Raw genomic sequence first — 58,233 nt, 5'->3', positions numbered from 1 at the left:
GGGACCTAGGTCTGAGGGGTCCCTGCAGAGAATGCGGGAGCAATGAGAATGGAAACAGTTTCCTGTTCCCTGGACAGCCAGGACTTGGGAACGCTGCTCAGCCCTGGCTTCTGTGATTCTTCCAACCACCCTATGAGCTTGAGAAAAGCTGTCAATTCCCCTTTCCTGGAGGAGGAAACTGAGGCACAGAGGAGACTGGACCCGGACAGACCCCTCAAGAGCGGGGAAAACGCATCCCCCAAGGTTTACTGGGATAGGCTGGGCCTGGGAGTCTCCACCAGAAAGGACCCCTGCGTGTCTGTAGCCTCGGGTTTTCCCGACCAGGCAGACCAGAGTCCCAAGGCCTGCTGGGTGGGTCCAGGCCCGGAAGGCCAGGCGGGGCCCTGTCGGGGCCTGGGCGGGGCTGGCGGAGAGGCCGGGCCGCCCCTTCCAGCGAGGGCGGGCTGGGCGGTCGCCTTTAAAGGCGCGGGCCCGCTGCCCGCGGACCGTCAGGCTGGAGGGAGCCGAAGTCCCTGCTCTCCCCGCGCCCCGGGGATGCCCCTGCTGTCCCGACTGCCCCCTAGCCTGAGCCACAGGCGCATGTGACCGCGCGCCCACCCCAGTCCCATCCGTAGGCGCCCGGCCCCGCAGCGGCCTCGTTGTCCCCGCCGGCCCCCGCCCGGTCTCCCGCGCTGCCACCCGCCGCCGGCCTGGCCGCCATGCAGGCGCGAGCGCTGCTCCTGGCCGCGTTGGCCGCTTTGGCGCTGGCCCGGGAGCCCCCCGCGGCGCCGTGTCCCGCGCGCTGCGACGTGTCGCGGTGTCCCAGCCCCCGCTGCCCCGGCGGCTACGTGCCCGACCTCTGCAACTGCTGCCTGGTGTGCGCCGCCAGCGAGGGCGAGCCCTGCGGCAGCCCCCTGGACTCGCCTTGTGGGGAGAGCCTGGAGTGCGTGCGCGGCCTGTGCCGCTGCCGCTGGACGCACGCCGTGTGTGGCACCGACGGGCACACCTATGCCAACGTGTGCGCGCTGCAGGCGGCCAGCCGCCGCGCGCTGCAGCTCTCCGGGACGCCAGTGCGCCAGCTGCAGAAGGGCGCCTGCCCGTTGGGTAAGCGCTCTGGGGCCAGGGAGGAAGTGAAGCTTCTTTCTCTTGGGGAAACTAAGGTTGGGAGTTAGGGCCGAGCTCGAGGTCGTCTTTCCCTGGGCACCACCGGGTGGCCCTTCAGCAATCATCCCACCAGCCCTCTGGTCTTTCAGATGAAGAAACTGAGGCCCAGAAAGGTAAACCGCTGTCCCCAAGGTCACAGAATTAGTCAAAAGGGAACCCGGTGGTCTCCCGGCCACCTGAGGGGCCTCATCTAGGACTGTTTCCAGCTCTGGTCTCTTCAGAACTGATGTCTCGTGCCCGTTCGCCTGGTCCTCGGACCCCTGCTCTGTCTGGATGTTGGATGAAGGACACTCTTTTCTGCCCTAAATCTCCAGCCCTGGTGCCCACTTGGGTGATGCCTCCTTTCCTTGCGACTGTGGTTGAGGGCGCGTCTCCACAGGACTGTGTGGGAAGGGTCAGGCTGCAGGTCCCTGAACTGCTTAGGGCACCCCAGGGAGAGGCTGCCTGGGGGAGAGAAGGTCGGGGTCAGACCCTAGAACAGCCTCCCCTGAGGCAGTCGGCTCTGAGTTGCATCTCACTGTGCAGGTTGACTCTGTGTGTGGAGGAAAATGCTGGAAAACCTGCTGTACCTTTTTCCCTGTTTGGGGTGCCTCTTAGGAAGGCAGGCTCTGCTGCGGCCGGACAGGGGCTCACTGAAGACCAGCACTGGGCCCCAGGTTCATGGTTAGGAGTCAGGGCCCTGCGTACCATCAGCTTGCAGGTGGCAGGGAGAGATGCAGTAGCCGCCAGAACAGGCTTGGTGGAGCCTCAGGAGCACCATGGGGAGCACCAACTGCCAGCGCACCTGGGAAGCCTGCAGAGGGCTTCCTAATTTTTCTGTGGTCCTCTGAACACAATTCCAAGTGTTTTCATGGTCTAAAAAGGTTGGGAAACTGAGCGCTCTATTCCTGTAGTGGGGACTCACAGGCCCAATCTATCAGAGGTTCTGAGAAAACCTGCCGTGTTCTCAACTGATAAAACCCAGGAGTTCCCCGGAGAATTTCAACAGAGAGCTCTTCTTTTCTGGCAGAACACACATGTCCTCCTCCCAGCACACTGGGGTTCCTGGGAGCCCCGTGTGGGAAGCATCACTCGGGATTAGCTAGGATTACGTGGAAGAGTCACCGCAGGGTTTGGCAGGGAGTCCTGGTCCGTCTTGTGCTGGTACAACACACCTGAGACTGGACAGTTTATATAGGACAGAGATGTATTTCTCACAGCTCTGGAGGCTGGGAAGTTCAGGACCAAGGTGCCAGCAGGCTCGGTTGTCTGGTGAGGGCTGCACTCTGCAGAAGGGAGGAAGCTGTGTCTTCACACAGCAGAAGTGCAGGCAGGGACAAAGCGGAACGCTGCCTGTAGCCTCTCTCATATGGAGCTTCAGCCCATGCTGGAAAGGAGGAACCCTCGTGACCTCATCACCTCCTAACTCCCCACCTTTTCATACCATCACATTGGCAACACCTCTATTTTGGAGGGAACACGTTCAAACCATCATGGGGGTGAGGGTGATGAGGTCTGGCTTGTGTTGAGACTGCCCAGGAAGCTGAGGGGTGCGATTGTGGGGCTGCGGGATCTCAGAGACGTTGTCATTGACTCAACACCTGCTGCACCGTCACGGTGGCTCATCAGATTGGGGCTTGGTGCTGGGGTGCCTTTCCTGGGCCTGCCCATTGCAGCCCAGCTGTGTGAATGGGGGCCACCTCCCCATCCTGCTCCCCACCGTGGAAGGCACTATGAGAATAGGGCTGCAGGGCTCAGGGCTGGCAGGGAGCTGGAGGCAGCCTGGGTGCTCCAAGACATTCACTGACTCCTGGAGTCCATGTCGTGAGGCGCCTTCTCTGTGTGCCTGGCTGGACCCAGGCTGGTGACAGGGCACAGCCATGTAGCAGACCCTGTTGGTGCCCTCAAGCCTCACAGACCATCAAGGGGACAGAGGGAGGGTGCGAGGAGGAAAATAGTCTGATCCTCACAGACAGGTGCATGGGGAGCTCAGAAGGCCAGGAGACGTCCACAAGCGTGGGGTCACGGGCTGAGGCCTCAGTGCTCTGGGATCTGCGGTCCCAGCGCACCTCTTACCGATGAGGTGACCTAGGACCACTTACTCACCCTGAGTTTCCCCAGATGAGAAGCGGGGGTGACAGCAGCACCTGCAGGAGAGCTGCTGCCATGCCAGGCACGAAGGCACACGCCCCTTGCCTGATGGGAGACCCCAGACCGCGCTATTTCGCATGTTGTTATCACTGTGGTGACCAACCCGAATCTGTCTCACCCGGCAAGGTGAGGAGAGGCTCTCCAGAGGAGGCGCTTCTGTGCCAAGCTGGGGAAGAGGAGTGGGAGCTGCCCGGGGAAGAATGGGGAGGACGGAGAGGGCATGGGCAAGGCAGAGACCTGCACAGAACCTGACAGCCCTGTCACCACCAGAGCCCATGGAGCCAGGGAGGGGGTGGGGAACTGGGGCCCAATGGGGAGGGGAGGCAGAGAGTGCAGGCGGGAGGCTGCTGGCCATCTCCAGGGCGCCGTTCACACTGTGGACGTTGTGCAGCCCTGCCTTTGTAGCCCGGTGCACGGGGACCTTGGATGCCCAGCTTTCGGCAGGGTGACACGCAAAGTCCACTCCCTGTGGAGGCCTGAGGTGCCCGGCCTCTCCCCAGTCCTGTCTCATTTCCCACGGCAAGCCTGGTCCTTTCCCAGGCAGTGCAGATGTGTTGCCGGAGGCCAAGGAGGGTGAGGGACTGCTCTGAGGTCACATGGTCAGGAAGTGACCCGGCTGGGCCTGCTCTGGGTCTAGCTGGCTTTGAAGGCTATGCTCTGTGGGGCTTTTCGTCTGCAGGGGGTGGCAGGACCCTGAGCCTGGGAGTCGGGGCAGGCCTGGGCCCCCGGCTCCATCAGGCTCAGCCTCCATGGAGTATTCCAGCAGCGTAGCCAGGCTTCCGCCCTCCTGGGCAGAAGTTGCTGGGTGCCGGCCACACTTAGTGGTGTGCCAGGCGCTGCCGGGCATTTCTGGGAGGAAGTCCTGCCTGGTGAGGGTAGCCTCCTGTGGGCTGAGGTTCCTTGTGCTCTCCTCTCCCCTCCCCGTGTCAGCTCCTCCACCTTCTCTCAGCCTCTGTAGGCAGGAGGGTCTCCTTGGTCCCTTCTCACCGCCCCCCTCCCTGTGAGCTCAGCTGCCATTAAGTCCTCCCCAGGGCTGGGCCTTCGGGTCCTATCTCCAGCCCTCAGGTCTCTCCTGAGCTAGAGCTGTGTGGAGATGACTATGGAGCAGCCTTGGGCTCCACTCTTCCCAGCTGCACTGAGAGGAGCACCAGGATGTTCAGTGGGGAGCCTTGATCCCCTCCGTCCCTCCACCCCTCATTCCCCTCTGCTCCTCATTGCCCTCCGCCCCTCCCTCCCCTCCGCCCCTCCCTCCCCTCCACCCCTCCCTCCCCTCCGCCCCTCACTCCCCTCTGCCCCTCATTGTCCTGTGCCCCAGGAGTCCTCTCAGCTCACCCACAAAATGTCTCCTGGGGTGCTCTGACTTCCCCCCACCATCCTCCTTTCCATCACTTCTCACACAGCAGCCAGGATCACCTTGGTCAATCTGTCCTGCCCGTCATCTGCAGGCTTCCCCGCAAGGCACTCCAACACTTACCTTGACTCACAGGGCCTTGCGCCTGCCACCTGGCCCACACCACCCTCGGTGCCGTCTCCCACTGTCTCCTGATCCCCTGTGCTCCAGCCTCACTGGTCTCTTTCCTACCTTGGGGCCTTTGCACGCACAGTGCCCACTACCTGGAGTTTCCTTCCCTCGCCTTTGTGTGGTGGGCTCTCCTGGATGTCTCACCACCCCTGAGCCACCTGCCCTGGCCACTGTGCCCAGGTCATCCTTCATTGCCTGGTGAACACACCCAGGGTCTCCGGTGGGCCCTGCACACAGCTGTGACCGTCGGTCAGCTTCTCTGCATGATCTCCATCTCCTCCAGGCTCGGAGCCTCGCAGGGCAGGGGCCTGGGCCAGTGTGTGGCCTCTACAGATGACATGAAATGAGACAAGGGCCCATGTGATGTGTGAATCTCCTATAACCTTCCGGGTCCTTCTTGTGTACCTTCAGTGACGAAGGATCACCACTTCTCAAGAGAACCCTTGCATCTTCTCAGGTCCACATTAAGGCAGCTCAGTTGCACAGAGCGGATAAATGTCCATCCACGGGGTGGTAAAAGCGGGGATAAATGCATTTCTGAGGGCCTGTGTGGAGAAGGGTTTCCCTTTGCGCAAAACCAGAGCTCTGAGGCCATGCAGCCTCTCCTCTGGCTGCAGACAAACAGGCCTTGCAGCCCGCCTTGCGCTCAGAATGTACAGCCCCGGGGCAGTTTACAAGGTGGCATTTAATCATTGGTTTTTATTGTGCAACCCCAAGCAGGTTCTGACGGCATCTCCCGGTTATATTTATTGAAGAACTTGGGTTGACTTTTGACTTGTAATCCTCTTAGCAGCTTCCTGGGGCTGCACATGTGTTGGAGTTCAGCATCTGGGACCACTCAGGCAAGATGACACCTCCCCTCCTGCCCCGCCCACTCCCGCTGGGGCGGCAGGGCCGAGCCACAGCATCTGGCCGCACTGGAGGACTTGGAACTGCTGGCAGAGCTGCTTGGCCAAGAGCCTTCGCCAAGGCCGCCAGGAGCCAGGAGTCCAGCCGGACTGGAGCTGAGACCAGGGCGCTGTGCAGCTGCCCTTCCTGCCAGGGCTTGGCCTAGCAAATGCACCCTCACCCCATCTGCCAGCCTGCAGTCTTCCCCCAGCAGGCCACTGCCCTCCCATGAAGCCCCACACAGCGGCCTGAGGGGACTTGGCGAGACCTGGACCTTCCCTGCTGAAAGCTGGGCCGTGACTCCCACGGCCTCAGGACTAAGCATAGTCTCCTGGCGGGTTCGCAGGCTTGGTGCCCCCAACCACTGCCTCCTGCCCACATCACCACAGCCACAGATCCCTGTGAAACCCCCATCCTGCATTGTGAGGGACCAATGGCAATGCATGGAGCCCAGAAGAGGACGAAACCACCTTCAGAATGAACAGAGGGCTAGATCAGGAGGGCTTTCTGGAGGCGGTGGCATCTAGTTGTAGAGAGGCAGGTACAAGGGGGCCTGTGCCTCCCACAGGCTCACCAGGGCCTGCCAGGTGGTCTGAATGCCTTCCACCCAGGCTTGCTTTGAGGGAGGGAGGTCACCAGGTTTTACAAGGATCAAGCGTGTGACCCTGGGCTGTGTTCCAGGCCCACAAAGCCTTCAACACATCACTGGGGTATTGATATCCTGGTTCTGTATGAGAAAGCGTTCAGGGAGCTATAGGAAGCTGCCCTCGGTCACTCAGGTAGGGATGGATGGATCTGCCCTGAGCCCAGGTCCCCTGGTTCCCCAACCAATGCTCTGAATACCAGGCAGGCCCCTAGTACCTTGGGGAAGTGAGGCCTTACTTAGTTTTGACGAGGGTGTTTGTGGACTAGTGGATGAGACAGGGTTTAAAATCACAGACCCCTGTCCTTTATGCAGCCAAGACATGGCGAGGACACGTCCATATGTTCCCCAAGCTGAAAGCCATGTCTAGTGCAGGGGCAGCAGGTGACTCCTGGAATTGTGCAGTGTATAGCCTGCCCACCTGTGTGCATTACCCTGCTCCAGCACACAACGGGCAGAGCGCCAGGTCTGGGACCCAGTTCTGTCCCTCATGTCTGGCTGCTCAGGGCGGAGTCCCAGCTCTACCCCAGAAGTCTCTGAAGCTCTTTGTACCTCAGTTTCTTCATCTGTGAAATGGATAACAGTGGCGCCCTCCTCACTGGTCACTGGACAAACAAGATGATGGACTGAGTGTGCTTTGCACAGTGCCAGGCTCATAGAAGGTGATGTGAAGGAAGGATGGCAGGTGGACGCGTCTTACAGAAGTGGAGTTTGTGAGAGTGAAGGAGAGAGGTCGAGGAAGGGAAGGAGCTGGAAGGCGGTGTTTGTGGAGGTGCTGTCATGTGCTGGCCCTGCCGGAGGGAGTTTCATTGGCCCCGGTCAAGGCAGGGAGGGCTTCCTGTAAGAGGAGGGCCAGGGGCTGTCTTCCTTGCCTTCAGTGGCATGGATGCTCAGAGGCCTGCCTGACCCATGGCACTGTGCACAAGGACCAGCCTTCTTGGTAAATCACAGGCAGGCTGGCAGCAACGCCTCCTCCTCCTCCGAGGGGCTGGCCGCGGCCCAGCTGGGTGTGGAGTGTCACAGCCAGAGGAGCCAGGCTGGCCCCACATTGAGGACGGGTCTAGGTTGAGCTCCCCTGGGGCTGGACAGGCTGTCACATTTGCCAAGGGCCAGCATGGAGCAGGGGAAGCGCCAAGGGCAGGGCCTGGCTGTGCACCTTGGGCAGGTCCCATGACCTCTCTAAGCCTTGTTTCCTTGCCTGTAAAATGGACTCAGTTCCTGTCTTGCAGAATTGCTGCAAGAATTCAATGAGATCACAAACTTCGGAGCCCAGCCTGATGTCCCGTGCCCAAATCGCGTCCCGCCTGCGAGGTGTGGCCCGTGGAGGGGGAGGCAGTGGGTTGCTCTGGGCCTGGACTGCAGCCCTCGTCCCTCCTGCGTTCCACATGGACACGTCCCTGGGCTTGAGGGTGGCAGACAGCAGCATCCACGCCACAGGGAGCCACAGCTGGACCTGAGGCTTGTGGGGGGCACAGTTCACTTGGGGACATGGCTGGGCGGGGGGGCGCACAGTTCAGTAGGGGACAGGCAAATTTTCCAGAGGAGAAAAAACACAGGAAGCTGTCCTGGGAACTAATTAGACCCAGGAGGCAGCCCCTTGTGGTGGGCGGGGCTGGGGGCTGTCGAGCGGGCCCCTGGAATGGCTCCTCTGTCTCTGAAGAGCATTCATTCGCTCCCTCATTCGCTTCCTGCCCACTGCTGCGGGCCAGGTCCAGCCCAGGTGCAGGGGTGCAGGCCACAGGCACACTCCCAAGGGACCAGCTTTGGGAAGGGTACGAGGTGCTGTTGGGCCCAGAAGGAGAGGTAGATCACCGCACCTGCAGAGTCAGGGCAGGCTCCCCAGAGGAGGTGCTGCTGGCCTGGGCCCTGAGGAATGACAGGAAGGGCATATTCCTGGCAGAGAGAACCACATGTGCAAAGGCACAGTGACAGGAGGCTGTGTGTGCAGGAACTAGAGCCGAGGTCCATAGGGGAGAGTGGCAGCACGTGAGGCTACAGATGTCAAGGGGACCAGGACACCCCAGGCCTTGAATGGCCTGCTAAGATGTTGCTTTCTGGTCTGTAGACCATGGCCACTGTTATGGACAGATGGTCACAGCCTGGGACCCATGGCTATCCACTTATGGCTTGTCTATCCCCAGCTCACAGCTGACCACTGGGTGACAGAGGGGTCTGCTAATTGCACAGGGCAATAAAAGAAGAGGCAGGGACCTTAGAGATGGAGGAACAGAACTGAGTGTCGGTCCCAGCTCTGCACATTATGTGCAAGAGGGACTGATGCATACAGTTGGGCAGGTTGTGCACTGCACAACTGCAGGGAAGCTGGCCACTCTGATATTTGTCAATAAGGGCCTGGAGTTACGCAGTGCACATACCATGCAGCAGCACAAGGTAACCTGGCGGGGTATCTGGGCCTCAGTGTCGCCATCTGCTCCATGGCAGTTATGACTGTCCAGAGCCAGCACGTGGACCTCCCTCAGGGTCGGCCATAGTCCACCAGGACTCCTCGGAGCTCCGTCAGGCAGGGCTGTTGTTGGAGCTGGAGCCCCGGCACCCTGCTTGTCTCCCCCGCGCCCTGCTGTGCCCCTTCCTCTCCTGGGAGGTGACACCGGACACCTAGTCTTGAGCCTTGATTGCTTCGCTTTGTGTCAGGGTTTTCCCGACTGAAACTTCTGGGGCCTTTAGATTCCAGTTTATTGAGGGGAAAAAAAAGGCTGACAGCTGAATCTGGTTGAGACTGACTGTTGAATCTGGTTGAGACTGACTGTTGACTTCAGAACTTTGGCTCGAGGATGGGGTGGGGGTGGAGGTTGTCAAAAAACCCCAAATAAACAGAGTCTGCTTCCCAGCCATGGGGCCCACGGTTTTCCTGTGGAAAGAGGCAGTGGGAACCGCGTGCTCCTTTCCCCTGATTCATGGCTGATTCATCTGCGTGTTGGGAGGAGGAGCTGGAGCACGGAGGCCCCTGCCCCCACCCCACCACCCACCGAGGTCCGCTTAAAGAGACAGGACCTGGTGGGGCCCTGCAGGGGTGCCCCAGGCTCTGGGGTTGCCCAGACCCTGAAATCCACCAGACCTGGGCCAGCGCCAGGCCTGCCCTCCCTCAGTGAATGATCTTCGCCTCTCAACCTCAGTCTCCTGGGCCATAAAATGGGCCAGTGCTGCTACTTTTGTGAGGCTGCTGGGAGACTTGGTTAATCAGCCGACTCACATTCTTTCTTCAGGGTGGTGTTTGCAGACCTACTGTGTGCTGGCTCAGAGAGCATCAAGAAAGGCACCCTTGAACTTCTCTCCCTTCTCTCTGTCTTCCTCCCTCCTCTCTCCATCCCTCCTCCCCTCCTCTCTCCGTCCCTCCTCCCCGCTCCATCCCTTCCTTCTGAAATGTCTCACCTTGTGTTGGTTACCACTGGGGTGTGGAAGCGAACCAGACAGTCTCTGTCCCACAGGAGCCTGGGGTGTGGGGTGGGCACATGCAGGCTTCTCTTTGGAGACTCTGTGGGAAGTGGGCCACCTCCCAGCCCAGCCCCGCCCCACGGCCCTTCTGTCTCAGGCCTTGCTCTCCCGCCCTGTTTTATTTTCTCTTTGAAAAATGAAAAAAAGTCACTCTAACTTTACCCCAACCCCAAATAACCACCATGTAGTAGAATTTTGATGTTTCCTGCAAGGCTTTTACTTAACGAATATTTTACAGAGGGTTTAACAATGAATCGTCCCCTCTAAAATCGAGTGGCATCTATTTTAAGTAACCTCTGGGAGACCACACTGGGGAGAAAGTCCTTCCAGTGGAGGCCTCAGTGCCGTGTAGATCTTCAGGCTGGGTCAGAGTTCAGGAGCCCAGCAGCCCAGGGGCTTGAGGGGGTCCAGGGGCTCAGCTTTGGCCCCAGCTCTGCTGCCCCCTGTGGTGAGACCTGGGCCAGGTCAAGCAGGGGGTGGACGGGGGGGCCCAGAGAACTTTCTGGCCCTGGGTGTTGGAGTGTCTGAGTCCAGGATGGAGACACACAGGAAGGCAGCCTTTTCTAATCACCCGTGGGAGGAGAGGCGCTGGCATTCCTCCTTCTGCTGTGTTCACACTGGGCCCAGGTCCCCGTCTGCCGTGGCTGCCTGCACAGGCAATGTGGGCTCAGCCTATGGCTTTCCATGTGCTGTGCCCCTGCCCGTGGGCTCTTCCAGGCCTGGATCAGGGCACCTCTGTACTCACCCAGCCCACGCCGGGCTCCCCTCTGCCTCATCCCTGGTGATGCTGTGCCGTCACTGGGCAGTTGCTGACTTGACCCTCGCCCCCAGCTGAACCACTGTGTCTCCAGCAGCCATCACGGGTGAGCACACGGAAGGCACCCTGCACGCATGGATTGAATAAGGCTGTGAGCAGGGGCTGAGCAGCAGCTGGGGCTGCTGGGGGGCTGCCTAGAGGAGGCAGGATTAGGGCCGGGCCCAGGACCGGCCAGAGCATCTTGGTAGGGAGAGTAGAGAGAGGTCGTGCAGGTGGAGGTGTAGAGAAGTGGGTGATGAGCAGAAACTTGAGTCGGCAGCCCGACAAAGGCCACGCGGTGAGAGAGGTGATACGGTCCCGACTGGGAGCTGTGCCCATGCCCTGGTGCTTGTCCTCAGGTGAGGCACATGGGGTGCCAGCCTCAGGCCCCAGGGCACGCAGGGGAGCAGCAGACCCGCTGAGTCTTCCCTGGTGGAGGGAGGAGGGCCTGGGCCTGGGGGTTGCCTTGGGGTCCCCCGGGTCATGGGAATTGTTGGTCTGAGGGCATCTTGTGAGAGCTCTGAACCAGCTCCGAACCTCACCAAGGCAGCAGGCTTTGTGGCTGGTATCCTTCCTCTCTACTTGGGGGCTAGAAAATGAACTCAAGTTCCCAGGGGCAGGCAGGAGGAGCGGACAGGCCTGGGCTGCTTTCTCGGGCCACGCGGCAGCTTCACCTCACCAAGGCAGCCGCCCGCTTTGTAGGTGTGGAGCAGGGCAGCACATCCCTCATGGAAGCAAACGTGGGCACAGAGAGCCCTGGGCCCACAGAAGGCCCTGCCCCTGGGGTGCTTGTTAACGTGACCTCTGAACCTGAGACCCCACTCTGCCACAGTAGTTTGATCTATGAGGAGCCTCGCGGTGGCCGGCGTCTCCCAGCCAGGCTCTAGCCACCCCAGACAGGCGGCCTTTGATTCAGGCTGACTGAAGTGGACGAGGGCTGGTGTGGCTGGTGCCTGTGGGCCGGTTGAGAGGCAGACATCGGAAGTCTGGGAGACCCAACACCAGAGCTCGAGCCAACCCCCCAGGTCCCAGCTCAGGCTAAAGGGCTCTTCAGGGCCTTGGGGAGCCGCAAGGCAGAGGTGGGGGCACCCAGGGCAAGGAGCTCTGGGGCTTGCATTCAGATCCTGGTTCTCCCCTCCCAGTCATGTGTCCTTGGGCAGAGGGGTTCTTCTTATGGAGCCTCAGTGTCCCCACCTTTAAAATAGAGGCAAAGTTTTCTCCCCCCAGCTGCCCCTGGAGAGTTGGGGAAATGAATTGGGATGTGCCTGGGGATTGCGTTTGCCCCGTGATGATTCCTGGAGCATGGACCATGGCCTGGGTCCTGCCCCGACAGTGGCATCCAGCAGCGCGGACCGCGGCCTGGGCCCTGGCCCCACAGTGGCATCTAGCAGCATGGACTGCAGCCTGGGCCCTGCCCCCACAGTGGCATCCACCACGGTACCTTCGTGCCTTTGGACGATCCAGAAAACCAGATTTTCCCTCAGTCCCCATGCTTGGCCACTTCCCAGAGATCAAGAGGAATGTGGGCTGCAAAGTTGGACATTATGGACTGAGCCCTCTTTGCTCCCCATCGCCAAGATGGCTGGGTGCCCGGTGGGTGGGTAGCCTCCCGGGCAGGGACTCGAAGTTTGCAGTCCTCCATACTCAGTTCCCACAGATGTGGTAGGAGGGCATCTTCAGTCCCATTTTCCAGATGAGGAGTTGAGGCCCAGAAAATATAAGTGATTTGTCTGAGGCCACACAGCTAGAAAGCAGACAGGCCCAGCCGAACTCCTAGTGTGTGCAGCCTCCAGCCCTGTGCTCATTCCGGGGCCCGGGAACCACAAGCGAGGCTGAGCAGTGTGCGTTCCAGATGGTGGGAACCAGAGCGATCCTGGCGCAGGCCCATGCAGGGAACCCTGAGGTCTGTGGGCCCCGTGCCACCGCATGCCTCAGGCCTGTGGTCCTGGCAGCCACAGCCCCCACTACTGACGACAGCAGGAATCTGAGCCCGGGAAGGGCCCAGAGAAGTTCGTGAACCATCTGGCCAGTCGGGCTGGGGTGTGGCCAAGTTAGACACAGATGTATGGCCCTGTGGACTCAGAAATTGGCAGCCCTTTTGGCCCAGAGGGGCCACACTGTGTCCGGGCCCGGGTAGCTCATAAAGGTCACCCAGGGGTCTTCCACTACACCCCCGCCTGGACACTGCTGTAGCTCCGGGGCTCGGAGGGACCAGCGGGAGCCCATGAGGAGAGGGCCAGTTCTCTCCTGTAAGGGTATTGCCGCAGCATGAGGGAACAGACAAGGCCCAGGGGGACTGACCCGAGATCCGGCCCCAGCCTCACTCCCATGTGGCCCAGGGCAATGTCCTAACCTCTCTATGAACCTCCTGGCCAGCCTGGCAGGGTCCAGTGAGAGGGATGAGGAAGCCCAGAACATGGAAGCCTTTTTAACCATTCTCGGGGTGGGCGAGTCCCCTTCCCAAATGCCTGGTGTCACTGCACTGCTGTGGGGTAGGGGTCCCCAATGGGCTCAGTGTGGGCTGAGGCTGGCTGGGAACCGGGACAGGGGTCTCAGGAAGAGCCTCCTCCTCCTGCCCCCTGGGCATAGGCCTCTGGGAGCTGGTAGTATCAGGGTCTCACTGACACACCTGGCCCTTCCCGCCAGCGCAGGTCTCCGCCAGCTGAGCAGCCCGCGCTACAAATTCAACTTCATCGCCGACGTGGTGGAGAAGATCGCACCGGCCGTGGTCCACATAGAGCTCTTCCTGAGGTTGGTGGAGACCCCTCGCCCCTCTCCGCCTCCCGGTGTCCCCCGGCACACCGGCCGGCTACTGGGGCCCAAACCAGGCTTGATTCTGCAGCCTGGGCCACAGAAACTGGAGTGTCCTGGGGTCAGGCTGACCTCAGTCACATCTCCCAGCTGCCTGTGTGCCCTGGGGAGAGTGACTCCACATCTGCTGGAGCTGTAGGCACCAAGAAGGTGCACAGCTGTGGGTCTTTGTCCCTTGATGCTGCCACCCATGCTACTGGGTTCCTGCAATGTGTTGGTCTTCCTGAGGGGCTGCGCAGTAAAGCAGACACAGAACCCAGTGGAGGAGATGCTGGGAGGCAGCAGGTGTGTGTGCAAGGAGCAGACGCACGGCAGGCAGAGAGCAGGGCTCGGGGCAGTGGGAACCAGGGGCTCAGGAGGCCTCACAAGCTGAGCCTGAAGTAGACACCCTGGGAGCTGGGCCAGTGGCACAGGGCAGTGGGGGCAGCTCAGTAAGCACGGAGGCCTGTGTGGCCAGAGCAGGGAGGAACGAGGGCTGGATGAGTGAATGCACAAATCAGTGCACGGATGAGTGAGGGGAGGAATGAGTGAGTGAGGAAGTGGCAGAATGAATGAGTGAGGGAGGGAATGAGTGAAATGTACAAGGGATGAGTAAAAGAATGAATGAATGAGTGAAGTTGGTCAATAGGGAAGCAGGATGTCCCAGCCCTGTAGAGGAAGCGGTGTGTACTGTGTGGCCTCACGCCCTCTCCTTGCAGATGCACAGGCAAAGCCTCCTCCCCTTCTTCCCACAGTGCCTGCCCTGGTCCCTGCCACCATCCCCCACCTCCCCCATCACAGAGACCCTCTGAGCTGCTTTGGGGGAGCCTTGCCCTCAGAACCTGCCACTGTGCAAACTGCCTAATGTCTGATCGCTCACACCGAATCCTGAGGGCTCGTCCCAGATTGACTTATATCCCGCGGAAGCAGACTGAATGACTCTTCTGAGGTTTAGAGTGTCTCTCCCATCCACCTTTCCTAGCCCTTTGGCCCGTGGGTGTGGACAGAGCTGGCAAACAGCCTGATGAGGAGGCCCCGGAACCGAGCCTCATTCCACCCTGATAGGGATCAGACGGCAGGTCCAGGCGGACAAGGAGCCGGCAATGAGCAGTCACCAGAGGCTGCCGGCCAGGGCTCCAGGGACTTGCTTGTTTTCACCGCACTTTCACTGAGGCCTCCAGCCTCCTCGTGAGGAGGCTCCACTGCCCTAGGCCCGCCACTGGGTACTGAGAATCTGGTGGCTCATCAGGAGAGCCCAGGAGTGATTCCTGCTCCAGAACAGCCTCCCTGCTGGCTGGCTCGGCCTTGTCCTGTCCAAGCCCCTGTCACTTGGTGTCACTGCCCCTCTGCCCTCCCCATCTCGGGCTCTTCAGCATAGGCTGTGCTCCTTGAATGGGGGTGCGAGAGCACATGACGGGCACACAGCACCTCAGCGTCACATCCTCCACACCTGCTGGGAGCGCCCTGGGCTGTGGGCTGTGTGCGTGTAGCCTATGTTTCTCAAAACAACCCTGGGGGCACCACCCATGCAGAACCCATAGCCTTGGTTGCCACCCTGTCCAGTGCCCCATGCTGATGGGCCTCTCACTGCCCCCTTGGCAGCACACTGACCCCTCACTGCCCTTCCCTCGGGCCCCGGGCCCTGAGACGTGTCATTGAGGAAATTATAACTGGATGCGCTAAGTGGCACATTGCTGGCCTTCCAGGAGGTAGGAATGGGGGCAGCATCTTTCTGGAAGGCCCCGGCCACCAGGCTCTGAACCAGCTAATTACTGACTCACCCCTGCTGGGAGGCTATTTCCGCCCTCAGAGCCTCCAGTGGCTGATGCCCTGAGTGGGTGGGTGAGACCCAGCAGACAAGATGAGACAGATGCTCATCAGGCACAGGCCTCCCAGCTGTCACCCCTGACCTGAGGTCTGGATGTGGGCATTTTCTGCAGACCCTGCAGGTGCCAGGCCCTGGGAGGCACCCTGGGGCTTACACAGGCAAAACAGGTGCAGTTCCTACTCTGGGGCACACACGGAGTGGGTGTGGCAGAAGATGTGAGTGGACAGATGCTGGGGTCACCATGCAGGTGGCTGAGCAGCCAGATGCCCAGGCTGCCTGGGGCAGACCCCTGCTATGCCCTTTGCCCACCTGCCTGACCCAGGCAAGTAGTTCAGCATCTTGGGACTCAGTTTTCTCACTGTGAAGACCTGAGAGTTAGGGATGACGGTAGTTTCTTGTGGCTGCCATAACAAAGTGCCACAGACTGCATGGCTTAAAATGACAGAGATGTTTGCTCCCATGGTTCTGGAGGCCAGAGGTCCTAATCAAGGTGTCAAGGTCCTAATCAAGCCAGACTGCTTTCTTCTGGGGGATGTGGGGAGAGTGTCCCAGGCTTCTCTACTGACTCTAGTGTTTTCCACAGTCCTCAGTACCCCTCGGCCCTTAGACTCCTCTCTCTGCTCTCTGTCTCCATCATCTCATGGCCTACCCCTCTGTGAGTCTGGACTCCCCTCCTCTAAAGACACTGAGGACCCACCGTGATGTGACCATAACTTCATGACACCTGCAAAGATCCTGTTTCCAAATAAAGTCACATTCACGGGTCTATGGGGTTAGGACTTGGCTGTATCTCTTGACAGGGATACAGGTCACCACAGCACCACCCTTGCAGGGTGCCTGTGAGCATTCAATGGCCTGCCTGTCTCAGAGGGAGTGCAGGGTGGCATTTGCTGCCATCCCTGGTCCTGTGGGTCACAGCGAAGCTCCTGTCCTTTGCAGAGACGTCACCTCCCTGCGTGTGCTGAACGCTCCCATCCCTCCATGCTTTGTGTGTCACACATGGTTTCGGGCCCTGAGGGGGCCAATTTTCCTGGCTTATCTCTGCTAAGCAGCCTCAGGGAGTGAGTACCTGCTCTGGGCTGAGCCCCACGCTGGGGTCCCGAAGGCTTCCACCCTGGAGAAGGTCTCAGGCTGTGTCTGGTATTCAGCCTCCTCCCCTGCTGGACGTGGGGCTGTGGCTTCTACTCAGACAGCTCTGGTGAGAACTGGGGATCGTTGCCCATCAGCAAACATCAGTGCAGACCCAGGCCAGCTCCACCCCATTCACAGAGAGCAGGGCCCAGGCTGGCCTAATCTGTTCCTGTGCACCCCTGCCCTCGGGGTGTCTAGGGCTCGGGTCCTGCATCTGCCGGCTGCCAGCACTGCCACATTTGGGGCTTTGGGCAGCTAGCCTGGTGGTGGGGGTGGAAGGAGGTGAGAATAAGCATTTCCCAGCCCTCCCAGCGCCCACCCCCTCTGGATGATCAGGAATCTGCCCCAGCCTCTGGGAAGCCTCCGTTCCTGGGTACCTGCTAGAGACCCGGAGGATGCTGTGTGCGCAGTGGAGCTTTTCCCCTAGAGCCAATTATTGTCCTGTTTGTTGAGAGGCATTTAGGAGCCCAGGCATCACCACTTGGCGGAGGAGGTGTTGTTGTCCTATTTCCCATGTGGAGAGACGAGGCTCAGAGAGCCTCACCAACCTGCCCACGGCCAGGCAGATAATAAGTGGGGCCTGGACTTGGGATTAGCATCCTGATCTGTCTGGCTCCGTGCTCCGTAGTCAGCATGGCGAATGCAAGCTGGGAGTCATCTGACACATCTCAGGCAGCCCGTCTCATCTCAGCAAATTGCAGCCAGAGGTGATCATCATCACCTCTTTATGGCTGTGAATGTGTGCAGGCGCCAGTGACTTGGCCAGGTCCCACGGCCAGGATTCAAATGGAGGCTTGAAGGACTCCAGACCTGTGTTCTGTCAGCCACATACTGGCTCTGCTCCTCGCTGACCAGCCCCGCCACTGCACCCAACTCTCCTGCGTCCTAGCCCCACCCTAAACGCCTGCCTGTGTCTCCCTGGCTGCAGACACCCGCTGTTTGGCCGCAACGTGCCCCTGTCCAGCGGCTCTGGCTTCATCATGTCAGAGGCCGGCCTGATCATCACCAATGCCCATGTGGTGTCCAGCAACAACGCTGCCTCGGGCAGGCAGCAGCTCAAGGTGCAGCTACAGAATGGGGACTCCTATGAGGCCACCATCAAAGACATCGACAAGAAGTCAGACATTGCCACCATCAAGATCCATCCCAAGGTGGGTGGGCGTGGACGGAGGGGCGGAAGCACCTGGGGCTGGGCATGGCGGCCTCTTCCCAGATGCCGGACCCCAGAGGCGAGCTAGCCTCACCTTCCATCGGTCAGTGGGAGGAACCCGGGCCCAGGGAGGACTGGCACCTGGCCCAGGGTCACGGCTCAGAAAAGACCTGGAGCCCAGGTCTTTGGACTCCTTGCCCTGTGCTCCCTGAGCCACTAGATGCAGGACAGAGCCAGGAAGCGTGCGGCCCACAGTGGGTGGGCTGTGGTCCCGTATCACACCCCATGGAGGTGCTTCACTTTCCTACCTGGGCCCACTACTGGGGATGCACCTGCCCCGTGGGATGGCGTCTGGGTGTGGGCGTGGAGGCCAGTGGGCTGCGTAGGGAACACTTGGGACAGGGGCCCCATCCCTCCACCTTCACATCTGTACCTCCCACCAGCTGACCCACCAGAGGCCTGCACTGAGGCCCCCAGAATCCTCTTGTTCCTCCACCAGCTGTTTCCGGAAGGTCTGCTCTCAGCCGGGCACTGACTGCACTCCTCTAGTTCTCACCACAGGCCTGGGAGGAAAGGGCCAGTATGAGTCCATTTTCACACTGCTATAAAGAACTACCTGAGACTGGGTCATTTATGAAGAGAAGAGGCTTCGTTGACTCACAGTTCTGTAGGTTGTACAGGAAGCATGACCGGGAGGCCTCAGGAGACTTACAGTCATTACGGAAGGCAAAGGGGAAGCAGGCATGTCTTCTCATGGCAGAGCTGGAGAGAGAGAGAGAGTGAAGGGAGATGTGTCACACACTTTTAAACCATCAGATCTCGTGAGAACTCACTACCACGAAAACAGCATGGGAGAAGTCTGCCCCCATGATCCCATCACCTCCCACCATGCTCCTCCCCCAACACATGGAGATTACAATTTGACATATTTGGGTGGAGACACAGAGCCAAGCCATATCACGGCCCTCATTATCTTGGGATTTCAGATGGGGAAACTGAGGCTTGGAAGTTAGGTAACTTGCCCAAGATCACAGTGCACTGGAGCAGGGCTGGCCCGCTCAGCTAGGACCCTGGCCTCCCTCCAGCTTGTTCTTGTCTTGCCCAATGCCATGGTTTTGTGACCCTGGGGACCCAAGTCGAGTTACCTGTGGCCTCCCCATGCCATGAGGTCACTGAGTCCCATGTCTCACACCAGCGTTGGACCCGGAGCTTCCCTCGGGCTGGGAAGTTCACCTTGGCTGGTTTGAATTTGGCTTCCTCTCTTTCTGAATGAAAGTTTACAGCATTTGTGATGAAGTCTTTTGCAAAGGGGGTTTCCTCTTGCCCCATCAAGGGAGAGGAGATTTAATGGTTCCAAGGAGTTCCCCTAATGGGGACCCTTCCCTGCTTTTCAGCCCTTTCACGGTTGCTATTGAGTCTGGGGGCACCTCCATTTTAAAGACAAGGAAACCCACTGAGGGGTGTGCTCAAGGACAGGAGTTGGCAAATTTTCTTTTCTTTCTTTCTTTTTTTTTTTTTGAAAAGGAGTTTCGCCCTTGTTGCCCAGGCTGGAGTGCAATGGCTGGAGATCTCGGCTCACCACAACCTCCACCTCCCGGGTTCAAGCGATTCTCCTGCCTCAGCCTCCCAAGTAGCTGGGATTACAGGCATGTGCCACCATACCCGGCCAGTTTTTTTGTATTTTTAGTAGAGACGGGGTTTCTTCATGTTGGTCAGGCTGGTCCCGAACTCCTGACCACAGGTGATCCTCCCGCCTTGACCTCCCAAAGTGCTGGGATTATAGGCATGAGCCACCGTGCCCAGCCTTTTTTTTTTTTTTTTTTTGAGCTGGGTTCTTGCTCTGTCACCCAAGCTAGAGTGCAGTAGCAGGATCTCGGCTCACTGCAACCTCCACCTCCCAGGTTCAAGTGATTCTCCTGTCTCAGTCTCCTGAGTAGCTGTAACTACAGGTGCCTGCCACCACCCCCGGCTAATTTTTGTGTTTTTAGTAGAGATGGGTTTCACCATGTTGGCCAGGCTAGTCTTGAACTCCTGACCTCAGGTCATCCCCTTGCCTTGGCCTCCCAAAGTGCTAGGATTACAGGAATGAGCCACTGTGCCCAGCCCCCAAATTTTCCTTTCCTTTCCTTTCCTTTCCTTTCCTTTCCTTTCCTTTCCTTTCCTTTCCTTTCCTTCCTTTCCTTCCTTCCTTCCTTCTTCCCTCCCTCCCTCCTCCCTCTCTCTCTCTTTCTTTTTTGTTTTTTTTTTCAGGGTCTCACTCTGTTGCCCAGGCTGGAGTGCAGTGACACAATCACAGCTCACTGCAGCCTCAAACTCCTGGGCTCAAGGAATCCTCCCGCCTTGGCCTTCCAAATAGCAGGGACTACAGGCACGCACCACCACACCTAGCTCATTTTTAAATTTTTGGTAGAGACAAGATCTCGCTGTATTGCCCAGGCTGGTCTACAGCTCCTGGGCTCAAGCAATCCTCCTGCCTCGGCCTCTCAAAGTGTTGGGATTACAGGCATGACCTGGGTGCCCAGCCAACAAACTTTCCATGAAGCCAAATGGTAAATATTTTATCTTTGCAAGCCCTGTGGTCTCTGTCACAACCATGCATCTCTGCAGTGGCAAGAACGCAGCCATAGGCTGCACAGGTGGGTGTGGCTGCGTTCCAGTAAAGCTTGATTCACAAAACAGGCAACGAGTGGCGTTTGGGCCTTGGGCCAGTTTGCAAACCCCTCTCAAGGACCCCCATGGGAAGAGGAGAGCAAGACTAGGGGCAGGTTTGTCTGTCCCCTTCCGGCGGCTGTGGCAGAATGCTGGCAGGACTGGGGGAGTGGTGTCCAGGTGGGGCTGAGCAGGATGCCCCACCAGCCACCTGTGGCAAATGGGTGCCAGCAGAGCTAGTGTGATTCATGTCCTGCAGGCCCTTCTCAGCACCTATGGCTATGACCTGAGGTGGGAAATGCCCTCCTAGCCCCTAAGCATTAAATCGAGCCATGCAAAGGCTCCTGACCCTCACCTGTGCACCCTCCTTGGGTGCAGGAGGATGGGCTGCCCCTCCCCAGCTCATGGCCCTCACCTGTGCACCCTCCTTGGGTGCAGGAGGATGGGCTGACCCTCCCAGCTCACGGCCCTCACCTGTGCGCCCTCCTTGGGTGCAGGAGGATGGGCTGACCCTCCCCAGCTCATGACCCTCACCTGTGCACTCTCCTTGGGTGCAGGAGGATGGGCTGACCCTCCCCAGCTCATGGCCCTCACCTGTGCGCCCTCCTTGGGTGCAGGAGGATGGGCTGACCCTCCCCAGCTGACAGCCCTCACCTGTGCGCCCTCCTTGGGTGCAGGGAGAATGGGCTGACCCTCCCCAGCTGACAGCCCTCACCTGTGCGCCCTCCTTGGGTGCAGGAGGATGGGCTGACCCTCCCCAGCTCACAGCCCTCACCTGTGCACCCTCCTTGGGTGCAGGAGGATGGGTTGACCCTCCCCAGCTCACAGCCCTCACCTGTGCACCCTCCTTGGGTGCAGGAGGATGGGCTGACCCTCCCCAGCTCATGGCCCTCACCTATGCACCCTCCTTGGGTGCAGGAGAATGGGCTGACCCTCCCCAGCTCACAGCCCTCACCTGTGCGCCCTCCTTGGGTGCAGGGAGGATGGGCTGACCCTCCCCAGCTCACAGCCTCCCGGGGCTTCAGACGTTGTTATTTCTGCCTCTTCAGCCGGTCAGCAATGGAAAATATCTCTCCGGGTCCTCGCCTTCCAATGTGCAGGCCTGGTTCTGCCCCCTGGGGTTCTCTCTGCCATTGTCTGAAGCTTCTTGAGCCCCAGCGGCACACAGAATAAAGGAGCGACCTGAGCCTTTCCCTCACCAGCACCCACCCACCAAGTGCTCCTTTAATCCTGTGCGGGGCTCCACATCGCCCCCGTTATTGATAGCTTTCTCCTCGTATGGAAAGCTAGAAACTTTCTCATTTGACATGATGGTGTATAGTAAAAGGGAAGAGGACTGAAACAGTGAGAAGGACCAGTGGCCTGGTGGAGGGGAGCCGTCCAGAGGGTCAGAGGCATGGGGTCCTGCCCCACTGATCTCCTGAGCCGGGGTGAGGCTCATGCGACCTGGCGGATCGCAGACCCACAAGAAGCTACAGGGTAGTGCCACAAGGTCCCAGGAGCCTTTCCCCAGCTTCCCTCAATGGTGACATCTTAGGTAACAGGTGTAAAACCAGAACCAGGAAGTTGATGTGGGTATGAGCACAGAACCGCCTTCCCCGAGTTATGTGTGCATCTGAGCTTCGGCACCTTCTAACAGGCACCCGGGACCACCTTCTCGGAGTGTGCACCACGCGGCTTCTGGAACGCAGAGCCCGGCTGCCCTCCGAGCTCCCAGCCTAGTTGCAGAGTCAGATAATCAGACAGGCTCCGCTGGCCCCACGCAAAAGCAGAACAGGAGTGTGCAGGTGTCTCAGTGTGCACGGCGGGAGTGGAGCTTGGCTAGTGGCTTCACCTCTCCAGGCCTGAGTCCCCCGTGTGTCTGTATTGGAAGATGAGACTGAACTGGATCAAGGATTTCAGAGCTGGGGCTCCTGGAGTCCTTAGCTGGGCTGCGGGGGCCCGCAGATCTCTCTTCATCAAATGCGTCAGTTTGTGTGTGGTGCATATGCAGTAGTAGTTTTTACCAGGTGTCTGCAGCTTTTACCAGATTTTTAGAGGACATGTGACCATCAGATCATTGGGCTCAATAACCTTGGAGGCTGTGGTCAGCTGCACCCTCTGTGCACCGCCCATGATGAGCACCCATGCCTGCCCTGGGGCAACCTTTGCTCCCTGGCACAGCTGAGCCTCTGTTCCATGGACTCCAGCCCTGGGTCTCAGCATGGGGCTGCCCTGGTCTTGGTCTGCACTGGTGACCTGCCTGAGCCTTCGCAGTCCTGACAGCTTTGCACAGATGTGCCTGCCTTCTCTGGGACACCCCGTGCCAGGATCTGACTCTGGTCCCCACTGAACGTAGACGGCTAAGCCTCCCTCTCTGTATCTTCTTCCCTCTCCTAGAAAAAGCTCCCTGTGTTGTTGCTGGGCCACTCGGCCGACCTGCGGCCTGGGGAGTTTGTGGTGGCCATCGGCAGTCCCTTCGCCCTGCAGAACACGGTGACAACCGGCATCGTCAGCACTGCCCAGCGGGAGGGCAGGGAGCTGGGCCTCCGGGACTCCGACATGGACTACATCCAGACGGACGCCATCATCAACGTGAGTCCCAGGGACAGGAGGCCGGGGCACCTGCCATCTGTGCCCAAGACCTCAACCTCAAGGTAGTCTTTGACTCAGCTTGCCCCCATCCCCAGAGCCATTCTGTCACTCGACACATCCACTTGCTAGAAAGTTCTCTCTTTACATTCAGTGGAGCTCTACTCCTGTGACTTCCACCCCAGGGTGCCAGTCATCCTGGGAGTCAGAGGCTGCGGTCTTCCTTCGGGCAGCTTTTCAGAGAAACAGAGGCATGGCCATGGCCTGGAAACACCTTTGCCCAGCTTACACACCCTGGCCAACACCACTTGTCATTATTATTGTGATTATGTTGCTGGCACCTGTAGCATCCACAAAGCACTTCACGCAGATGCCGCAGATCACGTCCGTCCAGCTTTGCCGTGACTCGGGCACTTGGCTGGAATCTGAGTCTTTGTGGAGGGTCCCCCAGGCCAGCAGGATAGGAAGTAGCACCTCCATTCTCCATGCGCCAGGTGGTGCTGCCTGGTCTCAAGGGTGTAGATGCCAAAGCAAATGGTTTGCGCAGAGAACAGTAACAGTCAGACCTCGGTCATCAGGCAGCCGTCCACATGGCCTCTGTGGGCTTGGCCTTCTTATCTGTGAAATGGGCACAGCACTGAGGCCTTTCCATGCTGCTGAGGATGAGATCTGCTTATGCGTCTCTGCACTGGTTAGAGGTAGAGCTGGAAGAAGGAGCTCCGGGAACCCTCGGGCGGGGTCAGGCACCGCTAATGCTGTTTCCTCCCCCTGCAGTACGGGAACTCCGGGGGACCGCTGGTGAACCTGGTAAGTGTCCCCTAGAGCCCAAATCTCTAGGTTTCTGGGGCTCTTCTCACATGGGGGACGCTCAGCCTTGAGGCGGGACAGGCCCCACAATATGGTCCTAGAACCTTAACACCAACTATCAGGAGTGCGGCTGGGCTGGAGGCCTGGAAGGAGGAAAGACCAAGACTGCCCCAAGTGCCTCAGGGATGCTGGTGGCCACCAGGAATGAGGACTCACCCACGAGCAGCAGCTCAGTCCAGGGCCATGTGCCTGTCAGGGGAGCTGGGGCAAGGGAGACGCAGGTGTGGGGCTGCTCACCCCAGCCCTCCCTGCCCTGGGTGTACACACAGGATGACAGGGGCATCCTCGTTCTCCCCTTCCCAGTTGTGTCTTGAGCCTCAAAGTCAAGCTCAGCCTCATCCCAGGAGAGATTTTTCCAGAATAAACCAGGAAGCTCAGTTCAGAGCTCCTAGGCCCTGAAGAATCGGATAGTCTCACCCCTGGAGCTCCTGTCCATGGCGGGGGAGGTGCCCAGATGTGAACAAGGCCCAGCACCATGTGAGCCACATGAGATGGCTCTGGAGGGATGCTGGGCAGGAAGACCTGGCAGCTGATGTGGGATCAGGGAGGGCTTCGTGGAGGTGAGCATTATACAACAGCCATTGAGATTGAGGAAGACAGGGTACAGGAGGAAGAAATCCCAGGGAGAAGGCACAGCATGAGCATTGAGGGAAGTTTAGGGAGGGGAGATCAGACAAGGGGACAATGAAAGGGTTGGTCACCCATGTCCTGCTGCCTCAGGCCTCGTGTGCAGATGGGGCTTCACCCTGTGTGCCCGAGATGTCTCCCAGGCTTTTGGCAGGGCTGAGGGCATGCCCTGGCTTCAAGGAAGTTCTTGTGTGTGGTTTAGGCTGGAGGCCAGGAAGCCAGGCCCAGGAGGCTGCTCCACGTGGTCCAGGCAGTAGAGATGGGCACAGAGGGCCAAGGGTGGACACAGAACTCGATCTACTGGATCTCACACTTGGCTGCTCTTCCTGCCTCCTGAGCTTCCAGGGACCAGGAGGACAAAGGGTGCCTCGACCCAAAGCTCTGCCCCAGGCCCCAGAGGGTCCCCTGGTGAGCTGGCCAGGCCCTGGCTGGGAGGGCAGGGCTAGGGGTATATGCCAGGCTGTAGGGTGGGGCTCCTTTCCAGGAGCGTGCCTGAATGTGAGGTTCCCAGGGGCTAGGTCAGATCCTGCCCAGGTGGCACCAGCCTCATGGGGGGCAGGGCAGGTTGGGAGGGGCCAAACCAAAGAGAGGGATGGGGCTCAAGGAGCTCCCCTGGCCCTACTTGTCAGCCCCCCACTTCTGGAAGAAAGGGACAGACATGGTCTCAGTACCCAACACGCCTCACCATGTTCCTGCCTCTCTCAGTCCCTCCAAACGTGGCTTGGCAGTGTCCCTGGCCCCATGGCCCTGCTTCTTAGAGGCAGAGTGTTCAGAGCCTGGGGGCAGGCCCAAGCTCCAAGCTTCCCTGGAAATACTCTCCAGGGATGGGTAAGGGGGATCTCCAGGATTTGGAGAGGTGGGGTCACTGACCCAGGTGTGATCCTGAGAGTGACCTTTTCAGGGGAGTCAGGGGCTGTAGGGGGATTGACAGCCGGGGTCAGCCTCTAGCAACAGAGCTGTGGACACAGTGCTTTGTGGGCAGGGGTTTGCCTGGGTTCCTCCAACCAATGCCTGCTCTTACCTCCCTGCCCAGGATGGCGAGGTCATTGGCATCAACACGCTCAAGGTCACGGCTGGCATCTCCTTTGCCATCCCCTCGGACCGCATCACACGGTTCCTCACAGAGTTCCAGGACAAGCAGATCAAAGGTAAAGAGCTCACCTGGAGGGGGCCGGAGGCAGGGGCCACTCTCCCAGGGCTACAGCCCCTTAGCACCCCAGTCCTGGGACCAAGGCCCATCAGAGGTGCTGGGTGAACCTTGCTCACTACTGGACAGGTCCTCTCTGCCCACCCCAAAGCTGTGAGACCCCCAGGACAGCTTAGCCTCTTTCAGGATCTTCCCCCCTGCCTATCATCAATTCATGGTCAGGTTCACCCCCTCCCCCTCCAAGGCTGTCTCCTTTTGGCTGGTGATCTCCGATCTCAGCTTCTACCATCAGCTTCTTGGAGTCCCTAAGCTGCTGTCATCTGGGCTGCTCCTTAGTTGTCAGGTGTTTCTTTCCTTCTATCCATCCATCCATCCACTCACCCACCCACCCACCTATCCACCCATCCATTCACCCATCCACCTATCCATTCACCCATCCATCCATCCATCTGTCCATCCATCCATCCATCCTTTCACCCACCCATCCATCTATCTATTCACCCAACCACTCACTCATCCATCTGTCCATCCATCCACCCACCCACCCATCCACCCACACACCCATCCACCCACACACCCATCCACCCATTCATCCATCCGTCTCTCTACTCACCCATCTATTCACCCACCCGCTCATCCATCCATTTGCCCATCCATCCAATCATCCATTCACCCATCCATCCATTCATCTACCCACTCATCCACCTATCCACCCACCCACCCACCCGTCCATCCATTTGCCCTCCATCCACCCACACATTTCTACCCATCTACCCATCCATCCACCCACCCATTCATCCACCCATCTTTCCATCCACCCATTTACCATCCATCCACCCATCCATCCACCCATCTCTCCATCCACCCATCCACCCAGCCTTCACCTATTCATCTATCCACCTGTCCATCATCCATCCACCCACCCACCCAGCCATTCATTCATCCATCCTCCCACCCACCCACCCACCCATCCTTCTGTCTGTCCATTCACCCATCCATTCACTCATTCATCCATCCATCCATCCATCCATCCATCCACCCACACACCCATCCACCCACCCATCCATCCATCTATCCATTCACCCATCCATTCACTCACTCACCGATCCATCCATCTACCCATCCATCCAATCATCCATTCATCCACCCACTCATCCACCCATCCACCCACCCATCCAGCCATCCATCCATCCATCCATCCATCCATCCATCCATCCATCCACCATCCATCTACCCACAACTTTCTACCCATCTACCCATCCATCCACCCACCCATCCATCTACCCACCCATCTTTCCATTCACTCATTTACCTCTATCCATCCATCCATTCATCCACCCATCTATCCATCCACCTATCTATCCATCCACCTATCCATCCATCCACCCATCTGTCCATCCACCCATCTATCCATCCACCCATCCGCCCAACCATTCACCATTCATCTATTCACCTATCCATCATCCATCCACCCATCTATCCACTCACCCCCCCACCCACCCAGCCATTCACCCATTCACCCATCCATCCACCTGTCCATCATCCATCCATTCTATATCCATCCATCCACCCATCCATTCAACCAACCACTCATTTATCCTTCCACCCACCAATTCTTCCATCCATCCATCCATCCACCATCCATCCATTTACCCATTCATCCATCCATCCATCCATCTACTCATCCATTCATCCACTCATCCACCCACCTGTCCACCCATTCACCCACCTGTCCACCATTTCTTCCTTCCTTTTTTGCCTTTCTTGTTTCCTTCTCTCCTTCCTTCCACCCATCCACCCATCCACTCATTCACCTGTCTACCTATCCATCCATCCATCTGTCCACCCACCTGTCCCTCTATCCCTGTTCATCTATTCTTCCATCCGTCTACCCATTCCTGAGTACTCCCTCTTCCAGCGGGTGGCCCATGCAGATCACATGGCAGAATATCCTCTATGCCAGGGGAGCAGAGTCCAATACCCCGTCTTTGGAAGTCACCCTCCTCCAAGCCCCCATTTCCTCACCCCCATCCAAAAGGGATGCCCAGCCCACCCTGCTCACTCCTAGACTGCCATGAGCACCCATCTGGGAGAGGTCTCGCCAGGGCACTAGGCAACTCTCCCAGGTAAGAGCACACCCACTGCCTCCTTAAGTGAGCAGTTGCAGCCACCTTCCAGAGCAGGGCCATGCTTCCAATCACAGGGCCTTTCCTGGGGGCCTCCACCTCCCCGCCTTCTCTTCAGCCCTAGTGAGCTACTCCCTCCTGCCATTGTGCCTCCCATGCCCACCTCCTGCCCAACACCCAGGCCTGACTCAGCAACTCACACTTCCACATTGCTTTGCTGTCTCCTCCCAGCCCCCTCACTGGCAGTTCATTGAGAGCAGGGGGCCTCCTCATGTTTGCCCCCTCCTCCATGACCCTGTCAGCCAAGCACATGGACCCCAGTGCAGCCAAGGCCGGTGCCATGAGGGCTGGTCACATGAAGAGCTGCTGTTGAGGATGCCGCCGTTGTCCTTCCGTGTCCATTATGGGAAGACAATCTGGAGCCAGGCAGAGCCTGTCTTGCCCAAAGAAGCTGAAGTCTTCTACTCTTGAACAGTGAGGACCATCTAATCTCTTGAGCCCTTTTCCTGTTGGCTTCTAGGAAGCTCAGAACTAGATTCAGGGATGCACCCACACCTGTCCTAGCGTGCTCCTTTCCCTAATGACCGAGCCTTTCCTGTTGAATTATCCCATTCTCCATGGGTGCCTTTGACTTCAGCCTCCTTACTGGAAATTAACGGAGCTGCAGTTTGCACACACTGAGCTATGAGGTGACTTTACTTGGAAGTGGATGATAGTGTCCTCTTCCCTTCTTGCCTCTGTCTTTCTCCTCCGAGACAGGATCCCGCCGGGGCCTGGGTTTGCTCCTTTGTTTAACAGGGACTGTCCCAGTTAGTGCTGACCTCATCCCAGACCCCCTGGGAAACATCCCCTGTCCTCAGAGCTGTATCCCCTCCCCAAGGACAGCACAGACTAACTGAGGAGCCTGATAAACCTTAGCGGCATGGCACATTAGCAATCTTAAAATCCTTCTCAAGTTGACTGGTGTTTGTACTTGCTTTTCTTTTTTATTTAATAAAATGCAATGATCCAAACCCAGTTAATCTAAAGTTCTTTGAAATGAACCATCTTTTTATTAAATCAAGGAGGTGTTAAGTACATTTCTTATTCTTGTCTGGGGGTGGGGTGCAGAGGCCTCTGGGGGACTTTCAGGGTAAAGAGTGGCCACCATGCATGTTGGGGGAGCCCCAGGAGAGCTTGGGGTCCAGCCAGCCTTAGGACCAGAGTGTAGCCCTACATGGGGTGGTGTGGGGTGTTTGATTCATGGAGTGGGGCCGTTTGTGGGCATCTGCCCCTCTGTGGATTATGGGGGACAGTGCGGTTCATAGGTGGGAGACCTCTGGCCTGGGGAGTAAACCCCTCATTTATCCTGTGGCCACAAGCCAAGGGACAGCTGTAGGGAGGGGAGGGGACAGGGACAGGGGCATGAGCGTTCCCTGGTCTCAGACATCACAGAGTTCCCAGATCTCTGACATTACAGGATTCCCCAATCTCAGAGACCACAGGGTTCCTCGGTCTCAGAAGTCACAGGGACCCCTGGTCTCAAAAACCATGTTTCCCTGGTCTCAGAAGTCACAGGGACCCCTGGTCTCAAAAACCATAAGGTTCCCTGGTCTCAGAATTCACAGTGTTCCCCAGTCTCAGAGGTCACAGGGTCACTTGGTCTCAAAAGCCATAAGGTCCCCTGGTCTCAGGCCCCTGTGCTGGGTGGAGTCCTGAGTCCTTCCCAATAGTGGAAAAGGCTGGCAGAGGCAGCCCAGCCACCAGGCAGGAGCAGGGCCGGGAGCAGGATGGGCAGGGAGCCTGGTGGCCTGGTGCTTGGTGTGTGTTCTGCTCACCTCTTAAGTTCAAGGAGAAGAGGCTTTAGAGTCTCCTATCCTGAGCACAGCCAGTCGCGCTTTCCTCAGCTCCGGCCCAGAGGCATTACCGGGCCCCTGCTTTCCCAACCGCACGGTAGGTCTTAGTCGGAGGGGACCACAGGCATTGTTCAAGTGCCGGCTCTGTGCCTTGGACTCCCGTGGGCTGTGAGCCAGAGGTTTTCCCGTTTTCCTTCCCGTTTTCCTTCTAGTAGGGAGACGGACCACAAAAATGCCCCCAGATGCCACAGATCAGAGTGAGGGGTGCTGGGAGGAGGCCGGGACAGGGCTGGGACCTCGAGGGTGACGGCTGCACGATGGGGCAGGAGACCTCTCTGAGGAGGTGACCCACCTCTGGCAGAGACTGTGGGAAGGGAGCAGGGCAGGCTCTGGAGATTGCAAGGGACTCCCAGGCAGTGGGAACGGGAACAGCCAATGTCCCAGGTGGGCTGTGCAGGGCCTGTTGAGGATCCCATGCCCTGGATTTAGAAGCCAGCTAGAGAGTGATCCCCCGGATTTACGCCTCCAGCCTGGCCCCTCCCACTCCAGACTCGGACGGGCAGCTGCTTGTGGGAGGGCCCCACCGATGTCCACGGGCAATTCTCACTCAGAGCACCTGACAAGACCCCTACTTCTGCAGCCCCACCTGCCGTCCCCACTCAGTTACGTCAGCCTTGTCCCTCTGTCCCTCTGGACTTCCCACATGCCTCATCCGCTGTCAGCGAGTCCATTGGTCCAGGCTTCAGGACACGTCCACCCCGGGCCTTGCCACCGCTCCGCCTCCACCTCCACCTCCGGGTCCAGTGCTGGGGCACTCACTGCCCTGGACCATCACCTCTCTGGGTTCCTCCGGATGCTGCCCCATCCCCACAGACCCTCCCACAGCCAGAGAGGCCCTTTCAAAACTAAAGGCAGATCACGTCTGGTGATTCAAGATCAAATCCAAAGCCTTCCAGGACCCAGTGGACCCAGGGGTCAGGCGTACCGGCCGGCTCTGACCCCATCTCCCACATGGCTTATTCATCAACTGTTCATCTTTGGTATGTTTAAACATTTGGCCCATTAAAAGCATTTAGGTTATGTGTGTTCTTATTAGTAGGTTGTGAGAGCTCTTTCTACATTCTGGATAGGAATCCTTTATCAGATAAGCAAATTGCAAGTATTTTCTCCCAGTCTGTGGCTTGTCTTTTCATTCTCCAAACAGTGTCTTTAAAGAGCAGAAGTTGTGTAAATTTTGATGAAGTCTGTTTTCCCAATTTGTCATGCATTTGGTGTTGTATCTACGAAGTCTTTGCTAACCCAAGGTCAGAAAGATTTTTCTCCTACAATTTCTTCTAGAAGTTTTACTTTTTGAGGTTTCAGATTTAGGACTACGATGCATTTTGAATTAGTATATTTTTAAATCGTGCAAAGTATAGATCGAAGTTTGGGGGGTTTTTGTTGTTTTTGCCTTGGAAATTCAATTGTTCTAGCACCATTTGTTGCAAGACTGTTCTCTACTGAAGTGCCTTCACACCGTTGTCAAAAAGAGAATGACCATATGCCATTCCAGCTATCTGTCTTTAGGCCAATATTCAGTATTGCACTGGCTCGATTACTGTGGCCTCACAGTAGGTCAAAAAGGCAGGTGATGTCAGTCCCCCGATTTTATTCTTCCTTTTCCAAGTTGCATGGGCTCCTCAGACCCTCTGCATTTCTATTTGAATTTCAGAATACGTTTGTCAATTTCTATAAAAAGAAAAATAAAGCCTGCTGATGATCTGATGGGGATTGCATTGAATTTACAGATCAATTTGGGGAAATTTGGCATTTTAACAATGGTAACTCTTCTGACCCATGAATACAGAATACTTCTCCGTTTATTTATATCTTCTTTAACTTCTCTCTGCAATGTTTTATAGTTTTCAGTGTACTGGTTTTGGGGCATTTTTCATCAGATTTATTCTTAAGTATTTCTTAATTTTGATGCTATTATAAATGATGTATTCTTTGAAATTTCAGTTTCTGGTAGTTGGTTAAGAGAATATTAAAATTAAAATGATTTTTGGATGTTCACCATAAAAGATAAAATAAAAGCTCGATAACTCACTTACTGCTTCTAGAAACTTTTTTTGTAGATTCCATCAGATTTACTACATAGATGGCTATACAGTCTGTGAATAAAGATAGTTTTACTTCTTCCTTTCCAATCTGAATGCCTTTTTTTTCTCTTGCCTGGCTAGAACTTCCAGGAAAATACTGAATGAAAGAGGTAAGAGTGAACATCCTTGTCTCATTCCTGATCTTGGAGAGAAAAACACTCAATCTTTCACCATTGAGTATGATGCTAGCTAAAAACTTGCATAGGTATCCTTTATCAGGTTGAAAAGTTCCCTTCTGTTTCTGGTTTTTATTGGGAATGGATGTTACATTTTGTCAGAGGCTTTTTATGCATCTCTGGAGATAATCATATGGTTTTTCTTTCTAGTCTGTTAATGTGGTAAATTGCATTGGTTGATTTTTAAATGTTAAATCAAGCGTGCATTCCTGGGATGTACCTCATTTATCACTTATTTATGATGTATTATCTTTTCTTTTTTTTTGAGATGGAGTCTCAGTCTGTCCCCCAGGCTGGAGTGGAGTGGTATAATCTTGGTTCACTGCAACCTCTGCCTCGCAGGCTCAAGTGATTCTCCTGCCTCAGCCTCCCATGTAGCTGGGATTACAGGTGCCCACCATCATGCCCAGATAATTTTTGTATTTTTGGTAAAGATGGGGTTTCACCACGTTGGCCAGGCTGGTCTTGAACTCCTGACCTTAGGTGATCTGCCCACCTTGGTCTCCCAAAGTGCTGGGATTACAGGTATAAGCCACCATGCCTGGCTGTACTATCCTTTTTTTAATGTATTATTGGATTTTATTTGTTTAAAGAATTTTTGTATCTGTTTTCATGAGGGATATTGGTCTAGTTTTCTCTTCTGGTTGTTGTGTCCAGATAATGAGGTTAGAAGTAGTCACTTATTTTCAGTTTTCGGGTGGAGTTTGTATAGAATTAGTACTACTTGTTCCTTAAACATCTGGCGGAATTTGCCAGTGAGCTCTTTTGGGCTTGAAGGTTTTTTGTAGGAAGATTTTTTAACTCCAAATTCAATTTCTTTAATAGATATAGTGCTATTTGGGTGATCTGTTTCTTCTTGAATGAGCTTTGGTGGTTTGGAAATTTCAAGAAATTTGCTTCGTTTATCTAAGTGATTAAATTCATTGACGTCAAGTTGTTTATAATATTCTCTTATTATTCTTTTAATATCTGTAGAATCTGTAGTGATATCACCTCTGTAATTCGTGCTATTGAAAACTGTGTCTTTTTGTCATGATCAATCTTGCTAAAGATGTATCAATTTTATTGATCTCAAAGAATCAGCTTTTAGTTTTTATTTTCACTATTGTGCTTCTTTGACTTACATTCTTATCTTTATTTCATTGATTTATACTCTTGATTTCATTGATTCACACTCATCTTTATTGATTCACACTCATCTTTATTATTGAGTCACACTCTCAGCTTTGTTATTGATTCACATGCATCTTTATTATTGAGTTACACTCATCTTTATTGATTCACACTCATCTTTATTATTGAGTCACATTCTCAGCTTTGTTATTAATTCACATGCATCTTTATTATTGAGTTACACTCATCTTTATTGATTCACACTCATCTTTATTATTGAGTCACATTCTCAGCTTTGTTATTGATTCACATGCATCTTTATTATTGAGTTACACTCATCTTTATTGATTCACACTCATCTTTATTATTGAGTCACACTCTCAGCTTTGTTATTGATTCACATGCATCTTTATTATTGAGTTACACTCATCTTTATTGATTCACACTCATCTTTATTATTGAGTCACATTCTCAGCTTTGTTATTGATTCACATGCATCTTTATTATTGAGTTACACTCATCTTTATTGATTCACACTCATCTTTATTATTGAGTCACACTCTGAGCTTTGTTATTGATTCACATGCATCTTTATTATTGAGTTACACTCATCTTTATTGATTCACACTCATCTTTATTATTGAGTCACACTCTGAGCTTTGTTATTGAGTCACACTCTGAGCTTTATTATTGATTGACACTCTCAGGTTTATTATTGATTCACACTCTCAGCTTTATTGACTCACACTCTTACCTTTATTACTGAGTCACACTCTCAGCTTTCTTATTAATTCACACTCTCAACTTTATTATCGATTCATACTTTTATTTTTTTTTTTTCTGGTTATTCTGGGTTTTATTTGGTCTTTCTCTAGTTTTTAAGATGGAAACTGAGGTTATTGATGTGAACCTTATTTTCTAATATAGACACTTTAGTACTATTAATTTCCCTCTACCTCTACAACCTATGAATTTTAATATATTATACATTCATTTTTATTCAGTTGAACAGAGTTTCTAATTTCTCTTTTTACTTATTTGAAGATGAGTAATTTAGAAAGTTTTATTTAGTTTCCAAGTACTTGGGAATTTTCTAGATACCTATGGTTGATTTCTAATTGTGGTCAGAACTCTTATAAAATGAAAATTCTAATTTTATTGACTCTTGTTTATTTCTGGGTCTGAGACATCTGTTAAGTCACAGATTGGAGCAGCTCGGGGGACAGAGACAGTATCTCAGTGAGTTGTGTGTGCAGTGCCCCAGCCACAGGGCCTGGCAAATGGTTGGTACTCACTGGACATTAGCAGCGAGTATTGTTTTGGGGAAGGCCAGTGGGACGTGATGAGTTCAGTTCCAAGCAGGGAACATTTAGGGAACCAGCAGTATGGAAGCCAGAAAGGAGAGCCCCACTGGCCACTGGGGTTGGGTTGGAGCTCAGCTGGGAGAGCAGATGTTGGAGCTCACGTGGTTGGATGCAGGATGGGGTGGACATGAAGCCACCTGTGGGGCGAGCACACTAGAGCTAGAATACCCCTCAGCTCCATGATGACAGTCAGGAGAGGGCAGCTTTGCTGGACCACAGGGGGACTGGGCCAGCTTAAGCAGAATGACACCTGCTGCTTCCTGGTCCTGCAGGGGAACTTCTGTCCTCTGCCTGTCCCCTGAGGGAGGATGATGGCTTTTTGCAGCAGCCCTAACAGAGTCTCGCCGTGTTTCATTTCCAGACTGGAAGAAGCGCTTCATCGGCATACGGATGCGGACGATCACACCAAGGCGAGTATCTGAAGAGTGCTGTCGCCTGCTGCCCCTTCCTCTCATCTCTCACCCTGGCCTTCCCTCCAGACCGTGGCTGGCTGTGCTCAGCTCCTTGCAGGTGCCCAGATGGGCCGATGCACTCAGGCCTCTGATCATTGCTCAGGCCGGTCCTTCTGCTTGGACCTTTCCCTCTTTGCCTCATAGATTCCTTCTGTTCTTTCAGGACGCTATCTCTTTCCTGCGGCTGCTATAACAAATTACTATAAGCCTGGTGGCTTAAAACAGCAGAAATGTGTTCCCTCTCAGTTCTGGAAGTTGGAGGTCTGAAGTCAAGGGGTCAGCAGGCCTGCACTGCCTCTGACACTCCAGGGAAAGCTACTTCCTTGCCCCTTCCAGCTTCTGCTGGCTCCAGGTGTCCTTGGCTTGTGGCTCTCTCCCTGCAGTCTCTGCCTCTGTCTTCACTTGACCTTCTTTCTCTCTGAATATCTGTGTGCACATCTCTCTCTTGTTTCTCTTATGAAGACATCCATCGTTGGAGTTAGGGCTCGCTCTAAACCAAGAAGGTCTCATCTCAAGATCTGCAACCAATGACATCTATAAAGGTCCTATTTCTGAGGTTCTGGGTGTACATGAATTTGGGGGCACACCATTCTGCATTCTCAGGACACTCAAGTGGGATAAGGTGCCTCCTCATAGCGCACAGAGCCCTGGCCTCCCTCCCCAGCCTTGAACTCATCCTGCTGTGTCGGAATCACCTGTGGTGGGACTGCCTCACCCCATCCTGCCTCCTTGGCTGTCAGCTCCTTGGGAGCAAGGACTGTGACCTGCTCATTCCTCCACTCTGCCCCAATACTAGGTCCACCGCAGAGCAGGTGCCTAGAAATGCTGAATGAGTGCAAGAAAGAAGGGGCTGGGGGAGAGGAAGCGGGGGCAGGATAGAAGGGAGGCTGGAAATGCAAAGTTGAGCTTCGAGGTTTGAAGAAGGGAGAGGTCACTGCATTGGGAGCTTAGGAAGAACTCGAGAATACTCAAGCGACCATTCAAACTACACAGTCCCTAAAGCTGTCATTCCTCCTGTTTCACCAACTCTGCTAATCTAGGGGTGACATTTGAAAAAAATTATAATCAACGTTTAGTACACCAATTTATCTTTTGTTTCTTTCTGTCTGTCTCTTTTATCTGTCCGTCCCAACTCTGTCCAGTCTTCTGTCTGTCCATTCCATGACTCAGCATCGTCTGTCCATTCCATGACTCAGCATCGTCTGTCCGTACCATGACTCAGCATCGTCTGTCCGTTCCATTACTCAGCATTGGCTGTCCATTCCATGACTCAGCATTGCCTGTCTGTCCATTTCTCCTTCTATCCACCCATCCATCATCATTCCTTCTTCCATCCATCCATCTGTCCTTCCGCCCCTCCTCACACCTGTCCACCCACTCTTTCCTCTCTTCACGCTTCTAACCAGCCATCCCTACCATGTTTCTCTTGAGAAGCACATCTGGTAGGGGACACAGAGTGGCCAGTGGTGGGACAGGGCAGTGTGGGGGCCCAGAGGAGGCTCCTCTTCTGGCCTGGTGCCGGAGGGAGGGAGGGGCAGCTTCACACTAGGGAGCTGGGTAAAGGCTCAGAGGAGGGGGCCTTGACAGCAGACTCTTTCCAGCCTGGTGGATGAGCTGAAGGCCAGCAACCCAGATTTCCCAGAGGTCAGCAGTGGAATTTACGTGCAAGAGGTTGCGCCGAATTCGCCTTCTCAGAGGTAGGCTCTGCCAGAGGAGACAGGGAGATTGCTGGAGGCATGGGGCAGGTGTGAGGTCTGGGCTGGGACTGCCCCACTGACTTCATGTGACCTTGAGCTTCCCAGCAAAGTGACGGGGAAGGGGCAGGTGAATTCTAGTGTGTCTGCTAAGCCAGGGGAGGCTGGAGAGCTGAATGGTCCCTAGAGCCCTGACCATATCCATCCTAAGTCCACAATGTCATTTCCTTCAAGAAGCAGAGACTGAGGAGTACCTGTTGGGCTAAGAGCCCACTCTAAGCCAGACTCTTTCACCAGCTGGGGACCAGCCTGAGTCCTGGGTCTTTCTGGAACTCACCTTTCTCATTGTAAAATGGAGATAATTCAGCCTATTTTTTTTTTTTTTTTTTTGGAGACAGAGTCTCACTCTTGTTGCCCAGGCTGGAGTGCAGTGCCGCAATCTCAGCTCACTGCAACCTCTGCCTCCCAGGCTCGAGCGATTCTCCTGCCTCAGTCTTCTGAGTATCTCGGATTACAGGTGCCCGCCACCACACCCTGCTAAGTTTTTTTGTATTTTTAGTAGAGACACGGTTTCACCATGTTGGCCAGGCTGGTCTTGAACTCCTGACCTCAGGCGATCCCCTTGCCTCAGCCTCCCAAAGTGCTGGGATTTCTACATCCAGGAGACTTTGTAGATGAAATGGATAAAGCACTGCTTTCTTTGAAGTCTTCCAGTACTAAAGAAATGTTAAGCGTTGCAACACCATAGGCTGAGGCAGGCGTGCAGCGACACTACCACACGCTGGCATGGCTGACCCACCCCCAGGAAGGGCTCTGAACCAGTTGCCTCCCCTCCTTAGCCTCAGTCTTCATCTGCACTGGGAAAAATCCACATATAAGTGGATCCACACAGTTCAAACCCATGTTGTTCATTGTTCAAGGGCCAACTGTACTGTGCGTCCTCAGAGGCTAGGCTTGAGGGTGGGAGGCCCTCCGTGACCCTCTGTGATGAGCACAGATGGCACACGTGCCCTGCCCGCAGCAGGCCTGCAGTAAAAATTGTTGAGATGGTGTAAGATTTTCCACACGCATCATCTCAGTTAATCCTCACTGCAGCCAGGGATTCGTAGGCTCTTGCCCTTACCCATTTTACACATGGAGGGACTGAGGTTTAGAGAAGTTACTCTTCCAGGTCACACAGCCAGCATGTGTGGGTCCTGATGCTGGTGCCCACGCAGCTGAGCACGGTACCATCACCTTCCTTCCTGGCAGTGGGGAGGTCTCAGTGAGCCTCATGCAGAAGGAAGTCCGGCCCCGAGAGCTCTGCCTCTCACATAGAAGTCTTCGTAACTGCAGTAACAGCAGAACCTACTCCTGGGCCTTTGTAATTTGCAAAGCACGTTTCACATAGGACTGTAGACCTGAAAACTGAGGCTCAAGGGGACAGAGTGCCTAGCCCAGCTAGAAGGGCTGCAGCAGGAGCTTGAACCCTCCCTTCTGAGGCATGGGAGAAGCAGTTTGAAAGGTCGTTTGCCTGTCATGTGACATTGGATTTCTTCTGATGTGAGAGCTTTGGGGCCAGGGCACTATCCTTTCCCATCGAAACGACTTTTGTTGAAATGTTGTCATTGACCCTGACTGTGCCTCGTCCTGGGTTGTGCCTGTGGAGGCTGTGGGTGGTGACCCCGTCTCTCCTGTTGGCAGAGGCGGCATCCAAGATGGTGACATCATCGTCAAGGTCAACGGGCGTCCTCTGGTGGACTCGAGTGAGCTGCAGGAGGCCGTGCTGACCGAGTCTCCTCTCTTGCTGGAGGTGCGGCGGGGGAACGATGACCTCCTCTTCAGCATCGCACCGGAGGTGGTCATGTGAGGGGGCGCATTCCTCCAGTGCCACACGCCAGAGCCTGCAGATAACGGAGGGCACCGCGCCCCGAGATCAGGACGAAGGACCACCATCGGTCCTCAGCAGGGCGGCAGCCTTCTCCTGGCTGTCCGGGGCAGAGCGGAGGCTGGGCTTGGCCAGGGGCCCGAATTTCCGCTTGGGGAGTATTGGATCCACCTCCCAATGCAGGGAGGGAAGCCCAACGTCCCCTTGTACAGATGCTCCTGAAAGTCACTTCCAAGTTCTTGGGATATTCACAAAACTGCCTTCCCTGGAGGTCCCGTCCTCTCCTAGCTTCCCGCCTCTGCCCCTGTGAACACCCGTCTGCAGTACCCCCTGCTCCTGCCCCTCCTACTGCAGGTCTGGGCTGCCAAATGTCTTCCCCACTGACAAATGCCCACCTGACCTGAGGCCCAGCTTCCCCCTGCCCCAGGACTTACCAAGCTGTAGGGCCAGGGCTGCTGCCTGCCAGCCTGGGGTCCCTGGAGGACAGGTCACATCTGATCCCTTCAGGGTGGGGGGTCCAGCCCGGAGCAGGCACTGAGTGAATGCCCCCTGGCTGCGGAGCTGAGCCCCGCCCTGCTGTGAGGTTTTCCTCCCCAGGCAGGCAGGAGGCCATGGGGAGCACGTGGGAAGTTGGCTGCTGCCTGGGGAACCCAAGGCGGTCATGGGGCGGCCTGCAGAGGACAGTGGACATGGAACTGTGGGGTGTGAGGACTGAGCCGGCTTCCCCTTCCCACGCAGCTCTGGGATGCAGCAGCTGCTCGTATGGAAGTGCCGCCCAGAGGCAAGTGGGCTCCTGGGCATCACCCCCTCATCCAGGGAACAAGTGTGTCTTAAGGGGCATTTGTGAGCTTTGCTGTAAAACAGATTCCCAGTGTTGCTTGTACTGTATGTTTCTCTACTGTATGGAAAATAAAGTTTACAAGCACGTGGTTCTCAGCCAGCAGGGCACTGGGGCAGCCTGCCCACCACTGGCCAGGGTTCTTCCTGGGGATCCATCTAACACAGGACTGGGTATACCTGCAAAGACATGGGCCTTTAAAGGGTTTCTGACAGCCGAGCACTGGGGCACACCAGGCCTCAGGGTCATGTGGCTCTGCAGAGGGCCGGCTCCAAGTCAGGCAGCCCGGCTCAAGTCCTGGCTCCTCCACTTACTTCCAGCTTCATGGTCTTGGGCAAGAGATGTCCCTCTCCCTGCCGTGGCCTCTGCCTCTGTCCAACAGGAAGGCTGGCTCTGCTGCGCTGACCTCTTGGTTGCCCCGGGATGCAAGGTGACAGGTGTAGCACTTGGGAAGCCACCCAGCTTACGGGGAGCTCCCACTAAGCCCCACTGTGCATGTCTGGTCACATGAAGAACCCTTTCCCACATCTGTGCTATTTCACCCTCCCTGCCACCCACCTGGCAATGGGTAAACTGAGGCAGAGAGCAATTTCAATGAGCAGGAGGTCCAGGGACACTGCCTAGAGTAGCTGGAAGTGGAGCACTGAGAGCTGTGAACTTGCCCCCAACCCTCTGCTCCACCCAGAGTGGGCCACCCCCACCAGGCCCCGAGCCACTCTGGCCGCATCTAGGCTTCCATCCACCTGCCAGGCTCAGGCAGCCATGTCCACCCTCCAGGCCCTGCTCTCACTCCCACCTGTGGCCTGGGCTCTCCACACACACAGTGGCCCCAGAGAGTAGGCCCTTGTCCCTGAGTCTTTGGGCCCTGGCTAAGAGGAGCCTATTGGGTGTTGGGGGGCTGAGGTCGGGAAGAGAGCATAGAGAGCTGTGACCTTACCAATTATTGGAGAGGCGAGCACTTGGGAGAGTGTCAAGGGCCACCAGGGAAACCATGACCCCCATTCCCACAGCTCTTCCAAATCTGAAGGGTCAGGGGTCACTCTAGTGATTTCTGGGGTCCTGTGGGTTCTGGGGGAACTGGGTCTGGGGATTCTGCCCATTCACACTGTCCCTGCATCAGTGCCCATCACATGAAGCCACTTCTCCCTTGACAACTGTTCCCACCTTGTGGGAGACAAGCCCTGACACTCCAGCTCAGACCACCTTCTCAACCCCGTGTCTGCCCCGCAAATGCCTCAGGGGAGAGTAGACCACAAACCCACCTGCTCACTCACAGACGGGCTGTGCTCTCCTGGCTCTGTCTGGGTCGCGTTCACCTTGCAGCCTGGCTTCGGAGTCCAGAGATCCGTTGCGGGGGCCTGAGGAGCACAGCGGGGCTGTGAGGTCAGGAGGCTGAGCTCAGATGACCCTCTGAGCCTTGGTTCCTCCACCTGTCAAATGGAGATAATGTCGTTTTCCTTCTTTTTTTTTTTTTTGAGATGGAGTTTCACTCTGTCACCCAGTGGTGTGTTCTTGATTCATTGCAACCTCCGCCTTCCGGGTTCAAGCAATTCTCCTGCCTCAGCCTCCCAAGTAGCTGGGACTGCAGGTGCCCACCACCATACCCGGCTAATTTTTGTATTTTTAGTAGAGATGGGGTTTCACCATGTTGCCAGGTGACCTTGTGATCCACCTGCCTCGGCCTCCCAAAGTGCTGGGATTCCACGTGGCTCACGGCCACCGTGCCCGACCCGTGATGTTGTTTTCTTAACAGTTTGGGTTCCATTGAAGGAGATAAACTGGCTGTGTGAGCACTGAATTAAACAGCATGAGGAGGATCCTATTCACACTCTTCACACTCCAGGCCAGAATGTGCCCCCGAGATGTTGCCTCCTACCACCCTCCTGCTCTCTGCCCCTGGCTTCGAATGACCATGGCCTCCGGATGCCCATCTGTGAAGCGGGGAAGTGGGACGGGGGTCTCTGAGCTTCGGAGTGAGCAGGCCTGGGCTGTGGTCCCAGTTCTGACACCCTTGAGCTGACCTCTTTGGAGGCCTTCAGCTCTGGGCTTCTGCATCCAGGAGGCCTGTGGCTGCCACCTCCAGAGGAAGAGGGACAGTGACACTCAGACAGCCCTCCCCTGGTGGGGGGTCGCCCTTTTACCCACCCCAGCTGGCCCTGTCATAGTGGGAGGTTGAGACCTCTGTCCTCCCATCCCCCGAGACCTGACTGTTCGCTCCGGGCGGAGCTGCCTCCCTGGCTGCCTCTCCAGCTGCACTCGGTAAAAAACAACCTTTGCAGAACCCGCCAGCTGCTGTCCCACCATTGTGCAACCCTCTGGCTCCTGTGCAGTTCCAGCTGCTGAGCCGCCACCCACCCCTCCGCGTGTCCCATGAAGATGTAAACAGCATGCTCACAAGGCCAGCGCCCGCCAGGAGGAGCGCCCTGCCCCAGGCTGGGTCCTCAGTGAACACCTAGAATCCCACAGGCACAGGTCCCCATGTCCCAACACCCCACATGACAGAGGCAGAAACTGAGGCCTGGAGAGGGTGAGGACCTGTTCCAGGTCACACGTGAGCCAGTGGCTGGGCTCCAGGTAACCAGAGCTGGGCTTCCGTCTGTCCCATCAGGCAGCCATGGTGCAGCTGCTGCAGGACAGACCTCCACTGCCCTGACGCGGGGCCCAGCCAGTGCCTCCAGGAGGGCAGCCCTGCCTCCCACAGCTCACCTGTGGGTCACACATCTTCCTTCCAGAGTCCCTGCCTGCTCCCTCTGGGGTAAGTGGGTTCAGAACAGAGGAGCACAGATGGAAATTTCAGAATGGGTCAGAGCTGAAGGAGTAGAGGAGTGCCTGGGGCTGGCACCCACACCTGCTTCATTCCTCCTGACCATTCCCTCTGTGCTGGGCCGAAGAATGATCTCCAAAGGCATCCATGTCATGACCCTTGGAGCCCTGGAATGTCTTATATGGCAAAAGAGACTTAGCATATGTGATCAAGGCAAATAGCCTGATCCTGATTGTAGGATGGGCCTGATGTGACACAAGGGTCCTTATAAGAGGGATGCAGAAAGAGTCAGCAGAAGTTAGAAAGTGGGATGATGGAGCGACAGGTGGGGGCTCTGTGGGGGAGGCTGAGAATGCAGAGGACCTTCTAGTAGCTGGGAATGCAAGGAAAGCAAGGAAATGGTCCCTTCAGAGCCCCCAGAAGGAGACACCCCACTGACTCCTTGACCTTAGCCTAGACAGACTGACTGTAGACTCCGGCTTCCAGGACTGTGAGAGAAGGAGTGTGTGCTGTGTTAGTCGGCGAGGTTCATGGTCATTTGTTATGGCAGCCACAGGAACCGCACCTGCTCTTCAAGCTGGCCTCCAACTTCATTCCCTCCAGGAAGCCCCACCCTGCCCGCGCCGAGGGCCTGGGGACCCTTTAGGGCCCTCGTGGTCTCCGGTTTCTGGCTTATTTGCTTGTTCCTCTGGATGTTGACTGCTTCTTGCTTCCCCACCCCCTAGAAATATTGGCTCCAGGAGCTCATGAACTTTGCTTAAACCCCAGCCATGTCCCCAGAGCCAACCCCAGCGCCAGGGCAGAGCAGGTGTTCAGTGAATGGGTCTTAGTTTGAATGAGACTCGTGGGCTTGAAAGTTCATCTCAGCTCTATAACTCTGGGGCCCATGTTGCCATGTCACTCCAAGCAAACCCCAAAATCCAGTATCCAGGAAGGCCAGGATGCCAGGCATGGGAAGATGTAGGAAGAAGAGGCGGGAATGGGAGGAAAATGGCCCCACTCTCCTCATAGCTACTGATTCTCTAAGACTCAGGATCCTCTCTGAAAGTGGAGGAGCAACCTTCACTCTGCAGATATCCCCTCCGAAGGAACAGCCCATGTACTGCCCTGCACCCATGCAGCTGTCACTGAGCCCCTCTCCCAGGACCTCTCCAGGCTCCAGGGACACCCCAGGCAGGAGAACCTCCAAGGGGAAACCCCCTCTCCTCTTTATGTCGCTAGTTCCTGCCTCTGTCCCACTCCCTCCTCTCACTTCGGAAGAAGGGACCCCTCCTCCCTGGGCTCTGGAGCCACCCTCCATGGCTCCCTAGAGGAAAAGAGCCCTTATCTCACCTCTCACCAACTGAGAGCTGCCCTCTCCCTGAGCTGCCCAAGTCCTCTCCTCTGATGTTTTATCATCACCCCACACAGTGGTCACAATCCGCACTCAACTTCCTGTCCCCAAAGAGCTCCCTTTTGCCTTCTGGGGTCCAGAGGAGAGGTCGCAGGTTGATCTGCAAAACACTCCCTAACCCGCCATTCTCCTTTGACAACTGTTCACACGTTGCAGGGTACAGGCCCTGACACCTCAGCTCGGATCACCTTCTTGACCTCCTGTGTCTGCCCAAAAATGCCAGGGAAGGAGGCAATCACCTCGAGAGGTAGGATGTCAGTGACCTTTGTGGGGAGAGAGCTGTCGATGGGATGGGCTGAAGGGAAGTTCTGGGGAGTCAGGACTTGGGTGCTGGTCATCTGGGGTTTGCTTTATGATAGTGCATTGGACTGTTAGGTTTCTCTGCAAATTCTCCCAAACCAGCAAGCCCGGCCCTTCAAACCCAGGCGAGGCAAACATCAGAAGGATGTGCACAGCACACACAAGTATGTGTGCTCACAGCTCACATGTGTGTGCACACTCAGATGCATGTATGCACGGCACAGCACATGTGAGTGCAAGCACAGCTCACATGAGTACACATACACTCAGATACATTTGCGTGGCACAGCACATATAAGTGTGTACACTTCCACCTCACATGAATTTGCACCCTCAGATGCATGTGTGCATGCCACAGCACATGTATGTACACTCAGAACTCACATGAGTTCATGCATGTGTGCATGGGCACAGCACACATGGGGTGACCGTTCTAAAAGCTGACAGATATGCTTGAAACAGTTTTATTTTTTCAAAATCATTTTTACTGTCAAGTGTGGCACATGTAACAATGTGCCACAAACCTAACAGTCCAATGCACTATCACAAAGCAAACCCCACATGACCAGCACCCAAGTCCTGACTCCCTGGAACTTCCCTTCAGCCCAGCCCATCAACAGCCGTCTTCCCACAAAGGTCACTGACATCCTGCCTCTTGAGGTGACTGCCTCCTTCCCTTTATAGTTTTGCCACCTAAGCACGCATTGCTAAGCACAGTTGCATGCTGCCTGCATTTTTCACATGAAATTACACAGATGTACTCACTTGCATCTGGCTTCTGCTCATCATTACATTTGTGAGATTCATCCATGTTGATGTGTGCAGCTGAAGGCTACCAATGTCCACCATTGTATAGTAATTTATACTGCTCTGGGAACATATGGCAATTCCTTTACCTGGTCTCCCATTGATGGCCACTTGGGGTGTTTCTAACTTGGGGCTATGGCACATCATTATGTAACATCCTCATACATGTGTCTTGTGACTTGTGCAAGTATCTCCGTTTGGCATACTTCTAGGACTGAAGCTGCTGGCCCATATAGTATACATATATTCAGTTTGGGTAGAAATGCAAACTTTTCAAAGTGGTTTGACTAACTTGCACTCCCAACAGCAGTGTGTGTGAGTTCCTGTTGCTCTACATCCTCACCAACACTTGATGCTGTCATTCTCAGATGTGAGGCATTCTGTGGGCATGCAGTGGTAACTCATGGATTTCAATTTGCAATTCCATGATTCTTAATGAGGGAGATCTGGCAACTTCTAAAGTACTGTATTTATTGGTCATTTAGATGTCCTCTCTGGAGCAGTACCTGTTTGAGTCTTGCCCATTATTCTCTTGAGTTGCCTTTTTCTTACTGTGTGGCAGGAGTTGTTTTATATACTGTAGAAATGAACTCTTTGTTTTATGGATTTAAAATTTCTTCTCTTGTGGATACATCTGGAAAACATTATGGTAAGTGAAACAAGTCAGTCATAGAAGGACAAATACTGCATGATTCCTCTTATATGAGGCATCTAAAACAGTTAAAAGTGTAGAAGTAGACAACACAATGGTGGTTACCATGGGATGGGAAGAGAGAGATATGAGAAATTGCTGTTCAATGGTTATAAAATTACAGTTACACAAGATGAGTAAGTTCTAGTGATCTATTGTTTAACATGGTTTCTATAGTCAGCTATATGGTACTGTATACTCAAAATTTTGTTAAGACAGTAGATTTATTTTCTGTTCTGTGGAAGAGTTTGTATAAGGTTGGCATTCTTTCTCTCTTAAATGGCAATAGAACTGACATCTGTTCTTGGAGTCTTCTTTGTGGAATGGTTTAAATTATGGATTTAATATTTTTGAATAGTTATAGGACTATTTAGATTTTCCATTTCTTCTTGTGTCTGTTTAGGTAAGTTGTATTTATCTGGGAATGTGTTCATTTCATCTAAAACGTCACATGTATCAACATAAACTTGTGTATAATTTCCTCTTTTTATTTCTTTAATGTCTTCAGTTTCTCCAATTATGTCTCCATTTTCATTTTTACTTTCCTATTTGTTCTTTCTCTCTCTCAAGTTTTATTGGGGGTTATAAATTTTATTGCTCTTTAAAGAACCAAATTTGGATGTGTTGATCCTTTTCATTGTGCCTTTGCTTTCTATTTCATTAATTCCTGCTCTTACCTTTGTTATTTCTTGTCTTCTACTTTCTACTTTGGGTTTAATTTGCCTCTCAAGAACTTTAATACATATGCTGAAAAGTATAAATTACCCCCTAGCACAGCTTTAGCGGTATCACTCATTGGGTTTTTCTGGACTTCTACTAGACAAACGTTGCCCTCCTAGGTTGTTCTAGAATCAATATAATATTATGTTTAGAGTACAGAATCTGGAACCACACAATCTGCATTTGTATTTCAGCTCTGAAACTTTCTAGCTATGTGGCCATTGCCAAGTTAGTTAATTTCTCTTTCCTCAGTTTTCTCATCTGTTAAATGGAGATCATTATAATTCTCACTTGGAGAGTGAATGATTCAAGAGTATATGACACCCACTCAAAATATGCCTTTAGATATTACCATTTTATTACTCCGAGTTTTCTACCTCTTTGCCTTTGGCTATATAAATTCAGAAAGATTATCTTGACTTTTCCTTCTATTTTAGTTTTTTCATGAACTCCTTCTTATCCTCAGATTGCTTCTTTCAAAAAATTTTTATAGTAGCCTATTCTCATTTTATGGATACAAAATCTGAAATCTCTCTGGGGATAGTAATTAATATGGTTTCGATACAACTTGTCAGAAAGCACGGTGGGCTATGTTTTCTCCACAGCTCTTGTCCACCCCAGACTGCCTTCTGGCCACTGGTCTTACTCTAGGGTCTGCTGGTCCTGTGTGTCTGTTTGAACATATAGCTGGAGGACCTGGCAGATTCAGCTAAGCACCTGTGTGGGTTTTCTTGGACATCTCTAGTCTCTGTCCTGAAAGAGAAGCTGGCCTTGACCTGTGGGTGCCAGGCAGGTGTGTCTACCACCAGGTTTCACTTGAGGGGTCACCCGAGGGGAGAGGGTACGGAGGCTGCCTTCCAATCCCCAATGAAGAGCGCCTTCCTTTGAAATGTCGATCCCTGCCTGGAGACCTGGCGTCTCCAGGAGAGCTGGAGAGCTTCTTGCCACCACCCAGTTCAGCTCATCTGCAAACCAAGTCTCAAATCCACCTGTGGGTTTTCTTTCCCTCTTCCCACTCCATGCTCCAAACCTGCAAACCTCAGGAGGCCCTGCTGTGGTGCTGGTCTCCTGGTGCCTCTATAGCCTCCTTTCCCCGGTCCTTCAGCTGCGGCTCCTGCACTCTCAACTGAGATGCATCTTACAGAAATTGTCAGAATCTTCAGTTGGTGTAAGCCCCCGTTCAGAGCCAAACCCTGGCTCTGTCAGGTTTAGCAATCTCTCTGAGCCTCAGTTTCCCTATCTGTAAAACGGAGTGTTTAACATGCATCTCACAGAGTTGTTACAATTACCTAATCCTCCTCGCCTCTGGCCTGATGCATGTCTTGGTGAAACGAGAAAAAGCCTCCTGTTCCCCAAGACACCTTCCTGCCATTGCCAAGGAGATTGCAGGGGCAGATGTACAGCATGCTCTGACCTTGAACGTGAATGACATGGTCTAAGGAGGGCCTCCTGGATATGACAGATGTGGACATGTCTGAGGGCCCAGCCACAGCAGGCACCGCAGAGCTGCTGTCCCCACTCCTGCTTCAGGAGAGAAACCCTTTCCAAACAGACCTGTTCTGCTCCTCCACTCTCCTATGGCTGGGGCATTCCCGGGGCTCCTGGCCCTTAAGCAAGGGGGCAGGTGACACCACGCTTCATGTTTGGTTGGCCACACCTGAGTCTCTGGATGGCAGAGTATAGGCATGGCATGTTCCCGCCACACACACGCAGAGAGAATATGCCCCTGCAGGGCCTCCTCACCACCTGCAAGGCTGGGCTCTGTACCAGCGCCTGGCAATGTGAGAAGCTCAGGAAGCTGGGGGCAACTCCAGCCAAGGGTGGCCGGCAAGGCCCTTTGTATATTTTCACATTCACTGAAATGAAGCAAAGCCTGCTTTTAGAGAGTTCGTGACCTGAAACGTGATTGCAAGGTTACCGAGGAGTACGGCATCTTTCCAAACGTTTCCCTTTGCATCTGTACTGTGGCTCCGCCTTCCCTCCAGTTCAGCCCTGCTCTGATGCTGACTCAGAGACCAAGGAACGCTCCTTGCTGTGTGTACCCCTACCCCCCACCTCCAGATGCAGCCTTCCTCACCCTGCCTCAGGTCCACAGGAGCCCCAGAGACCGTGAGGGGCTTGAGACACTTTGGGTAAATTTGTTCCTCGGCTCAGCTTCGTGGGCCAGCTAATTTTAGAGTCCCCTCCACAGTCAGTTCCCAGGATTCATGCATTCCCAGCCAGGTCTCCTCTGGCTCAGGCACCTGCCCAGCTCCTTCTCCACATGCCCAGCTTCCTTCTGTCATTCCAACACCAGGCCCCACTGCGACCACACCCTGCTGTGGCCAGTACCTCTGCAACCAGGACACCTGCGATGGCCCCCTCCCTGCAACCAGCCCCCCTGTGACAGCCCCCTCCCGGAAACCAGGCCCCTGGCAATGCCCCGCCCTGTAAACAGGCCCCCCTGGGATGAGGCCTCCCATCCCCGCCCGTGACCAGGCTTCCTGCATTCTCAGCCCCTTCCCCATCTCTCCTCCTGCCCGCCATCGGCTTTCCCTGCAGGGGATATCACCACCCAGGACCCTCTTCCTCCTTATGGTCAACAGTGTTGATAGTCTTGTTGTGGGTCGACAGGTGTGCAGAATAAATGCCACGTTGTGGAATCTTGGGGAAAGAAGACCTGGTGGGAGCTGAGGGCCAGGCACACACGTGTGAGCATTCGTACACACGCTGTCTAGGGCAGGGGCCCCAAGCCGGGCCTGAATCAAGGATTCAGGTGTGAGTGATTTATTGAGAGGTGATCCCTGGGAGCCCTAGTGGGAGAGCGGGGAAGCGAGACGGTGAGGGAAAGGAGCCCACGTGCCTTCTTCAGGCTGCCCTGGTGGGTGCCCAGGCACTATCCTTCTACGACCTCTGCGGTAGTGTGTGGGACACATGGCAGCCTTGCCCACCGAGGGGAGAGGGAGTTGGGTGTTCCTCCTCCACTCCTGTCATCCCTGGCCAAGTGCTGCTCTAGAAGACATGAGTGGCCCAGCCCCTCCAGCAGGCCCTGGGTGAGCGCAGAGGGGAGGACCCACGCAAAGAACTACGGCACTTGCAGTAAGACGCGGTTAACAGGGTGGGGCGATGGGTGCGTGGAAACCCCACAGGCAGCATCTGCAGCACAGGACACCCCCGCGGGAACGCACACCTGACTTGCTTCAATGCATTAGATGTTCTGCAGCCTCAGAACCCACAGTTTAACCTCTTTTCACCTTGTTTATATTTTAGATAGGAACATTTTAAGATCATGAAATATTTCAAGCACATAGCAAATAGAAAATGTAGTTAACCTATGAATCTGTCATCCGGCCTGTCACACTGTTGCATATCATCCGGCCTGTCACACTGTTGCATCTAAAATACACCACAGTCTCGGTTCTGATTTCTGTCACCTGCCATTGGTTCTGCCAGCGGGTTCTGTTGTGGTAGGGGCAGAAGCATGCCAAAGTATAACTGTCAGCCTTGTAGGCAAATGGTCTTTTCTCTCTAGTGGCTTTTACAGTTCTCTCGTTAGGCTGTCACCGTGGCTCATGCCTATAATCCTAGCACTTTGGGAGTTCGAGGCGGGAGGATCACCTGAGCCTAGGAGTTGGAGACCAATCTGGATAATATAGGGAAATCTCGTCTCTACCAAAAGATTTAAAAATTAGGCACGAGCCTGTAGTCCCAGCTACTTGGGAGGCTAAGGTGGGAGGATCACTTGAGCCCAGGAGACAGAGGTTGCAGTGAGCTGTGATAGCACCACTGCACTCCAGCCTGGGCAACAGAGTGAGACCCTGTCTCAAAAAAAAAAAAAAAAAAAAAAAAAAAAAAAAGATTCTCTGTCTTCAGTGTTTCAGCTTTGTCACAACGTGATTATTTATGGCTTTCATTTGTTCTGAAAAATGTTTGGTTATTGTCCTTTTAATATTACTTATCCTCATGTTAAATACACCATAGTACATACATGTAACACATCCCAATGTTACATACACATAACAGACCTCATCCTTCTCAGAAGGGATTTCCCAGGCCAGCCATTTATCCTAGGCAGATGTCTGCAAACTGCAGCCTGCAGACCACATCCAGCACACAGCCTGTTGTTATATGGCCTAGAAGATAAGACTGGTTTCTGTATGTTTAAAAGGTTGTTAAAAGAAGGAGGAGGAGGAGGGGGAGGAGAAATTGGAGGTAGAAGGTGGAGAGGCCGAAGGGGAGGGGGAGGGGAAGAAGAAAGAGAAGAATATTGGCAGAGGCTGGACACAAACTTCACGGTCTGACACTCTACCCGGCTGTTTGCAGAAGAGCCACTCAAGGGCTCTGACTCTCCTCATCAAACACCTTGCCAGCATCCTTCCACACACCCTTCCACGTCTTCCGAAAGAGTGCCAACCACAAGACAGGGATGCCCTCTCTCACCACTCCTTTTCAACATAGTGTTGGCAGTTCTGACCAGGGCAATCAGGCAGGAGAAAGAAATAAAGGGTATTCAATTAGGAAAAGAGGAAGCCAAATTGTCCCTGCTTGCAGATGACACAATTGCATATTTAGAAAACCCCATCATCTCAGCCCAAAGTCTCCTTATGCTGATAAGCAACTTCAGCAAAGTCTCAGGATACAAAATCAATGTGAAAAAATCACAAGCATTCCTATACACCAATAACAGACAAACAGAGAGCCAAATCGTGAGTGAACTCCCATTCACAACTGCTACAAAGAGAATAAAATACCTAGGAATCCAACTTAAAAGGGATGTGAAGGACCTCTTCAAGGAGAAATACAAATCACTGCTTAACGAAATAAAAGAGGACACAAACAAATGGAAGAATGTTCCATGCTCATGGATAGGAAGAATAAATATCGTGAAAATGGCCATACTGCCCAAGGTAATTTACAGATTCAATGCCATCCACATTAAGCTACCAATGACTTTCTTCACAGATTTGGAAAAAAGTACTTTAAAGCTCATATGGAACTAAAAAGAGCCCTCATTGTCAAGACAATCCTAAGCCAAAAGAACAAAGCTGGAGACATCACACTACCTCAGTCCAAAGTATGCTACAAGACTACCATAACCAAAACAGCATGGTACTGGTACCAAAACAGAGATATAGACTAATGAAACAGAACAGAGGCCTCAGAAATAACACCACACATCTACAACCATCTGATCTTTGACAAACCTAACAAAAACAAGAAATGGGAAAGCATTCCATATGTAATAAATGGTGCTGGGAAAACTGGCTAGCCATATGTAGAAAGCTAAAACTGGATCCCTTCCTTACACCTTATACAAAAATTAATTCAAGATGGATTAAAGACTTAAATGTTAGACCTAAAACCATAAAAACCCTAGAAGAAAACTTAGGCAATACCATTCAGGCCATAGGCATGGGCAAGGACTTCATGACTAAAACAGCAAAAGCAATGGCCACAAAAACGAAAATTGACAAATGGGATCTAATTAAACTAAAGAGCTTCTGCACAGCAAAAGAAACTACCATCAGAGTGAACAGGCAACCTACAGAATGGGAGAAAATTTGTACAATCTACCCATCTGACAAAGGGCTAATATCCAGAATCTACAAAGAACTTAAACAAATTTACAAGAAAAAATCAAACAACCCCATCAAAACGTGGGCAAAGGATATGAACAGACACTTCTCAAAAGAAGACATTTATGCAGCCAACAGACACATGAAAAAATGCTCATCATCACTGGCTATCAGAGAAATGCAAATCAAAACCACAATGAGATACCATCTCACACCAGTTAGAATGGCGATCACTAAAAACTCAGGAAACAATAGGTGCTGGGGAGGATGTGGAGAAATAGGAACACTTTTATACTGTTGGTGGGACTGTAAACTATTTCAACCATTGTGGAAGACAGTGTGACAATTCTTCAAGGATCTAGAACTAGAAATACCATTTGACCCAGCCATCCCATTACTGGGTATATACCCAAAGGATTACAAATCATGCTGCTATAAAGACACATGCACACATATGTTTATTGTGGCACTATTCACAATAGCAAAGACTTGGAACCAACCCAAATGTCCATCAGTGATAGACTGGATTAAGAAAATGTGGCACATATACACCATGGAACCTATGCAGCCATAAAAAAGGATGCGTTCATGTCCTTTGTAGGGACACGGATGAAACTGGAAACTATCATTCTGGGCAAACTGTCTCAAGGACAGAAAACCAAACACTGCATGTTCTCACTCATAGGTGGGAATTGAACAATGAGAACACTTGGACACAGGGTGGGGAACATCACACACTGGAGCCTGTCGTGGGGTGGGGGGAGGGGGAGGGATAGCGTTAGGAGATATACCTAATGTAAATGACAAGTTAATGGGTGCAGCAGACCAACATGGCACATGTATGCATATGTAACAAAGTTGCACGTTGTGCACATGTACCCCAGAACTTAAAGTATAATAAAAGTAATGAAAAAGAGTGCCAACCAATGCAGTGGTCTTGTTGCTTCATTTCTAGTGGTGTTGGTGCCCCTGGCAGCTGTCTAGCCCGCCTTCCCTCCAGCCCTGTGTCCACTCACGCAGACACCTGTTTTTCCCTGCACACACATACATGTGCATGTTCACGAATACATGTGCACAACTGGAACATGCACGTCGATGGATTGTGCACCATGTGCCTGTGCCGTATCTCCATATACACAGTGCAGATCGAATACACCTGTGCCAAGGCACAGCGCAGGTGGTTCAGTGGGATTCATTGATTCACTAAAGTCAGCTGATCATATATGATCATGTGATCATATGATCTGCATAGTCAGCTGATCAATTCCTGCAGATTCACAAAGTCATGTCCTGGAAACAACACAGGTGTCCATTGACAGATGGGTGAATAAACAAGACACGGCCTATGCGTATAGTGAAATGGCACTCGGCCGTGAAAAGGAAGGATGCACGGACATGTGCCTCCACGCAGCTGACCCTCGAAACACTGTACTCAGTGAGATAAGCCACTCAGGAAAGGACAAGTACTGCATGATGCCACTAACATGAATGCCAGAGTCTGCAGATGCAGACACAGAAGGCAGAATGGTGGGCGCCAGAGACTGGGGGTCAGGGGACGGAGAGTGAGTGTTCAACGAGAACAGAGCTCCCGTTTACGAGGTGAGAGGGCTCTGGAGTAGATGGTGGTGATGGCTGCACGAGAAAGTGAATGCACTTCACACCACCGACTTCTACACTGAAAATGGATTCTGATGCTGAATGTTATGTTATGTGTATTTTACCACAATAAAATATGTTTTTAAATGGTTAAATGGTAAATTTTATGTGATATGTTATGTATACCATATATAAGATATAGATCATATATAAGATATATAAAAGATACATATATGATATATATATATAAGATATATATGTGTGTGTGATGCATATATACATATATCTTGCCACAAACTTTAAAAGTGAAAAAAATTACTCCTGGGGCACAGTGGTACAGGCCTTTTGTAGGCAAAACAAGGAAGTAAGTCTGTTTTGTCCCTAGTCTGTGTGGCAATGAAATCTGGTTTGGTTTTGCTTTCTCATGTCAATAGAAACGATAACTTGCGGAACCCTGAGTGTTCACCATACACCATGCTAAGGGCTTGAAAGGCTTGATTTTTGGTTCCACATTCACAGTAACCCTGGGATAAGAGCAGTGTCTGCATCCTAACAACGTGCATTAGAAAATGAAGGCTCAGACAGCTCAGGTAGCTTGTCCATACCAGAGTGTCTAAAACATGGCAGAGGCCCAGTGCGGTGGCTCATGTCCGTAATCCCAGCAATTTGGGAGGCCAAAGCAGGAAGATTGCTTGAGTACAGGAGTTCAAGACCAGCCTGAGAAAAATAGGGAAACCCTGTCTCTATAAAAAATCAAAAAACTAGCCAGCATGGTAGCACATGCCTGTGGTCCAGCTACTTGGGAATCTGAGATGGGAGGATTGCTTGAGCCCAGGAGGTTGAGGCTGCAGTGAGCCAAGATCGTGCCACTGCTCTCCAGCCTGGGCAGCAGAGCCAGACCCTGTCTCAAAATAAAGTAAAATAAAATGTGGCAGTGTGTGAATTGCAATCCATGTCACTCTGACCATGGAATCTAAGACTCTGATCACCACACCACGCAACTTGGCCACAGCCCCTCCCCTTAGACCTCAGTTTCCTTTCCTATAGAACGAAAAGCTTCATTGATCCTTCCGAGTTGGCATCACAGACCTTTCCAGAGGGAGTTGCCTGGTCTGGGCTTGAAGGCTAACAGAGATGGCCACACACAGTCCCTGGCCTCCAGGGGATCTCTGTCTGGCAGAGAAAGCATCTTAGTGTGATAACTGCTCTGAGAGAGGAAGCATCCAATCCAATCTAGCAGACAGGGTGTGCTTCCTGGAGGAGGTGACATTTGAGCTGGGCTTTGGGAATGAATAAGAGGAGGATGAACTGCAAGAAAGAGGAACAATGTTATGGGGAAATTAAGTTCATAGTCTTGGGATTCAACAGATTTGAATTCAAATTCCAAACCACCTAGTTACCAACTAGTAGGACAAATTACTTACCCCTTTTGAGCCTCAATATTGTCATCCATGAAATGGAATAATAAATTATCCATCTCATGGGTGGTTATATGGGGATAATGCCTAAAATGTAGGCCTTCAGTGCAGTATCTGCACATGGTGAGTTCATGATAAGTAACTTGGGGCTATGATAATTTGTGTATTGCTAAGATGGTCCAAAAAGTCTTCCCAGGCCTTAGATCCAGTGACTTTCAACTTAGTCATAAATACAATAGCAAACTACCTTGAGCATACTCACTGCAGCAAGTGGGATCTCTGCTTCCTCTCTGAGGTCAGCCTGCTCGCACATGCCTGGCACCATGGCCTGCCCCAGGAGGAAGCTGCCTTTTTATGAGATGAACTGCAACGTCTTTCTGCATGCATTTTTATGCTATATTTGGTAGGAAGCACTGATGCGCCCAGGTCATCCAAGGGCTGGGTCGTGATCTGGCCTCTGTCCACTGAAGTCAAAGCCTCTGCCAGAAGTCCATGTCATCCAGAAAGAGAGCAATTTTCTTCTATTTTGGTGTAGCAAAGAGGGCCTGCTCATGGAAGGGATCCAAGTTGGCCACTATCTTGACAATGTGTTTGGTTTTAATGCTCAATTGCATCTAAAAGTAGGTCTGGAAGCAGTGACTGCTGAGGCTGCCATCCTGCTTGGCCAACTGAAGGTTTGAGACTCAGGATGGGGTCATGGCTGAGACTATGAGGGTTGCTCATGCATGACCCTGCCTGCTGGCCTCCATGGGCCCACTATCTGAATGTGGTTCCCCTTCTCCCCAGGACCAGTTGCCACCTCCTCTGGGAAGCTTTCCCTGCCCCTCCGCAGGGTATGCCTCCTTGTTCCTCTCCTGCCATCAGTTTATGTGCCTGTCTCCATCAACAGACCAGGAGCTCCTGAGGACAGGGACTGGGTCTGTCTGATTCATCTCTGCATTCCTAGCACTTACCTAGGTGTTTAGTGAAAGCTCGAACCTGCCTGGGTTCCCACCTTGTCTCTGCTACCCCCAGCTCTGTGAACTCAGGCTAGCTTCTCTCCCTTTCTGGACCTTGGCTTCCATGCATAGGAAGCAGAACAGCCGTCCCTCCTCATGGGGGTGGTAGTGAGCCTCAGAATTTCCAGACATCCCCTTCCTTGCTGCCCCTGGACTCCTGTGCTCACATGAGCAGCTCTTTCACCTGGTACAACCTGTACATGAGACTCAACAATAGTGGTGCACACCTCAAAGGGGTTCTGTTAAGATGAAATGGGATAATTTCAGTAAAGTTAAACTAAAACTAAAGCTCCCCTCCCCAGTATTAGCAACCATTGGCATTGCATTATTTCGTTCTCACACTGCTATGAAGAAATACCAGAGACTGGGCAATTTATAAAGAAAAGAGGTTTAATTGACTCACAGTTCTGCATGGCTGGGGAGGCCTCAAGAAACTTACAATCATGGCAGAAGGCACCTCTTCACAGGGCGGCAGGAGAGAGAATGAGAGCCAGCAGAGGAAATGCCAGATGCTTATAAAACCACAAGATCTCCTGAGACTCCCTCATTATCACCAGAACAGCATGGGGGGAACCATCCCCATGGTTCCATTACCTCCACCTGGTCCCACCCTTGACACATAGGGATTATGGGGATTCTAATTCAAGATGAGATTTGGATGAGGACACAGAGCCAAACCATATCAGGCATCATCATTATCACCATCATCATCACCATCATCAAAACAAGCATCATCACCATCACCATCACCATCATCACCATCACCATAACCCTCATCCTCATCATTACCACCATCAACACCATCATCGTCACCATCACCATCACCATCATCACCATCACCATAACCCTCATCCTCATCATTACCATCATCAACACCATCATCATCACCATCACCATCATCACCTTCATCATCACATCATCATTATCATCATCACCATCTCCACCATCACCATAATCATCACCATCACCCTCATCCTCATTGTTAGCACCATCAACACCATCATCATCACCATTACCATCATCATCACCATCACCATCAACATCAGCATAATTGTCATGTCATCATTACCATCACCATCATCACCATCATGATCAACATTACCCTCATCCTCATCATTATCACCATCAACACCATCATCATCACCATCACCATACCATCATTATCATCATCACCACCACCATCATCATCACAATCACCCTTATCCTCATTATCATCACCATTACTACCACCACCCTCACCACTGTCTTTACCATCACCATCATCATCATCACCACCATCAACATCAGTGTTTCCCAAGAAGAATACACTTGCATAACTATATAAGAGAGAAATAATAACTTTACTGAAAATTTTCTGGGGCACAAGGGAAGGAAGGCACATCTCAGCCTCTCAGCAAATAACATGAAGATTTTTCTAAGTCCCCACAGTAGTGTTTGCCCCCCTGGGAACCCTAGTCATCACTAGAGAGCTGTTTTCCCCTCCAACCTGTCCCCACCTCTCTTCCCCTCCCAGTTCTTCCTGAGTAACACTGAGTCCCTTGAGCTGTTTTGCAGAGTTGTTTTCTCTCCCTGAGTGACACCAGGCTCAGCAGACACTCTGGCCATGAAGGCATCTTTTGACTCAAGCAGGTCTAGATGTCTTCTCCCAAGGAAGCCCAAAACAGTCGATCTCTTCTATAACGTTTGTTCCGTGGTGTTCCTTAGAATGTGTATCCAGTCTTGCGCTAAGCCCTGGTGCACTGCATCTTATCCAGTCTTTCCAGGAGAAACTGTAGCTTAGAGATGTTGGAGAACTTACTCTTGGTGGTTTCAGGAAGAAGATGCTTGGCACAGCACCCGCCAGGGAATTGCCCAAATGTCAACTGTTTTGTCATCAGTGCCACTAGTTCAGTGAAACTAACATGAGATCTGGAACTAGCTGTGTGGCCTTGGGGGAGTGATCTCCTTCTAAGGCTCAGTTTCCTCACCTGCAAAAGAAGGATGATAACAGCTACCCCTGAGGTTTTGGAAGGTTATGCGGCAGTGGGTGGTAGATGCACCTGAGAGCAACAGCGTAACTGAAGCACACCCTGAGAATGACCCCATGGTCTGAGAAGAAAACGTGTTCAGGGCTCTAAGCTAAGGAACCTGGGAGTGGCCAACCCAGAGATTCATTCCTTATCTGAGGAGCATCTGAGCCCGTGGCCCCATCCTATGGAATGCAGGTCAAACGGGGGATTGAGGCCCTGTGTTTCGGGTATGTGAAGGTTGTCAGGTGGAGGGAGGTTGTTAGGGGGAGGTGCCAGGGAAAAATGCTACATAAACCACATGCTTTTTGCAAGCAGTTGAGGTTCTCCTGTCCATCCAACAACGACTGGTCCATCCCTGTATGTAAGTTTCCCTCTAATGAAGCCCTAGGTCTCGATGCTGGCTCTGGGTCTCTTCTTCAGCCTCTTGGATCTGGTGCCATCCCTATGGAAATCAGTAGGGCCTGACAGGCAGGCTGAACAACGTGTACAGGAAGGTCCTCTGAGGAAAGGGGTTCTAACAGGGTTTTTCAATAAAGGTCCCAGGATAGTCACAGCCGCGCAGTCCAGGGGGCAGTGGGTCTTGGTTACCCAGTGCAGTGGGGCAGGCCTGGAAGTGACCTGAGGCAAACCCTGCCCCATAGGGCGCCACACACATGGAAAAGGACACCCAATCCAGTCAAATCCTCCTCTCTTTTGGGAAGACGGTTGCTTTGCCTCCAGAGGAACACATGTTTGGATGAAGGTGGCTGTCCTGCCCAGCTTCTTCTCTGGTTCTCTTTGAATTAGGAACAGCTGGGGACCTAGGGTGGCTCAGCCGATGAGATCACTTGAGTGGTTCCCACCAGACACAATGGTGTGCATCACTTCCCCTCTCCAAGTTCATTGTCATCCTATTGGTAGCTTGAAATTGGCTATAGTGAGAGCATTTACACCACAGAAATTGACAGACACAAGTCTGGATTTTGTTCTTTTGTTTTTTTCAGAGCCAACTACTAAGCCTGTAGCAGCCTCCCAAACTGCCCAGCCTTGTTCAGATACACC

General features: G+C 53.5%; 1 protein-coding gene across 3 annotated transcripts; it reads left to right on the top strand.

Moving 5' to 3' along the window:
- The first annotated feature begins 446 nt into the window (after positions 1–446).
- On the top strand, positions 447–39,043 carry HTRA3 (HtrA serine peptidase 3). Of its 3 annotated transcripts, XM_010384418.2 has the most exons (9): positions 447–1,083; positions 13,227–13,326; positions 17,253–17,475; positions 22,503–22,697; positions 23,469–23,501; positions 25,222–25,336; positions 34,452–34,500; positions 36,144–36,239; positions 37,920–39,043. In XM_010384418.2, the coding sequence occupies exons 1-9, from the start codon at positions 699–701 to the stop codon at positions 38,083–38,085; spliced, it is 1,362 nt and encodes a 453-aa protein (XP_010382720.1). In that variant the 5' UTR covers positions 447–698; the 3' UTR covers positions 38,086–39,043. The 3 variants fall into 3 exon arrangements, 2 of the variants coding, with proteins under 2 accessions (XP_010382720.1, XP_010382721.1); XR_004055696.1 differs by lacking the exons at positions 34,452–34,500; positions 36,144–36,239; positions 37,920–39,043 and adding exons at positions 27,693–27,935; positions 29,937–30,051; XM_010384419.2 differs by lacking the exons at positions 34,452–34,500; positions 36,144–36,239; positions 37,920–39,043 and adding an exon at positions 27,693–28,478.
- Positions 39,044–58,233: the final 19,190 nt, after the last annotated feature.

This window comes from Rhinopithecus roxellana, chromosome 2, assembly GCF_007565055.1.
Source record: "Rhinopithecus roxellana isolate Shanxi Qingling chromosome 2, ASM756505v1, whole genome shotgun sequence".
Lineage (NCBI taxonomy): Eukaryota > Metazoa > Chordata > Mammalia > Primates > Cercopithecidae > Rhinopithecus > Rhinopithecus roxellana.
This window is presented reverse-complemented; position numbering and strand designations above follow the sequence as displayed.

Excerpts from the sequence above, each read along its gene's own strand:
- HTRA3 (XM_010384418.2), top strand. The coding sequence starts at position 699 with ATGCAGGCGCGAGCGCTGCTCCTGGCCGCGTTGGCCGCTTTGGCGCTG. Across the intron at positions 13,327-17,252 it reads CACATAGAGCTCTTCCTGAG|ACACCCGCTGTTTGGCCGCA; the intron begins GTTGGTGGAGAC and ends CCCTGGCTGCAG. Across the intron at positions 34,501-36,143 it reads ATGCGGACGATCACACCAAG|CCTGGTGGATGAGCTGAAGG; the intron begins GCGAGTATCTGA and ends GACTCTTTCCAG.